General features: G+C 40.8%; 1 protein-coding gene across 3 annotated transcripts; it reads left to right on the forward strand.

Annotated features, from left to right (window-relative positions):
• Positions 1-19,488: 19,488 nt before the first annotated feature.
• itgae.2 (integrin, alpha E, tandem duplicate 2) lies at positions 19,489-48,564 on the forward strand. Of its 3 annotated transcripts, none has more exons than XM_060943655.1 (32): positions 19,489-19,592; positions 19,778-19,880; positions 20,055-20,131; positions 20,312-20,388; positions 21,439-21,547; positions 21,634-21,711; positions 21,815-21,865; positions 22,021-22,142; positions 26,748-26,899; positions 27,035-27,188; positions 28,044-28,191; positions 29,351-29,421; positions 29,566-29,689; positions 29,770-29,897; positions 30,035-30,172; positions 30,257-30,463; positions 39,405-39,535; positions 43,950-44,092; positions 44,206-44,354; positions 44,458-44,574; positions 45,299-45,369; positions 45,464-45,587; positions 45,693-45,779; positions 45,891-45,967; positions 46,060-46,140; positions 46,227-46,302; positions 46,424-46,525; positions 46,761-46,793; positions 46,912-46,992; positions 47,398-47,478; positions 47,606-47,716; positions 47,821-48,564. In XM_060943655.1, the coding sequence occupies exons 1-32, from the start codon at positions 19,565-19,567 to the stop codon at positions 47,872-47,874; spliced, it is 3,285 nt and encodes a 1,094-aa protein (XP_060799638.1). In that variant the 5' UTR covers positions 19,489-19,564; the 3' UTR covers positions 47,875-48,564. The 3 variants fall into 3 exon arrangements, with proteins under 3 accessions (XP_060799638.1, XP_060799639.1, XP_060799640.1); XM_060943656.1 differs by having other exon boundaries at positions 20,094-20,131; XM_060943657.1 differs by having other exon boundaries at positions 19,490-19,592; positions 20,084-20,131.
• Positions 48,565-60,948: the final 12,384 nt, after the last annotated feature.

Below are 60,948 nucleotides of genomic sequence, written 5' to 3' on the forward strand. Positions count from 1 at the left end.
CCACGCAGTTCCTCTTGCACGAAGGCTATCACACTGTCGATCTCGGTCTGATTTCGCCTCCTGAAAAGACCAAGTTGGCGACAACGCCTCTTCAAAGTCCGTATAGAAATCACAAAATTGAGATTCTGTGCCAAGACTCAAAGGATCTCTTTGTTGTTCAAGCCAATCTCGAAATAGCATTTAATTAAGTCATCCATTTCAGCAACTAGCCTAACCAAACACGTCTCCTTCAAAAGCGCTGTGACTCCACTTGCTCACTGGTAGATTTGTGAAGAAAACTTCGACTTTTTAATCTCGAAGAAAACTTCGACTTTTTAATCTCGAAGAAAACTTCGACTTTTTAATCTCGAAGAAAACTTCGACTTTTTAATCTCGAAGAAAACTTCGACTTTTTAATCTCGAAGAAAACTTCGACTTTTTAATCTCGAAGAAAACTTCGACTTTTTAATCTCGAAGAAAACTTCGACTTTTTAATCTCGAAGAAAACTTCGACTTTTTAATCTCGAAGAAAACTTCGACTTTTTAATCTCGAAGAAAACTTCGACTTTTTAATCTCGAAGAAAACTTCGACTTTTTAATCTCGAAGAAAACTTCGACTTTTTAATCTCGAAGAAAACTTCGACTTTTTAATCTCGAAGAAAACTTCGACTTTTTAATCTCGAAGAAAACTTCGACTTTTTAATCTCGAAGAAAACTTCGACTTTTTAATCTCGAAGAAAACTTCGACTTTTTAATCTCGAAGAAAACTTCGACTTTTTAATCTCGAAGAAAACTTCGACTTTTTAATCTCGAAGAAAACTTCGACTTTTTAATCTCGAAGAAAACTTCGACTTTTTAATCTCGAAGAAAACTTCGACTTTTTAATCTCGAAGAAAACTTCGACTTTTTAATCTCGAAGAAAACTTCGACTTTTTAATCTCGAAGAAAACTTCGACTTTTTAATCTCGAAGAAAACTTCGACTTTTTAATCTCGAAGAAAACTTCGACTTTTTAATCTCGAAGAAAACTTCGACTTTTTAATCTCGAAGAAAACTTCGACTTTTTAATCTCGAAGAAAACTTCGACTTTTTAATCTCGAAGAAAACTTCGACTTTTTAATCTCGAAGAAAACTTCGACTTTTTAATCTCGAAGAAAACTTCGACTTTTTAATCTCGAAGAAAACTTCGACTTTTTAATCTCGAAGAAAACTTCGACTTTTTAATCTCGAAGAAAACTTCGACTTTTTAATCTCGAAGAAAACTTCGACTTTTTAATCTCGAAGAAAACTTCGACTTTTTAATCTCGAAGAAAACTTCGACTTTTTAATCTCGAAGAAAACTTCGACTTTTTAATCTCGAAGAAAACTTCGACTTTTTAATCTCGAAGAAAACTTCGACTTTTTAATCTCGAAGAAAACTTCGACTTTTTAATCTCGAAGAAAACTTCGACTTTTTAATCTCGAAGAAAACTTCGACTTTTTAATCTCGAAGAAAACTTCGACTTTTTAATCTCGAAGAAAACTTCGACTTTTTAATCTCGAAGAAAACTTCGACTTTTTAATCTCGAAGAAAACTTCGACTTTTTAATCTCGAAGAAAACTTCGACTTTTTAATCTCGAAGAAAACTTCGACTTTTTAATCTCGAAGAAAACTTCGACTTTTTAATCTCGAAGAAAACTTCGACTTTTTAATCTCGAAGAAAACTTCGACTTTTTAATCTCGAAGAAAACTTCGACTTTTTAATCTCGAAGAAAACTTCGACTTTTTAATCTCGAAGAAAACTTCGACTTTTTAATCTCGAAGAAAACTTCGACTTTTTAATCTCGAAGAAAACTTCGACTTTTTAATCTCGAAGAAAACTTCGACTTTTTAATCTCGAAGAAAACTTCGACTTTTTAATCTCGAAGAAAACTTCGACTTTTTAATCTCGAAGAAAACTTCGACTTTTTAATCTCGAAGAAAACTTCGACTTTTTAATCTCGAAGAAAACTTCGACTTTTTAATCTCGAAGAAAACTTCGACTTTTTAATCTCGAAGAAAACTTCGACTTTTTAATCTCGAAGAAAACTTCGACTTTTTAATCTCGAAGAAAACTTCGACTTTTTAATCTCGAAGAAAACTTCGACTTTTTAATCTCGAAGAAAACTTCGACTTTTTAATCTCGAAGAAAACTTCGACTTTTTAATCTCGAAGAAAACTTCGACTTTTTAATCTCGAAGAAAACTTCGACTTTTTAATCTCGAAGAAAACTTCGACTTTTTAATCTCGAAGAAAACTTCGACTTTTTAATCTCGAAGAAAACTTCGACTTTTTAATCTCGAAGAAAACTTCGACTTTTTAATCTCGAAGAAAACTTCGACTTTTTAATCTCGAAGAAAACTTCGACTTTTTAATCTCGAAGAAAACTTCGACTTTTTAATCTCGAAGAAAACTTCGACTTTTTAATCTCGAAGAAAACTTCGACTTTTTAATCTCGAAGAAAACTTCGACTTTTTAATCTCGAAGAAAACTTCGACTTTTTAATCTCGAAAATTTAGAAAAAAATATTTTCTCCAAGTGGCCCTAATACACTTCCGTACAACAGCATAAAACACATTAAACATGTTTACTTTTCATGGCATGTGAGAGAGAGAGAGAGAGAGCACAGAGCACTGCCTGATGACTTATCAGTAAACTTTTCCCCCCTCAAGACAAATACTTAACACTATAAATATCCCCCACAAATAAAATACTACTAACTTCAGCAAATGTGCAGGATTTTATCACCAAAATGTACATTAAATGTACATTAATTACTAAAAGTCAAAGTAGTCATGTATGAAAATGCTCCCTTCTCCATTTAATCAATATAGGCTGTTAAACTGCATATTACATTTACGCACTGTATATTTTAACTCCATACCAAAACATTTAATCACAGTTTATCAATCATATTTAACATTTTATCACAGTTTAATATAACACTAGTCTGAATATATAGCTTTCAACTTTAATGTAAACATCACTTTAAATTAAAAAAAGATCCACCCCAAAAATCATGAGTTTATCTTCAATAATCTGAATTTTTTTTTAACCCTCCTGATGTCTTCGGGTCAAAAATGACCCGAAACTGTTTAACAGCAGAGAAAACCCCTTTAATGTGATCTTTTTTTCAACTGGAATGTTATTACTTTTCCTAAAATGGCGGCGGCGCGAGGCTTGTTTGCTTGTCACTTTAAAATGGCGGCGGCTCTCAGCTCCAGCAACTAGCTCGGTTAGATTTTAGCTCGGCTTAATGTTCATGAATAAAAACAAACCAACCATAAAATCACCAGAGATTAATATCTATCTTAAATAATCTCACTTTTGTTAAAGATATATTCATATTAGCACAGTTAGCGCTGTTAGCTTTGGGCTTGGCTCAATGTTTTGATATGGAAAAAGCACAGTCACCGTTAGCTTTTAGCGCGGCTAAATATGATTTTATATAAACTCATGACCATAAATAATTAAATACACTTCCGAAATAATGACAGAACAATATCTATCTTCACTAATGTCACTTTTGTTAAAGATATATTCATATTAGCACAGCGCTGTTGCTTATGGCTTGGCTCAATGCGTTGATATGCTATGATGAAATTTAAAAATGAAAAAAGCTTACTGATAAAACTCAGCAGGCACTGCTCTCTCTTTTTTCTTATTCTTTCTCACTCACTATGAAAATTACACATGTTCACCGTGTCACATCTACCGCTCACTTACCTATTGATGTGGTCAGAAGAGGCCGAAAAAATTAAAACAGCAGTTTTTATATGAAAGGCGGACACGCGCGCACACAACTGTCCAATCAGAGTCCTCCTGTAGACGTCATCTGTTTTCAAAAGTGTATTGTCAAATCAGATGGCTGATTAATTCGCGGGCTACATGATGATTCGTCAGAGCCTCCAGGATTTCGTGATGTTGCGATTGGCAAATTCAACCAATCCCCGCGAATCCAGGGCGGTGCTGCAATTATATCCAATCACCGCCACTTTCCCACAAATTTGACCAATCGTTGGTGACGTCGACAAACTATCTTCCGCCCTACTTCCGTCTACACGTTCAAGAGAAGCAGTATGTGTGCGGGGTTGCCAGATTGGGCTGTATCCTGCCAAATTGGGTGATTTTAAGTGCATTTTGGCGGGTTTTGAACATATTTTGGGCTAGAAAATGTCAACAGTATCTGGCAACGCTGCATGGGCGAGTCAGTGTTTATGTAGGCTTAAATTCTGTTACTGAAAGTGTGTGATGTTTACAGTGAAGGACTGTGTGCACTTTACATTGTTTTTTTACTTAATACAAGAAATTAATGGATGCCAACATTTTTGCCAAAATGGTATTTTATTTTCCATTGTTTAGGCAGCTTCAGCATCATACTGAGGTTCTGTTCAAATTGTTTTTTTTCTTCTATGTAGCCTGAGCCATTAATTTTATGAGTTTATAATTATTGTTTAATTTAGTCTTCAGGAGAGACTGCCTGCACACAGTACTAGTATTAATAGGGTTTTTTTTTTTCTTACATGAAAGCTGAGGCATTTATATTCTATTTTAAGGTAACTTCATGTTGTGCTGTGAGGTTCTGTGCACTAATGTTTGAACCAACAGGAGCATTTGGATAAGTAAAGCCTATTTTCTGCATTTCTGTAGTCCTGGTAATCTTTTATATTGGTAAAGTTGTTTATAGGATCATTTCTCAGTGTCTTTGTTTTTTTAATCAATAGTTTTTCAGTAATAACTTAATATTTAACATATCATCCGTCTGCATGATGGTATGATTAAATTTTGGCGACTATGAAATTTTGGCGACTGGTGTCGCCAAAATTTCATCATACCATGACCTTAGCATTGTTTGAGAGAGAGAGAGAGCAGCCCCTCCCCTCTCTGCTCCTATTTTTCTGCATTTTTGTAGTCCTGGTAATCTTTTATATTGGTAAAGTTGTTTATAGGATCATTTCTCAGTGTCTTTGTTTTTTTAATCAATAGTTTTTCAGTAATAATTTAATATTTAACATATCATCCGTCTGCATGATGGTATGATTAAATTTTGGTGAAAGGTGAAAGAGTTTTATCAGTAAGCTTTTTTAATTTTTAAATTTCGTAGCATTATGCTCCATTGTTGAATTGTAGCAGCGTATGCCATCAATACAATGCCATCTTTCACAAAAGTGAGATTATTGAAGATAGATATTGTTCTGTCATTATTTCGGAAATGTATTTAATTATTTATGATCGTGAGTTTATATAAAAGCATAGCTGCGCTAAAAGCTAACGGTGACTGTGCGTTTTCCATATCAAAACATTGGGCCAAGCCCAAAGCTAACAGCGCTAATTGTGCTGATATGAATACATCTTTAACAAAAGTGAGATTATTGAAGGTAGAGATTAATCTCTGGTTATTTTACGGTTGGTTTGTTTCTATCCATGAACATTAAGCTGAGCTAAAACCTAACGGAGCTGGCTGCTTTAAACGGAGCTGAGGCCGAGCGGGACTGTCCCGGTAAAACTGGTCACCCTAAACTAGGAGCTCTGGTAACAAACAACGCACTCACCGCACTGCAACTATTCTGTAGAGAAAAGTAATAGCATAGCGAGTCCGATCGAGCCGCACGTTTTGATATATTGTTTGTCTGTGTGCGACGTACGGTTATTGAGTTATTTGAAACCAAAAGTTGCGTAGGAATAAGTTTAAGAATAATAATAATAAGAAGAAACACGTAGAAGAACAGTAGTTGCAGTGCGGTGAGTGCGTTGTTTGTTACCAGAGCTCCTAGTTTAGGGTGACCAGTTTTACCGGGACAGTCCCGATTTGGGGTTGTGTGTCCCGAGAAATGATTGGGAAATTTTGGACGATTTTTTCGCGACCATTTTGTGAAAAAGTCGTAGAATAACGAACAAAGTAATAGCACACCGAGAAATAGGCTTTACTTGTCCAAATGCACCTGTTGGTTCAAAAGTTAAAGTGCATAGAACCTCACAGCACAACATGAAGTTACCTCAAAATATAATATAAATGCCTCAGCTTTCATGTAAGAAAAAAAAACTATTAATACTAGTACTGTGTACAGGCAGTCTCTCCTGAAGACTAAATTAAACAATAATTATAAACTAATAAAATAAATGGCTCAGGCTTCATAGAAGAAAAAAAACAATGTGAACAGAACCTCAGTATGATGCTGAAGCTGCCTAAACAATGGAAAATAAAATACCATTTTGGCAAAAATGTTGGCATCCATTAATTTCTTGTATTAAGTAAAAAAAAAATAATGTAAAGTGTACACAGTCCTTCACTGTAAACATCACACACTTTCAAAATTCGAAATTTCCCATTCATTTCTATGGAATTATTTGAAAAACTACACATATTTATAGCTACCCCAGAACGGTCTGGCGCAAATTTGTGAAATTTTGTACACTGATTCTTGACAATGTCAGGGTTCTTCTCAGCAAGTTTCAAGTCACCACTATAAACTCTCTAGCGCCACCAACAGCTCAAAGTCGCAGGTACATTTCTGCTTGTAACTTTTGAACCGTTGGTCCGATTTTCAAAAACTTGGTATCCCTGGAATCCTTGGGCCAAGACGAATCCAGCGCAACCTCTAACACAATTTTCAACCTCGGAAAGTTTTCGCGCTATTTTGAATTTTTTGAAAATCAATTAAAATGCTTCTCCTCCCTCAATTTTTGACCAATTTCTCCCAAACTTGGTACATGCCAATTTTGGACTAAGCTGCAAAAAAAGACATTCCCAGATTTTTGAATTTCATAAGCGTTTGGCTGTGGCAGCCAATCAAAATTGGCTGCGCAGACGCGAAACGGGAAGTGTGCTCATATCTCGGCCGCGCTTTGGCGTATCTTAACAGAACTTGGTGTCATTATGCCCCACCCCTCCACGAAGGCCCACAAAAAAAGTGGAACAAGTTGGCCGCTAGGGAGCGCTACAGCTGGGTAAAGTGTCCTTTGGCTCATATCTTGACGTCATATTCTGGAAAAGTTCTGCAATTTTGCACACTGCTTCTTGACAAACTCAAGGTTCTTCTCAGCAAGTTTCGAGTCACCACCTTAAACTATCTAGCACCACCAACAGCTCAAAGTCGCAGGTCCAAAAAACCCCATCTTCCGTACAAATTTTGATTCGTAATAACTCAATAACCGTATGTCGCACACAGACAAGCAATATATCAAAACGTGCGGCTCGATCAGACTCGGTGTGCTATTACTTTGTTTGTTATTCTACGACTTTTTCACAAAAATTCGTCCAAAATTTCCCAATCATTTCTCGGGAATTAACTGAAAAACAACGCACTTTTTCAAACCTCCGCTGCTCTGGCATGCATTGACCTAGAGACATGATTCAAACGTAAAAACGTAAAGAAACTTCTCCTGTGTGGATCTGGCATTCAACTTTTTTGCTAGGTTCTATACTTTTGGCTCAGTCCCGGCTCAAACACCATGAGCAAAAATGGAGAAATTCGGGGCTTATAATGGGTGTCTTGCGTTACACACCAGTGGAGCTCGTTAAGCTAGAGTGTAGAGGGCCTGGAAAAAAAATCTCAAACTTTCTCGTTTAAACTGTGTTTTCAGCCACAATTTTCACTCTACAGACATAATTTTCTCAAAAGTAGTAGTCACACTTGTCCTGATTCACAAAATGTGTCTACCTAACCGATAGGATTTACAGTTTTTGAATGAGAAGCCTCAAAGTGAGGAGAGCGCAGGTGAGTGGCCTCATTGACTGCCATTATAAACGTGGCTGAAAAGTCACTCGTTTTTAACTCGCTCTAGTGTCCTCAGTTTTTACAGTAGGGACAAGAAAATTACATCACTGTCTGCAGGAGACCCTTGTGGCACTCACTGTCAAAGAATTTTGTGAATAGCTACTTTTGTTTTCGAGTTATTCATCATTGTTCGAGGCATGGTCCTAAGCAAAAAATAGCACAAAACTGACAGGATTTTGTGTGACTCAGCGCCTGCTGAGGACCGTCACCATGCCAACTAGGAGCAGTGAGTGAGCGGGGGGGCTGCTGTATCAAACAAACACATAATCATAGCATTGAAGCATCATAGCAAGTGACACATTCACAGCTAGCTAAAATGCGTGAACAAATTGCTTCGCGCACTGCATCCTCTCACAATTTCCAGCAGTAAAATCATATTCTGTAAAGAAAAGTAATAGCATACCGAGTCCGATCGAGCCGCACGTTTTGATATATTGTTTGTCTGTGTGCAACGTACGGTTATTGAGTTATTCGAAATCAAAAGTCGCGTAGGAATAATAAAAAAAAAAGTCAGAAGAAACACGTAGAAGAACAATAGTTGCAGTGCTTTGCACTGCAACCTATGGGCTCCCCTAGGAGAGCCCATAGGTTGCTGTGCAGCAGCACTGCATCCTAATAAGAATAATAAGAAACACATTGTAGAACAATAGTGATGCATGCTCTGCACTGCATCACTAATAATAAGAAACACATAGAAGAACAATAGTGATGCCGTGCTTTGCACGGCATCACTAACTAGACCGGACAATTCCCCGGGGCAAATTGTGAGAGGATGCAGTGCGCGAAGCAATTCGGTCATGCATGTTCGCTGACCTGCTATGAAGCTACAATGCCATGATTTATGTGTGTGCTTGAGACAGCAGCCCCTCCCCTCTCTGCTCCCTCACTGGCCCCAGTCGGCATGGCGATGGGCCTGAGCAGGAGCGCTGAGTCACACAAGCTCTTGTCAGTTTTCTGCTGTTTTTTGCTCAGGAGCAGGCCTCGAACAACGACAAATAACTCGAAAACGAAAGCAGCTATTCACAAAATTCTTTCACAGTGAGCGCTCCAAGGGTCTCCTGAACACATACGTGTAATTTTTTTTGTCACTAGTGTGAAAAATGAGGACACTAGAGCGAGTTAAAAACGAGTGACTTTTTTGCCAGGTTTATAATGGGAGTCAATGAGGCAGACTTGCTGTCCTCTCGTTACTTTGAGGCTTCTCATTCAAAAACTATAAATCCTATCAGTTAGGTAGACACATTGTGTGAATCAGGACAAGTGTGACTACTACTTTTGAGAAAATCATCTCTGTAGAGTGAAATTTGTGGCTGAAAACACAGTTTAAGTGAGAAAGTTTGAGCTTTTTTTCCAGGCTGCCTACACTCTAAATTCCTCAGCTACACTGGTGTGTAACGCAATAGACACCCATTATAAAGCCGGATTTTTGTCCTGGCACCCACATGGTGTTTGAGCTGGGACTGATCCAAAAGTAGAGACCCTAGCAAAAAAGTTGAATGCGAGATCCACAGAGGAGAGGTTTTCCTACGTTTTGAAGTTTGAATCATGTCTCTAGGTGAAAGCATGCCAGAGCAGCGGATGTGTGAAAAAGTGCGTTGTTTTTAAATTAATTCCATAGAAATGAATGGAGTTTTTTGGACGATTTTTTCGCGACGTAGTCACCAGATTTATACCTCCAGATGCCACAGGAAAGCAATGGACATTTTCAAAAGACTCTTCACACCCCAGTCATTGTCTCTTCCAGCTTTTGCCATCAGGCAAGAGATACATACAGAGCAATGAAAACCAGGACAAACCACCTAAAAAACATTTTTTATCCCAAAGCAATCATGGCTTTAAACTCAAATGTGCAATAGAACTATTCTTGGCCAATGTGCAATTTGTGCAATATATATCTCATCTCATCTCATCTCATCTCATTATCTCTAGCCGCTTTATCCTGTTCTACAGGGTCACAGGCAAGCTGGAGCCTATCCCAGCTGACTATGGGCAAAAGGCAGGGTACACCCTGGACAAGTCGCCAGGTCATCACAGGGCTGACACATAGGCACAGACAACCATTCACACCTATAGTCAATTTAGAGTCACCAGTTAACCTAACCTGCATGTCTTTGGACTGTGGGGGAAACTGGAGCACCCAGAGGAAACCCACGGGGACAACATGCAAACTCCGCACAGAAAGGCCATCGCCAGCCACGGGGCATGAACCTGGACCTTCTTGCTGTGAGGCGACGGCGCTAACTACTACACGACCATATATATATATATATATATATATATATATATAAAATATTCATTTATTCTTATCGGTGCAATCTGTGTACATACAGAACCAAAACAATTCTGTTTGTACTATTTTAAGTGCAATCCATGTACATATAGAACCATACGATAGATGTTCCCCCTCCTAGAACTGCCACCTTATTGTGGTGGAGGGGTTTGTGTGCTTGAATGATCCTAGGAGCTATGTTGTCAGGGGCATTACGCCCCTGTTAGGGTCTCCCAAGGCAGACAGGTCCTAGGTGACAGGCCAGACCAAGAGCAGTTCACCAAAACCCCTTATGAAGAATAATCAATCAAGGACCGTGACGTTGCCCGGTATGGCGCAGCTGGGGCCCCACCTTGGAGCCAGGCCTGGGGTTGGGGCTCGTATGCGAGCGCTTCGTGGCCGGGCCTTTGCCCACGGGGCCCGGCCGGGCTCAGCCCGAAGTGGAGACGTGGGCCCGATCTCCTGTGGGTTCACCACCCACAGAGATAGCCATAAGGGGCTGGTGCAGTGTGGATTGGATGGCAGTCGAAGGCAGGGGCCTCGACAACCCGATCCCCAGACACAGCAGCTAGCTGTTGGGACATGGAACGTCACTTTGCTGGGGGGGAAAGAGCCTGAGCTTGTGTGGGAGGTTGAGAGGTACCGGCTAGAGATAGTTGGGCTCACCTCCACACACAGCTTGGGCTCCGGAACCCAGCTCCTCGAGAGGTGCTGGACTCTCCACTTCTCTGGAGTCGCCCATGGTGAGCGGCAGTGGGCTGGTGTGGGCTTGCTTATAGCTCCCCAGCTCAGATGCCATGTGTTGGAGTTTATCCCAGTGAATGAGAGGGTCGCCTCTCTGCGCCTTCGGATTGGGGAGAGGGCTCTTGCTGTTGTTTGTGCCTACGGGCCGAATAGCAGTATAGAATATCCGGCCTTCTTGGAGTCCCTGGGAGAGGTACTGAGAGGTGCTCAGACTGGGGACTCCATTGTTCTACTGGGGGACTTCAACGCTCATGTGGGCGATGACAGTGACACCTGGAGGGGCGTGATTGGGAGGAACGGCCTCCCCGATCTGAACCCAAGTGGTGTTTTGTTATTGGACGTCTGTGCTAGTCACAGTTTGTCCATAACGAACACCATGTTCGAGCATAGGGATGTTCATAAGTGCACGTGGCACCAGGACACCTTAGGTCGGAGGTCGATGATCGACTTTGTTGTTGTTTCATCGGATCTCTGGCCCTATGTCTTGGACACTCAGGTGAAGAGAGGGGCTGAGCTGTCAACTGATCACCACTGGTGGTGTGTTGGATCCCCTGGCAGAGGAGGAAGCCAGACAGACCTGGCAGGCCCAAATGTATGGTGAGGGTCTGCTGGGAACATCTGGCTGAGCACTCTGTCGGGGAGGTCTTTAACTCCCACCTCCGGGAGAGCTTCTCCCAGCTTCTGAGGGAGGCAGGGGACATTGAGTCTGAGTGGACCATGTTCTCTACCTCCATTGTAGATGCAGCTGTTCGGAGCTGTGGCCGCAAGGTCTCCAGTGCCTGTTGTGGCGGCAATCCCCAAAACCGGTGGTGGACACCAAAAGTAGGGGATGCCGTCAATCTGAAGAAGGAGTTCTATCGGGCCATGTTGGCCTCCGGGACTTCTGAGGCATCTGACGGGTATCGGCAGACCAGGCGTGCCACAGCTCGGGCAGTTGCGGAGGCAAAAACTCGGAACTGGGAGGAGTTCGGTGAGGCCATGGAGGAGGACTATCAGTTGGCCTCGAAGAAATTCTTGCAAACCATCCGGCGCCTCAGGAGGGGGAAGCGGTACTCTGCCAACACTGTTTACAGTGCGGGTGGGGAGCTGTTGACCTCGACTGGGGACATTGTCGGGTAGTGGAAGGAATATTTCGAGGATCTCCTCAATCCCACCATCATGTCTTCCATTGAGGAAGTGGAGGCTGATGACTCAGGGGCGGACTTGTCCATTACCCAAGCCAAAGTCACTGAGGTGGTTAGCAAGCTCCTCGGTGGCAAGGCACCGGGGGTGGATGAGATCCGCCCCGAGTATCTCAAGTCTCTGGATGTTGTGGGGCTGTCTTGGCTGACATGCCTCTGCAACATCGCGTGGCAGTCAGGGACAGTGCCTCTGGAGTGGCAGACTGGGGTGGTGGTCCCTCTTTTTAAAAAAGGGGACCGGAGAGTGTGCTCCAATTATAGGGTAATCACACTTCTCAGCCTCCCAGGGAAGGTTTACTCCAGGGTACTGGAGAGGAGAATTCAGCCGATAGTCGAACCTCGGATCCAGGAGGAACAATGCGGTTTTCGTCCTGGTCGTGGAACACTGGACCAGCTCTATACCCTTCATAGGGTGCTCGAGGGTTCACGGGAGTTTGCCCAACCAGTCCACATGTGCTTTGTGGATCTGGAGAAGGCATTCGACCATGTCCCTCGTGGTATTCTGTGGGGGGTGCTTCGGGAGTATGGGGTTTGGGGCTCTTTGCTAAGGGCTGTCCAGTCCCTGTACGAACGGAGCAGGAGTCTGGTTCGCATTGCCGGCAGTAAGTCAGACATGTTCCCAGTGCATGTTGGACCCCGGCAGGGCTGCCCTTTGTCACCGGTTCTGTTCATAATTTTTGTGGACAGAATTTCTAGGCACAGCCAGGGGCTAGAAGGAATCCTGTTTGGGAACCACAGGATTTCATCTCTGCTTTTTGCAGATGATGTTGTCCTGTTGGCTTCTGCAAACCAGGACCTTCAGCATGCACTGGGGCAGTTTGCAGTCAAGTGTGAAGCAGCTGGGATGAGAATCAGCACCTCCAAGTCCGAGGCCATGGTTCTCGACCAGAAAAGGGTGGCTTGCCCTCTCCAGGTTGGTAGAGAAGTCCTGCCTCAAGTGGAGGAGTTTAAGTATCTCGGGATCTTGTTCACGAGTGAGGGAAGGATGGAGCATGAGATCGACAGGCAGATCGGTGCGGCCTCTGCAGTGATGCGGTTGCTTTACCGGTCCGTCATGGTGAAGAAGGAGCTGAGCCAAAAGGTGAAGCTCTCGATTTACCGGTCGATCTACGTTCCGACTCTCACCTATGGTCATGAGCTTTGGGTAATGACCGAAAGAACAAGATCACGGATACAAGCAGCCGAAATGAGTTTCCTTTGCAGGATGGCTGGGCGCTCCCTTAGAGATAGGGTGAGAAGTACAGTCACTCGGGAGGAGCTCGGAGTAGAGCCGCTGCTCCTCCACATCGAGAGGAATCAGCTGAGGTGGCTCGGGCATCTCTTTCAGATGCCTCCTGGATGCCTCCCTAGGGAGGTGTGCCAGGCATGTTCCCCTGAGAGGAGGCCCCGGGGAAGACCCAGGACACGCTGGAGGGACTATGTCTCTCGGCTGGCCTGGGAACGCCTCGGTGTTCTTCCCGAGGTGCTGGCTGAGGTGTCTGGGGAAAGGAAAGCTTGGGCTTCCATGCTCAGACTGCTGCCTCCGCGACCCGGCCCCGGATAAGCGGAAGAAGACGAGATGAGACGAGACAACAGATTTCTGTTTGTATTCTGTTTATACCATTTTACCAGTGCAATTCTGTATACTTTGCTATTTATTTTTATACTTTATTTGTTCTCCCCTTTTTTCTTTTTTTTCTTCTTTTTTCAATTTCTTTGTACCTTTGGAAACGTGACAATGACAATCTCATCTCATCTCAGTTGCAGCCTGTCCAAGACCAAAAAGGGGGTGAGGCAGTTCCTGGGGCTGGCAGGCTATTATAGGCAGTTTGTGCTTAACTTTTTGGATGTCACCAGCCCGCTGACTGACCTCACTAAAAAAGGGGGCACCAGATCTGGTCCAGTGGATGGAGCCATGCAGATGGGTTTTTGTGCAGGTTAAAACAGTTTTGTTTGAGGGCCCGCTGTTGCATTCTCTTGAATTTTCTCTCCCATTTGTTTTGCAGACCAATGTGTCAGACAAAGGCTTGGGGCCATTTTGTCCCAGGTGGTGGAGGGGGAGGAGCACCCGGTACTGTACATCAGCCACAAGCTCGCCATGCAAGAATCAAAGTATAGCAATATAGAGAAGGAGTGTATGGCTATCAAGTGGGTAGTCCTCACTCTTTGGTACTACCTGCTAGGATGTCTGTTCACCCTCTGTTCCAACCATGCCCTGCTCCAGTGGCTCCACCGCATGAATGATGCCAATGTGTGGATCACCTGTTGCTATCTAGCCCTTCAGCCATTTAAATTCAAGGTGGTCCACAGGCGGGGGGGCACAGATGGTGGTAGCAGATTACCTCTCCCACCGGGGGGGAGTCAGCTGCAGCCTGGACAGCTCCCCAGCCTGAGTCAGGCGATGGGGGTATATGGCAGTAAGTGTGTGGTCAAGCACCGGCTGTGAATGGCGAGGAGTCAGGTTGAACCAGCAGGTAATGTGATGAGTTACACCTGTGTCTAATTACTGGCTGTCTATTAATGGGTGTCTCCATGTGTCTTTCAGATGGCCAGTAATGAGAGAGAGAACTGAGTTCCTCAACATGTGTGTGTTTGTGCCAGTGTTCACTGAAAAGTGAGAGTAAAAATAAAGCGCACCTTGTACTGTCACACCTGTCTCCAAGTTCCTCATTGCCCCAACATAAAGATCCATTATAGGATTCAAAAACACACTTTGTATGGTCAACAATCTGCAAACAGATGCTATTCTGGGAAATCATTGCATGTGGCCTCTCTTTGCTTCCATCCATGTCTGATCAGGAATTCACTAATGAACTGATGAGAGATTTTAGGAACAGGAAATTCCACTCAGGATTTTTTTCCTCTTCCTTTTTAGAACTGTTGTCTATCATAATTTTTCTTTCACAGTTTATATAATAATAGGGGCATTGTTTAAAACATAATGTTTGTATGACTTCTCTTGAATTCATCCCTTAATAGGATACACTAGATTGGTACAACTTGCATATAGTAAGTAATCTATTATGATCTCTTCCTCCATATACTGATGATGATGATGATAGTTTATTTCGAACATGTAAACAAATAATGAATAAATAAGCAGAAAACAAGAAAAGCAAAACAGCATTTGCAACAAGAACACGTAAAAAGCCACTAAATTAGAAAATAAACCTTAAATAATATAGGTAATAATAATATATCAAAATCAAAACAAAAGAAAACAAAACAAAAATACAAACAAGGACACACTAAGCAGTTTTGAGTTTACATGTCCGAAAAGGAGTGGGCTGAAGTAAAAGTTATTTAATCCCACCCCTCTTCTTTAGTCAATAAAAATTGATTATCTAGCATACCACGCTCACAATGGAGAAGAACAAGATAAAAACAAAACAAATAGACGATGACTCAAAAAAGAAAAAAACACACAGTAAACAGCCAGTTATGATTAATCCCCTTCATCCTTATACCCGTACCTTGTGAAAATCAAATTTTTGTACATCTTTTTAAACCGCTTCATGTCTGGACATCCCTTGAGCTCCTCATTTAAACTGTTCCACCGCTTTACTTCACAAACAGAAATACAAAAACTTTTCTTGGTTGTGTGCGCACCCTATAATTTTTAAATTTAAACAAACCCCTTAAATTATAACTCTCATCTCTTTCAGTGAACAGTTTTTGAATATTATGTGGTAGTTGATTATTGTTTGCTTTGAATAATATTTGTGCTGTTTGACAGTCCACCAGATCTGCAAATTTCAGTATTTCTGACTGTAAGAATAATATATTGGTATGATCCCGATAACCAGCCTTGTGTATAATCCTTATTGCTCTTTTTTGGAGAATGAATAATGAATGTATTGTATTTTTGTAATTATTGCCCCATACCTCTGCACAGTAACTTAAATAAGGTGAAACCAGGGCCCTGTACTACGAACGGAGGTTAACCTACCCAGAAGTAACCCAGGGTTCCCCCGCTAAACCGGGGTTGACAAAACCTGGTTATCTTGTTTGGGGTTAAACGGTACTACGACGCCAGTTATGAAGTTGATTTGTTGAACCTGGTTTAACCTAATCAGGGTTAATGCGCGTTCACGTTAAAGGGGAGGTTATCAGCGCAAATCCCCACTGTTCACAATGGCACGGTCGCCGTACTTCACAGAGGAAGAATGCGCGCAGGCCCGTCGCCATGGGCGGGCCTTAGGGGGCCGTGCCCGCCCTGAGACTCATGTGGGCCCGCCCTGCTGGAACCCAGAGCAGAGACTTTTTTTCATAGGAGACAGGTCACTGAAGAAATCGTCCACAGAAATGAATGGGGACAGTTCGTAACGGCAGCAAACATTCTAATCAACCGTCTCTGACGGCAGTACGGGTCTGCAAATATCCCGCCTGTTCCGCTGCCAACAACCAATCATATGTCGATCTGAACCAACAGTTTTCCAATCATCTTGCAGCTTCGTGCTCCGCTGTCCCTCTCCTGCCGTTATAGAAGTACTGCGCCTGCGCAGTGTCAAAATAATCCACGAGAAAAGTGGATTTTAAAGCTTTTTCTGAGTCATGAGAACCAACCTAACACTCAAGTATAATCAGCTTTTCATGGCGATTTCAATCATATGCTCTTCGCGACCGTTAGTTTTCACAGAGTCCAGTATTGATATCTCCCCATTCATGTTCAGAGGGTCTGGTCTCACTAATCCGAAAAAGATGCCTGAAAGTGGCCGGCGAGTGACCGCACTTGGCCTGATAGGAGCCCGTCACAGCTTCTAATTCTTCTTCTTTGTTTCCCCCCCTCAAAAAAAAAAAACGTAAACTACAAGTCAAAGTTTTTCAGTATAACAATAATAAAGAAAAATGTGCTCAATTTAAAATGTATTGAAACTATTCGAAATCGGCTGATCGGTTCATTCATTATTATCCGTGAGTACAGAAACACTAGTAATAATTTCTGGATCATTGCTATAAACGTGGACTAATATTTCTTGGGAACCAATGGGTTAATGTAATAGAATGAACCAACCGACCAATCGCATTTTTTCTTCAGATGGTATCTGGGTAAATGAGCAGCTGTCTCAGCCAATCACATTTTATTGCTGGACGGGATCATATCACAGCATCTTCCGGTAGATACCCGAAATCAGCTTTGTGCGTTGTGAGGCCAGCGGAGCAAAAAAAAAACTTTTAATATGCTGAGCAATGTTTGATACATTTTGGAAAGTTGTTTTGGTTGCTTTATAGGTTTCTTAGAATATTTAACTCGTCACGTCTGTGCTGCTCTCCTGGGTTGCTAGAAACAGTTGTGTTGCCCTGGCTTGGCGTATAAAATGTGTGCCCCCCCCCAAAGCAATTCAAGGCCCGTCCGTCAGTCCGTGTCTGAATGCAAAGCTACGAGGAGTTCAAAACAACATTAAGAGCAAAATCTAACACAGCGGCTGCCAATAAGGAGCGGCAAGCATGTTGGCAACGAATTGCCGATCGGGTAAATGCGTCAGTACATTCTCCCCTCTATATGTTCCAGAACAGAAGTATAGGATGAGAGAAAGCTTCATGATCAATCACAAGTCACAGAAAATGGTCCTTCGACGTGGCCCCAGTCATATATAGCTTGTTTAATGTCCGAAAAATCCTGAATAAAATTTGGTATGGTAAATTCATGGAGTCGCCTACTTAAGCTGATATGTGCACAGAGTCACATGAATTAGGATGACTGACTGTTCAGTCCCTTTGACTAAGTTGGTGTCGGTCCTGTGAACATTTCAGAGGCAACAGCAGTGCCAAACGCACCTGGCAACAGGTGAAAATGAAATATAAAAACATCATTCATAATGGGGGGGGTGTGCGTGCAAGCATTCATTTGCCTTTTATTTATTCAAGTTTTATCTGTTTGCCTAATAGTTCAAATTGTTTTGTATATAGTTTATAATGTTGTTGTGTGATATTAATGATAATATTGTGGGAAAACTACTTTGCACGGACGTTCATTTAATTTATTCTATCGTCATTTTGTTTGTTCTATTTTTGTGTATTTTATTTATTTATCTGTTTGTCTAGTTGTATCTATTTTTCTAATAATAATGTTTTTTGCATTAAGTTTGTTTTTTCCTAAAATAATCTTGTGTTCTTGTTATAACTTTATCTATTTATCTGACTGTTTAGTTGTATCTATTTTTGTTACAATTTCAATATTTTTAATATAGAAAGTTTGTTTTTTTCTATTAAAATGTTCTTGTGTGATAACTAGTTCTTGTGTTATATTTATTGTAGTTGTATCTATTTTGTATTTTTGTAAAACAAGTGTTTTTCTATAAAATATTCTTGCGTTCTTGGTAACTGTTCTTGAGTGGTTTTTTTTTTTTTTTACAGAAAAGCCGTTCTGCATGGACATTCATTGAAGCCCTCATTGTTTTTTAATGGTTATTTATGAGCGTTTAGGGGTTACAATAATGTAAGTCTAGGTTGCTTTATATAAAAGGTATGTCCAGAAATATTGATGTCACTGTCTAAGCAGAGGGATCTGGCTTCTTTAGACGCTGTCTTCTTAAAACTGAATAAATATTTAAAAAGAGCCAAATGAGCCAGTCTTTTGAACGGCTCTTTTCAAAGAACGGATCACAAAGATGCGGATCCCATCAAAGAGCCATAAATCCCATCTCTAATCTGCGCTCCGATATCGCACGGGTCATCCAGGTACGCTGGCATTGTCTCTAGAGGAAATGTCGGTGGAGAGGTGGTGTTTAAAAAGGGTGTGGTTAATCGGAAACCTCGGGTTAACCAAGAACATAACCTGAGACGAGCAGGTTTGAGATGCAGCGTAAGTTGCCATTGCAGCATACCTCGGTTTGAACATAGCCAACTTTCGTAGTATGGGTTAATCGGGAAGTTACGCTGCACGTGATCAAGTTACTCTCGAAGTTACCCTGGTAAGCCAGAAAACCCGCTTCGTAGTACAGGGCCCTGGGAACAGTAAAGAATCCGGAGTGAATTGTGATCTAGAAACTGTTTGACTTTGTTTAATATTGCAATACTTCTTGATACTTTGGATTGTATGTTTTTTACATGTGGTTTCCGAGTTTTTCATCAATAATTGTTCCAAGAAATTTGATTTCCTTAATTCTTTCTATAATAACCCCATTTATTTGAATATTTATTTGTGTCTTTGTTTTGTTGTTACCAAATAATATTACTTTGGATTTGTTCAAGTTTAATGATAATTTGTTACTGTTGTACTATCCATATTTGCTTAATATTAAGACAGCAAGAAAATTTCTACAGTTGACACCAGAATCATCCTGCATTAAAATGTACAAGAACCACAGGTCCTTCTGTTGTTTCCTCTAAATGACAGAATTTGAATGCCTTGTTGTTGTTGTTGTTGTTGTTAAAATAATTCATGCAGGAAGATTTTCTCAGGTGCTGCAAATGTGCCAGAATCTTACAGAGTCTTCAGCACAATCATCATAAAAATTTAATTCTTTCATTTTTTTTCCAGTTTTTCAGGGGTAACAGCTGGTAGGAGGAGTGAAAGTGTTCACACGGAAAGCAGACAATACCGGAAACTTTACATGCAGTGCAGATTGTAACAGACACTTGTGGTACATGATTTACTCAACTGCCTCAGCAAGATGTTTGCAGCTGTGCTGATTATAACAGGTATGTCTTTTTGCCTACTTTATGTGCATTTTACATAAGAAATATAAAAATTATACATGATAAAATATATACTTGATTCTTGATTTAAAACAAAAAACAGACTAAAGTGTGAAGAGTTTCTTCATGTTCTTAGTATTCTGTATTTGGCTTCAGTCCTTCTATATTTTGTGAATATATTTTCACAGGGATATACACAGCAGTGGGTTTCAACATTTACACAACACCAGTGAACAACTTTACAAATGAAGACCTACTCTTCGGTCAAACCCTTATTCAATCAACAGATGGGTTAGTGTTGTCTACTAAGTTTTAAAAATATTAAAATAATTTGAATATGCTTGTCTACCAAAAGCACTGGAATATTACATTGAGTGAATATTTATATTGATATAATTAACATAATTAAGTAGATTTGCTCTCTAATATGTTAAAAATGTATATCTTTTTATTATTTTTTAATAGAGTTTTTGTTCCTTCTCCTAACTCTGGAGACATTTTCAGATGCACAGAAAAAAGCTGTTCTAGAATGGATGCTATTGGTAAAGGTTTTATTTTTGTAACTTTAGTAATGTGTTGTCAATTTGATATGTATTTTAAAAATAGGCCAGACATGCTTAAACATATACCATACTATTGGGCTTTAATACGTTGCATTTGCTTTAAATTGCAATTACGTAAGACTGTCTTTACTCTGTAAATGTATGATAAAAAATAATCAGTTACAGGAGGAATGAAAGGCCTGAGTCCAATTGTATCTGTAGCATCCTGCTTGACTGAACAAAAGGAGCAGCTTCTGGTACATTCTTCTCACATTTTCAGTGACATTAAATAAAATATTTTCCATGATGATTCTTTGATATATTTTTTGGTAATTAGAAGTGAATTTTACTCAAATGTAGGTCTGATATTGTATGTGATTGAGTAGTTGATTGAGCAGTTGAGTTCGTGCTTACTTTTTTATAACAGTCTAGTTCTGTGTAAAACCACAGTTTCCCCTACTGAAGGCGTCAGACATTTTGACTTCTCTTTTTTGGCAGTGACTCATGTTCCCTTACAAAATGATCATGAAAAGAGATGATATGTTGCTAAACTAAGATCTGATAAATAAATACATAATTGTTGTGTTGACAATACACACAACTATAGCCTACCCAGAGGCAGACACCTCGTTAATAACAAATTAGCAGATCATTTACAATTCTCTGGTGAAAATTATTTCCCTATTCATTACAGCCACCTGCAATCACTCATGGCCTTTCTTAGTCATAAGTCTGACCACATGCATTTGTGACATCACTGCCCCAAATTCTCAACAGATTTTTCAAATGGCTTTTCATGTCACCAAACAAGAGACACTTCCCCAGCAGCCGCCATCTTGCTGTAATTCTGAGTTTCTGATGTGAGCCACTTTATTCTCTAAAATATCACACAATAGTTCAGACATTTTTCTATAGCACCATTAAAACTTGAGAACAAAAAAGACCTCAATTCAGAAAACTCTTATTAATCCATTTCTCACAATGATCATGAGGTTGTCACAGTTGGATCAGGGACAAAATTTTAAAAAGCTAGGATTGTAAAAGGAGACGAAATCCTGAAAACAGAGGACATATACTGTATTTATATAACTAACTAATTAACTGACTAAATTATTTAAATAATTAAACTTGGCTAAATAAGGTCAATAATTAAACAAACAAATAAAAAACTTTATTGATCTTCACCCTACAAGATGCTTTTATACATGCCATAGTCAGTTTAATTATAATTGAAGGATACTTGAAACACAAATGAATCTCTAAAGCTCATGAACTTTAAATTAAACATCTGTTATCTCAACAATTAGGTTTGTAACCAAGTTCGGACAAGGAACTCATCAGCTGAGTATTTCAACGGAAACTGTACAAACATATCTGACAAGCAAGAAAAGAGTAAAATCTATCCTGATAAGTTGGGTATGTGTCTGCACTAAATCATACACAAGAAATTCTCTCAACAGAAGAGTTTTCAATGATTCTCACTTAATAACAAAATACTTTAGTTTTACAGTTACTGGAACAAAATAACAACAACAACAACAACAACATTCATCAAAGTAATCAAAAATCTCCAAATCAAGGTAAAAGCATCTGAGGAAAAAGTAGCAATTGTTAATAATTAACAATATATTATGTACATTTTATCAATAATGGATGTTTAAATATTGTAAATGCTTTGCTCAGACCACTGGAGGAAGAGAAGAGCTGTACAGAATGATGACGATGAAGATGAAGGTAATTTAAATTTTGTTAATTAGTCCATGAGCAAAATTAATACAGTATCAGATGACTGATGCATGTCTGATGTACATCACTTCCTTAAACTACAGTTTAGATTCTCATATAGGTAATATTTGTGAAATCCTTCTGCTGCTTTTGTTTATGTAAAGATGCAGGGACGGAGATATCTTTTGTGCTGGATGGATCTGGTAGCATTAACGAGGAGGATTTTGAAAGGGCCAAAGACTTTATTTATAATGTGATGAAAAATGTTTGGACAACATGTTTCATTGTAAGTAAAATCAAACAGTATGAAAAATTCATGATATGATAATTGTATGAACCAATATCACAATTTAACATACTGTAGTCAAATCCCATTTCCAGAAAAGTTGGGATATGTTAAAAAATGCAATAAAAACAAAAATCTGTGATTTGTTCATTCAGGTGAAACTTTATTTAACTGATAAAAGTACAAAGAAACGATTTTCAATAGTTTTGCTCATCTCATTATCTGTAGCCGCTTTATCCTGTTCCACAGGGTCGCAGGCAAGCTGGAGCCTATCCCAGCTGACTACGGGCGAAAGGTGGGGTACACCCTGGACAAGTCGCCAGGTCATCACAGGGCTGACACATAGACACAGACAACCATTCACACTCACATTCACACCTACGGTCAATTTAGAGTCACCAGTTAACCTAACCTGCATGTCTTTGGACTGTGGGGGAAACCGGAGCACCCGGGGGAAACCCACGCGGACACGGGGAGAACATGCAAACTCCGCACAGAAAGGCCCTCGCCGGCCACGGGGCTCGAACCCGGACCTTCTTGCTGTGAGGCAACAGTGCTAACCACTACACCACCGTGCTGCCCTATATAAATTTTATATATATATATATATATATATATATATATATATATATATATATATATATATATATATATATATATACTTTTTTTTTTTTTAAATTTATTTTTTTCATTGAAGCAAGGTTGATTAAGAGTTTGTGGATATGTCTTATGCCCAGCCATCTCTGAGCACCACAGGTTCATTTCAGTAAGAGATAAGAGGCTAGGAAAGTCCTGGGGCTTCAGAAGCTAGCAATACCAAATTGGCTACTAGTTCGAAATGCATTCAGGCTTTTGGTTCATGATACTTTGGTCAGTGGAAAAATCTTGACCATACATGACTGAATATACAGTACCAGTCAGAAGTTTGTATACCCCCACTCTACTCATTCATAGGTTTTTCTGTATTTGGACTATTTTCTACATTGTAGAGCAATACTACCATTTACCTTGATGATGCTTTGCACACTATTGGCATTATCTTAACCAGCTTCATGAGGTGATTATGTGGAATGCTTTTCAATTAACAGTAAATAGTAAATAATAAAAATACAGGAAATAGCCCTCTTCCACAACTGTAGTAATCCATATTATGTCAAGAACCGCTAAACTAGGTAAAGAGAAACAACATCCATCTTTACTTTAAAGACATGAAGTGTTTTAATTAATAAAGATAAAGAATAAAACATTGAATTAGAATGTGTCTAAACTTTTGACTGGTACCGTCCATGATTTGAACATACACTCACCATCCACTTTATTAGAAACACCTGCTATTTGATGCAGTTCTCTAATCAGTCGATCCACTGACAGCAGCACAATGCATAAAATCATGCAGATACAAATCAAGAGCTTCAGTTAATGTTCATTTCAAACATCAGAATGGGAAAAATTGTGATCTCAAAGTGTGACTTTCACTGTGACATGGGTGTTGGTGGTAGATGGACTGGTTTGAGTTAGAGCCCTGCACTCCCGCGGGAGTCCCGCAGGACCCGTGGGACCCGACGCAAAGCAGTGCGGCGTGGGACAAATTTTGAAAGCTCATTGCGGGCGCGGGTGGGAGGGGGAGTGCACAATGCGGGCGCAGGCGGGAGCGGTGATAAGCTGCAGTCCCGCTAACTAAAAACATGTTTAAAATAAAATTTATAAATTATTAATTTATGTCTATCATATATAATTTGTGCTGGATATTTTATTTGGCATTAATAAAAACATTTTAAGATGCCTAAATTTGCGGATGTGATCTAATCTCGCGTACGTTTCCGATTCCTTTCCGCTCTTCCGTGTTTGAGATCTCCGATCATGGCAGAAGAGCAGAGCTCCTCTAGTGAAGCTCAAAGTGCTTCAGAAGTAAGTGCTGCTTTAAAAAGAGGGACATTTACCGTTAAAAAGTCAAGAGTATTAGTCCTAAGTATTTTAAAAAAGTATTAAAAAGTATTAGCTAGTATTAAAAAAAGACTGTGTATTGCACAGATTGTTCAATTTAAAGCTAGAAATAGACAGTGTATAATCTGAGGAGCTGGTTGTGGTTGCGCAGCACTTCATATGAGAGGAGAATGAAATCGCGGTTGGAATCATAACGCCACAGACTCGGAAGTGGGAGTGCGAGTGCGCAAAGCGAGAGCTGTCAATCAAAGCGAGAGCTGTCAATCATGAGCGCATGCAGTGCTCAACTTGGAATGTGTCAGCAGAATGTCAGAGTCTAAACAATAAACTTACAATAAATGAAGGATCAGTCAGTGGAGAGCTCAGCTAAGCTCAGCATGTTTAATTCCCCAAGCCAATGACAGGAACTTTCATGAGAAATAACGCGAACGTCTGCATCATGCGGGATTTGCGTGTGGGAGCGGGACAAAATATGGCAGGCTCAGGCGGGAGCAGGACTGAAAATCATAATTCTTTGCGGGAGCGGGACTGCACAATGCGTGAGCGGGCGGGTGCGGGACTGAAAATTCTGTCCCGCGCAGACCTCTAGTTTGAGTATTTCAGAAACTGCTGATCTCCTGGGGTTTTCACACACAACAAGAGAGTTTACGTAGAATGGTGCGAAAAACAAAACAAAAAAGAACACAGAGTGAGTGACAGTTCTGTGGGTGGAAACACCTTGCTGATAAGAGAGGTCAGAGGAAAATGGCCAGATTGGTTTCAGCTGCCAGGAAGGATATAGCAACTCATACAGTATAATCACTCTTTACAACCGTGGTGAGGAGAAAAGCATCTCAGCATGCAACAGCAGAAGACCACATTGGGTTCCACTCCTGCAGCCAAGAACAGGGACCTTGGAATCAAGAACAAGTTCCTATTAAAATGGCTGGGGAGTGAATGAGTTGAAAACCAGCAGGAAGTGGTTGAAAAGACCAGCCTTTGGAAAAATGTATTAGTCTGATAATTACGGGTGGCACGGTGGTGTAGTGGTTAGCGCTGTCGCCTCACAGCAAGAAGGTCCGGGTTCGAGCCCCGTGGTCAGCAAGGGCCTTTCTGTGCAGAGTTTGCATGTTCTCTGCGTGGGTTCCCTCCGGGTGCTCCGGTTTTCCCCACAGTCCAAAGACATGCAGGTTAGGTTAACTGGTGACTCTAAATTGACCGTAGGTGTGAATGTGAATGGTTGTCTGTGTCTATGTGTCAGCCCTGTGATGACCTGGCGACTTGTCCAGGGTGTACCCTGCCTTTCGCCCGTAGTCAGCTGGGATAGGCTCCAGCTTGCCTGCGACCCTGTAGAACAGGATAAAGCGGCTAGAGATAATGAGACGAGTCTGATAATTGTGTGGAAATGAAAAGAAAAGGTCAATAATTAAGTCAAGAATTAAAGAAGAACACCTGGAAGACACTCTGGACACTTACAGTAATGCTTTTGTGGCTGAGGACTACAGTTGACTTGCTAACTTTAGGACTGCAGTTGTCATGAACAGTTTTGCACTCAAGTTTCCATCAATGAAGAGTTTATAACATCAATGAAACTGACTTCTTGTTAAAACTGTTAATGTTATAGTCATGCTGTCTGTTGTTGCCCAAATGAGGATGGGTTCCTTTTTGAGTCTGGCTCCTCTCGAGGTTTCTTCCTCATGTCGTCTGAGGGAGTTTTTCCTTGCCACTGTCGCCACAGGCTTGCTCATTGGGGATAGATTAGGGATAAAATTAGCTCATGTTTGAAGTCTTTCAAATTCTGCAAAGCTGCTTTGGGACAATGTTTATTGTTAAAAGCACTATACAAATAAACTTGACTTGACTTGTCCAGATTGAAACTGATGGACGGACGGAAGGACAGATGGATAGACAAACTCCATTCCTATATCCCCTGTGCACTTTGTGGCAGGGGATAATAATGCCTCTGTCCCAATATTTATTTATATATTTTTTATTTTTGTCTGTGCTGCAGGCATCAAATTCTAACTGCTTTTATATTTACAAAATACAATTAAGTTAGTAAAACTACTGAAAATCTTTTCTTTGTACTTTTGTCAGTTAAATGTAGGTTCACGTGAATGAACAAATCACAGATTTGTTTTTATTGCATTTTGGAAAATATCCCAACTTTTCTGGAATTGGGGTTTGTATATTAGGAAGATGGCTAGAATATTTTAAAAACACTGGTTAAGAGAAGAGAAATAGGAAATGAAGGGTATACACTACTCTGCAAAAATCTTAGGTACCCAAAAATATTTTACAAATTTTATCTTATGTTTATGTAATGTCTCCTGCCTTAGTGTGTCAGTAAAAAAGACCACAATTATGCTGTCCAAAAACTGACTTTACAAAAATATTAATTCCACAAATACTGCATGATGAAAGAAAGATATGATGTAATAGACTGTTTTTCAGATAACATGAACATCACTGAACATTCAGAACATCATTAAGGCTGTCTGGAATTACTCCATGAGAGAGCCAACTTTAGTCTTTTACTAAAGTTCACAAATAGGCTGAGCACTGAAGTGCTACATGAAAATTGCTTATTTAGATAAACAGTTAACATTAGCAATAAAGTCAAAACTAAATGGTTATATTTCAACCATAAGTTCCCCTCTCTCTCTCTCTCTCTCTCCTCAGTGCAATTTTGCAATAGTGCAGTATGGGAGAAACATAACGACAGAACTCTCTCTACAAGAAAATGAAGATGGTGTCAGAGCCTTGAATAAGGTGAAGAACATAACACAAATTCATGAAATCACCAAGACTGCTTCAGCTCTCTACCATGTTCTGTAAGTACTCAAACCCAAAAAAATTCTAATCATGAGTTTGCACAAAATTGCACCAATGGCTGATAGTCTATCAGTCTTTACGGCACATCTTGCTACAAAGTCTTTATTAGCTTCTGTGTCCTGTACAACCGGCAGCACGGACGTTTTTGTTCCTGAAAATGGATCAAAAAAGAATGCCAAAAAAATGATTATTCTACTGTCTGATGGGCAAATGTTAGGAGATACAAGAAACCTCACAGATGTTTTGAACATGCCACAGATGGAGGGGATTGTTCGCTATGCTATAGGGGTAAGTATACACATTTACACTATTTCATACCAGCTCGAGTGACAAGAATAAAACAGATCTGTTAATATGTTATGCTATGGAATTTGATTCTTATTTCGTTAACACCATGTGGCTGCCACAGAGAATTTAAACCCTTTTACATTTAGTTTCTAGCCTATGCCTTGTGTAAGACTGCTGGTTTGGATATTTAGAATATCAGTTGGCCATATTTTATCCGGGATGTCAAAGATAATTCATTGATGTACATAAATATTTGAAAAACATGTAAAATGGTTTTAAGAATGTGTGATTAATAACAAAAACTGTCATTTGTAGGTTTTTTTTTAATTATACATTTTGTATTGGGCGGCACGGTGGTGTAGTGGTTAGCGCTGTCGCCTCACAGCAAGAAGGTCCGGGTTCGAGCCCCGTGGCCAGCAAGGGCCTTTCTGTGCGGAGTTTGCATGTTCTCCCCGTGTCCGCGTGGGTTTCCTCCAGGTGCTCCGGTTTCCCCCACAGTCCAAAGACATGCAGGTTAGGTTAACTGGTGACTCTAAATTGACCGTAGGTGTGAGTGTGAGTGTGAATGGTTGTCTGTGTCTGTCAGCCCTGTGATGACCTGGCGACTTGTCCAGGGTGTACCCCGCCTCTTGCCCATAGTCAGCTGGGATAGGCTCCAGCTTGCCTGTGACCCCGTGGAACAGGATAAAGTGGCTACAGATAATGAGATGAGATGAGACATTTCGTATTCAGATAGCCAAATTTGACTGTATGTAAATGGGAATGCATCTTTAATGCAGCTTTTATACATTGTATATAGCTATATAAAGGGTTCATTAACAATATAGCACTGATACAGTGATGTCTTATTCTCAGGTTGGGCCGGAGGTTCTGAATAGACAAAAGGCAATGGAAGAGATGATGGAGATAGCTGGCAGCAATGACAGATTTTTCAACGCTTCTGATTATGCTGCCTTGGAAAAAATTATTTCTTCTTTGGAAGAAAAAATAATTGGGATTGAAGGCAAGTTATTTGAAAATAAATGCAAATCACTTGTTTACTACTTGATCAGTAAATTACATCATGCCTCAGCAATGCTGAATTTTCACATTGGTCAGATCGCTGCTCTTTTATTTTACAGGTTTACATTAATGTGCTTGTTCTAAAATATTTCTACAGTAACAGCTGATTCATAGGGACTTGTATGGTCAGCATTGCACATAATCTAAGACTAGTAATTAATGAATTTAAAAAACATGTTAGTTAACAGTGTCTGGGTGGTATGGTGGTACAATGGTTAACAACGTCACCTCACAGCAAGAAGGCTCTGGGTTCAAACTACATGGCTGATGGGGGCCTTTCTATGTGGAGTTTGCATGTTGTCTGCATGGGTTTCCTCTGGGTGCTCTGGTTTCCCCCACTTTCAAAGACATGTAGATTAGGTTAAAATACCCAGCCACTGGGGTTGTACAAGCCAGTGCATATTTAGTGCTGGTCCCAAGCCCAGATAGACTGGGGAGGGTTGTCAAGTTTATTTGTATAGTGCTTTTAACAACAGACAGTGTCCCAGCTTTACAGAAAATTAAAAGCTTTAAACATGAGCTAATTTTATCCCTAATGATCAAACCTGTGGCAACGGTGGCAAGGAAAAACTTCCTCAGACAACATTAGGAAGAAACCTCAACAGGAACCAGACTCTAAAGGGAACCCATCCTCATTTGGGTGGTAACGGGTAGTGTGATTATAAATCACTCACTTGTGTCAGGAAGGGCATCCATTGTAAAAACTATACCAAATCAAATTTGCGGAACAGAGCCGCTGTGGTGACCCCTAATGGGAGCAGATGAAAGAAGTGAGCTAACAGTGTCTGCATGGTGTAACACTCAGCAGGTCCTCTGCTATGGGAGAGTATTCAGGATAGAACAGTTTGCATTTGGTGGTTTCTCTGTAACCCACTTTTTTTGGTCTTATTATCTTCAAGAGAGAGGGGACTTTCCACAACATTAAATATAAATTGTTAAAGTGCATTACATGATTTTTTCATGTGATTGTTGGCAAATTGCAGTGGTATAAGAGGTATAAAACAGTTCGGGACATGCTATGGATTGCTATTGAGAAAAAGAGACATGAATAGTAACAGTTTTTCTGTGTGTTTTGATCGATTGATTGTCCCTTCTATCAGGCATACAGAAGGGAGCAGGATTTGAACTTCAGCTTGCAGAGGCTGGATTTAGCTCTCATTTTATCCATGATGTAAGTGCCAGATATTACTCCTCCATTATAGCTAGTTTTTAAAGGACATAGTAACTACTTTTGTTTAAAAGTTATTATGAAGTTGAGCTTGTCCTTATCCACAAAATACAATTACATACTCAATTACATACCCTTAACTTGTAGGGTTCGATGCTTTTTGGCACTGTGGGAGCCTATGACTGGAGTGGAGGGATCATTTTGTTAAAAAATAAAAAGCCTGTGGCATTTTTTAATGCAACCAAGGAAGAACCCAGATTTTCCTATTTGGGTATGATCAACAAAGCATTCTGTAAACGTTAAGGGAAAATGTTCATTAGATCACATCCTGAAGCTTTTTGGTAATTATAGGTTACAGCGTGGCATCAGCATATATGGACTCGAAAACACTATATATATCTGGGGCTCCCAGGTACAACTTGACTGGTGCAGTCTTTATTTTTGATGGAACCAATCAGGATTTGCTACAAGGAGATCAGGTTTGAATAAATACTTATGAAGAATGAAATCCTTATCATTTTGGAATCCTTTCTCTTGATTGAAATATTTGTCTTTTAAGCTGGAATTGTCATAAAGTCATTTAACAATAACTGACATTTATATTGGTTCTATACAGGTAGGGTCTTATTTTGGATCAGTTCTCTGTGCCTTGGACATCAATAATGATAAGTACACAGATTATCTTCTGGTTGGAGCGCCACATTTCCATGTAAAAGGAGAAGAAGGCAAAGTGCTGGTTTACAAACTGAATAAAGTATATCTAATAATTACATCTTTCCTTAAAAAATTCTTCATTTTGTCTTCTTTAAATTGACCATTCAGTGGACTGTTCCTACAGGGACAATTTGAGAAAGAAGCCTCTGAATTGCATGGACTACAAAAGGACATATATGCAAGGTTTGGCTCTGCTATAGCCAATATTGGAGACATCGATGGGAACCAATACAATGATGTCGCAGTGGGAGCTCCTCTTGAAGCAGACAGTGAAGGAAGCGTCTACATATATAATGGATTCAAGGATGGGTTAAAAAAAAAATTTTCACAGGTAGGCTATACAGTGCCTTGACCTCCTTGAACTTTAAAAAAAAAAAATTTTGTAGTTTTACAACCTGAAATTGAAGTGGGAAAAATTGGGCTTTTTACTGTTTGATTTACAGAGCATTTAAAAAGGTACAAAAATATTCTTATTGTGAAATACAAGTTAATTAAACAAGAAAAAAAGACATTTTGGTGGGTTGCATAAATATTTAAACCTCTTGTTGAATACTTGGTAGACCTACCCTCCAATTACAGTTCATGCCTTTGTACTTTTGGCTGCAATTAATGCTATCGAAGATCTGTGTCAGTTTTGCATCTTTAGATCTGAATCCTGGTATTTTTATCTACAGTCCTCTGCAATATTGCTCTAGCCCTGTCTGATTGAATGGAGACCATTTGTAAATAGCAATTTTCAAGTCTTGCTACTGTTATGGGTGGTGAGAGGTGGTGAGTAGGATCCAAGAGCAGAACACAGACCAGTAAATCCAATAATGAAAAAGATTTAATAGGAGCAAAAATAAACCAAAAGTAATCCAGAAAAAGCTAAGGACAAAAAAACGAGGCAGGCAAGGACAAAAAACGCTAGCATCAAAAATAGTTCAGATAAAAAACTTGAGACAAAAACATAGCACAACAAACATGAAAAAAGACAAATACGTAGTGCAAAAAAACTGACAAGAAACAGGCAAAATCCAAAAACAGGCAGAGAGCAAAATCCAAGAAGCAATAATGGCGCAGAAACGATGTGAAAAACCAACGAGACGTTCTGGCAAAGTCCCCTTCTGAGAACGGCCTTTTTATACACAGTAGAGCAAACCAGGAAGTGAATGCCGGCAAAGGACTGGAGACCAGAGGTTTAAGCTGAGATACATGAAAGGTAGGGTGAACACGTCGCATGGTGAGTGGTAATGCCAGTCTAACAGAACATGGGTTGATTACCTTCTTGATGAGGAAGGGTCCAAGGAACCTGGGTGCTAGCTTGCGAGAGACGGTCCTAAATGGCTGGTGGTGCGTGGAGAGCATAACTCGCTGACCTACTCAGTAGGTGGGTGCCTTGGAGTGACGTTTGTCGGCCTGCCTCTTGGATGCGAGTGTGGAGCAAATGAGTCTTCTCCGGGCCAATGCCCACATCCTCCTGCAGCGGCTTATAAAGAGCTGGACTGATGGTATGGCAACCTCCTCCTCTTGGCTGGGGAACAGTGGTGGTTGGTAACCTAGTGAGCACTGGAACAGAGAGAGACCTGTGGCAGAGGAAGGGAGAGTGTTATGTGCATATTTGATCCAGGGTAGGTACCTGCTCCAAGAACTGGCATCCCTGGATGCCATGCACCTGAGTGTAACCTCCAAAGCCTGGTACGCCCGTTCTGCCTGGCCATTGGTCTGTGGGTGGAAGCATGAGGAGAGACTACAGGTGGCCCCGATGAGTTTGCAGAAGGCTCTCCAGAACTGTGCAGTGAACTGAGGACCCCGGTCAGAAACAATGTCGGTAGGCAGACCATGTAGGCAGAAAATGTGGTGGGCGAGTAGTTCTGTAGTCTCTTTGGCTGAGGGGAGCTTGGGCAGAGGAATGAAATGGACAGTCTTAGAAAAAAACAGTCAATAACAGTGAGGATACATGTATTGCCACCTGAGTTGGGGAGTCCTGTGATGAAGTCCAGGGCGATGTGAGACCAAGGTCGATGCGGAGTCGGGAGGGGTCTTAGCAAGCTGGCAGGGGGTTGATTGGCTGTCTTGTTCTGGAAGCATGTGTCGCAGGCTGCCATGAACTCCTGGACGTCCACCTTGATGGATGACCACCAAAAGTGCTTCTGGATGAGAGCCAGGGTTCAGGCGGCTCCCGGATGACAGGCCAGCTTGGAGCCATGATCCCACTGCAGCGCCTGGGTTTGCACAGGACAGGGAACAAACAGATGGTTAGGAGGAGTGTTGTTGGGGTTACCCTCACTGGGGTCCTGCTCCAGGGCCTTCTGCACGAGCGTCTCAACCTCTAGAATGGCGGCTCCTACCAGGCAGCATGGAGGAAAGATGGTCTCCAGCAGCTTGGACTCCTCTTGGTAGGAAGAGAACATCCTGGACAGGGCGTCGGGTTTGCCATTCTTGGAGTCTGGGTGGTAGGAGAGCGTGAAGTTGAACTGGGAGAAGAAGAGAGACCAACGGGCTTGATGGGAATTCAGGCATTTGGCGGACTTGAGGTACTCCAGATTCTTATGGTCGGTCCAGACTAGGAAAGGGAGCTCTGACCCCTCGAGCTAGTGCCTCCACTCCTCCAAGGCTAGTTTAACAGCCAGTAGTTCTTGGTCACCGATGTTGTAATTTCGTTCAGCTGGGGATAGCCAGCGGGAGAAGAAGGAGCATGGGTGGGCCTTGCCATCACTGGCCCTCTGGGATAGTATAGCTCCGACCCCTGACTCGGAAGCATCAACCTCAACAATAAACTGCTTGGTTGGATCGGGTATGGTGAGAACGGGTGCTGTGGTAAACCTGTGCTTGAGCGTGGAAAAGGCTTTCTCTGCTTCCTCCCCCACTTGAATTGGGTCTTGGTCAAGGCCAGGGCTGAGAGAGGTCTGGCCACCATGATGAAGTTGTGAATGAAGCGCCTGTAGAAGTTGGCAAATCCTAGGAAGCGCTGGAGCTCTCGTCTCGAAGATGGGGTGGACCAGTCAGCGACTGCCTCCAGCTTGAGGGGGTCCATTTGAATCTTCGCTGGAGCGATGATGAACCCCAGGAATGAGACGGAGCTTTGGTGGAACTCACTTTTCTCCGCCTTAACAAACAGTTTATTTTCTAGCAGGCATTGGAGGACCTGCCAGACGTGACCCTGATGTTCCTTCAGGGAGCGAGAGAGAATCAAGATGTCATCCAGGTATATGAAGACAAAGGTGTTCATGAAGTCCCTTAAGACATCGTTAACTAGAGCCTGGAATACCGCAGGTGCGTTGGTCAGGCCAAAAGGGACTACGAGGTACTCATAGTGGCCTGTGGTGGTGTTAAAGGCTGTCTTCCACTCATCCCCTTCCCTGATCCTAACTAGGTGATGGGCATTGCATAAGTCCAGTTTAGTGAACACCTTAGCTCCCTGGAGTAGTTTGAAGGCTGTGGTCATGAGTGGTAGTGGGTAGCGGTTCTTGACCGTGATGGCGTTGAGACCCTGATAGTCAATGCAGGGATGGAGTGACTTGTCCTTTTCAATGAAGAACCCCGCCCCTGCTGGAGAGGAGGAAGGGTGGATGATCCCACCTGCCAGTGACTCCGTGATGTACTTCTCCATGGCCGGTCATTTGGTGGGTGAGAGAGAGTAGCGATGTCCTCCTCACAGGCCTTACAATTGCGGGATCAACCTCCTGCCCAGGACGGAGCCACTCAAGGGAGTGGTGCCATCCTGGGCAGGAGGTTGATCCCGCAATCGTAAGGCCTGTGAGGAGGGAGGGACACTGCTCGGGTTTTACTAAAAACTGGCTTGAGGTCCAGATATTCCGAAGGCACATGAGAGAGGTCGGGAAACTCACTGGCTGAGGGCTGTGGTGGTTTAGCGGGAGGCAGACTGGAGTTCAGGCAGGAGGCCAGGCAGGAAGGACTCCAGCCTAAGATGGTGTGATCAGTCCAGTTTAAGTGGGGGTTGTGCTGCATCAACCAGGGTAGTCCAAGAATAACGGGAACGTGAGGGTTGTTCATGACGTGAAGTATCATTTCAGAGTGATTGCCTGAAATTCTTAGGGTGAGCAGGGTGGTGAGTTGAGTGATGGTAGTCAAGCCAGTGCCATTGAGTGTCAGGACGGTGAGGGGGACCTCGAGGGCGAGTAACGGGATTCCAAGATCCTTGGTGGTGGCGGAGCAGATCAGGTTCCTGTCCGCCCCTGAGTCGACAAGTGATGCTGATGCCGGTTGTTGTGCATGATGATAATGGGGAGCAACGGTCGGTCAACAGGGGACTGGTTCCAAACATTGCCCACCAGGGCCCCTTGATTAACTGGTGGGCTCGTACTTTTTAGCAGGCAGGCTCGGCAAATGTGTCCTTGCTGACCGCAGTAGAAGCAGGCCACCGTGTTCCGCTGGCGCAGTCGTTCCTCCGCTGACACCCATACCCGATCTACCTGCATGGGTTCGATGGACGAGGTGGGATGTGGGGAGAAGTTGTAGCTGAGGTGGCTCTTCTCTCTCCTACGTTGTAGGACCCAAGCATTGATATGATTGGCGAGGTCCATGAGAGTGGCGAGGTCCAACGGCAGTTCCTGAGATACCATTTCGTCCTTGATGATGTCAGACAAGCCATGAAGGAATGCATTGACCTGGGCACTCTCGTTCCAGTTGCATGATGCCACCAACGTCCAGAACTTGATGGCATAGTCCAAGGTAGATCGGGGCCCCTGCCGCAGCTCCATGAGCTCCCTAGCCGCTTCCCGACCGGACAGAGAGCGGTCAAATGTTCACCTCATTTCCTCAGAGAAGTCCTTGAAGCTGGAACAAAAGGATGCATCGGCGTGCCAGACCACTGTTCCCCATTCCCTGGCCTTGCTGGTGAGGAGCGTGATGACATAAGCTACCCAGGAGCATTCTGTGGGGAAAGCCATGGGTTGTAGCTCCAAGATCAATGAACACTGAGACAGAAAAAATCTGCAGGTACCTGGTTCCCCACTGTAGGGCTGAGGCAAAGGAAGTCTCGGTTCGTGGCGAGCGGCGGTGGCGGGAGGTGAAGAAGGAGGCGGCTGGGCAAGGGTAGGCACGGCTTGGGAGTGCTGGAGTTGAGTGGCTAGAAAGTTGAGTGAGTTGGACAGGGTGGCCAGGTTCTGGGTGATCTGCTTGAGTTCCTGTTGGTGGGTCCCGAGGAGGGCTCCTTGCTGCTGCATAGCCACTCTCAGATGGTTCAGTTCCGCTGGATCCATGTTGGCCAGAATGTACTGTTATGGGTGGTGAGATGTGATGAGTAGGATCCAAGAGCAGAACACAGACCAGTAAATCCAATAATGAAAAAAGATTTAATAGGAGCAAAAAATAAACCAAAAATAATCCAGAAAAAGCTAGGGACAAAAAAACGAGGCAGGCAAGGACAAAAAACGCTAACATAAAAAATAGTCCAGACAAAAAACTTGTGACAAAAACATAGCACAACAAACATGAAAAAAGACAAAAACTTAGTGCAAAAAACTGTGACAAGAAACAGGCAGAGAGCAAAATCCAAGAAGTAATAATGGCGCAGAAATGACTTGAAAAACCAACGAGACATTCTGGCAAAGTCCCCTTCTGAGAACAGTCTTTTTATACACAGCAAAGCAAACCAGGAAGTAAATGCCGGCAAGATGGAAGTCCCGTCCCGGATCCAGATTAGCGCTGAACTGGGAGATAATAAACCTCCGGAGTGGAAGTCCGGGGTGGAGCATGACAGCTACAGATTCTCAAACAGATTGAACTGTGGGCATAGCCATTCTAACCATTCACTTTCTTGGTTTTGAACCATTCCAGTAGAGCTTTGGCAGTATACTTAGGGTTGTTGTGTAGCTGGAAGGTGAACCTCATTAAAAACTCATCCCTATAAGATGAAGCTACCACTACCATGCTTCACTGTAGGGTTGGTGTTCTAAGGATGATTATTAGTGTTGGGGCGCCACCAAATTTAGGGTTTTATTACAAGGACAAAAAGTTAGACCAGAGAACCTTTTTCCATATGTTTGCTGTTTCCAACATGTCTTTTGGCAAACTCTGGATGAGATTTAATTTGGTTTACCACTTGCCTTGTGAATGGCTTCTTTTTTCTGAGTTGTGAATAATTTCAGCTCCTTCAGAGTTACCTGTATTTTTTCCATTTGTAAATAATGGGTTTAATGGCAATGTTCAAAATTTGGGATATTTTCATAAGTAAATCCTGATCTATACTTTTCTAAAGCTTTGTCTCAGACTTGTTTTGATAGTTCCTTGGCCTTCATGATGGTGTTTGTTTAAACAGGTTCTCTTACAAAATCTGTGGCCTTCCAGGAACAGGTTTTATTTATCTGGAGATTATGTTAAACTTTAACTGCACATAAGTGGACTCAGTTTAAATAATGTCATGTCTGATGACACCTGGTTGTAATTTAGAGGTCTCACAGCAAGAGATGGTTAATACTTACAGTATGTAAGCAGGCTTTTAGGCAGGATTTTTTTTTAGGGAGTCTAACTTTTTTGCAGGTGTCACTGTATGTGGCGAGGTGTAGCGGCGCGTTGAGCGCTGCTGGCACGAGTGTTTTAGGGGGTTCCGGGGGTACTCCCCCGGAAAATTTTGAAATTTCTAATGCTCTCAAATGCTATTTCCTTCATTTTGACAGCAAATTTTGAGCAATACAGCCAAGTGTTTTTGCCTTTGTTACAACATTCTTGTATCAATAGCAGGGGCGATTCTAGCATCTGATCTTTGGGGGTGCTTAGCCCCCAGAGCTGACAGAGGCACCTGGCTTGAACGACAGTGTTTCCACGTTTATTCCGCATTTAGACTAGACTTAACTAGACAAGAAGACTAGACTAGACAAGACTAGACTTATGCAATGTTTTAACAGAAGCTGACCCAATAAACTATGATATCTACACATTTGCAATATTTACGTTATATTTTTAACTAAACAAGACCTACTACTGCATTTGTAATGTTGGAGCTATTCATTTTGAACAGTGGTAATTGTTAATTACTTAACTCCAGTCCGTAGCTTCACATCTCGCTATGCCAGTAATACTCAGGTGCTACTTCGAGTTCCTCATCGGCGTGGAATCCAGTTAAAAAAAACACCATGTCGTAGCAAGCACTCGCGCGGACAGGCAACCCAATCAGAGGGGACGCAAGGAGGAGAGGGATTTTACTGGTCATAGAACTATCACGTAACAGGTGAATTCAAGAACACACACACGCCCGCGCACACATTCATTGCGCAGTGCGCAAGGGCACTTATTTCTGAAAATTACGTCCAAAAGCAGTGTTTTTGAGGGTGCTGAGCTAGGGGGTGCTGAGCTCATTTTTGGGGGTGCTTGAGCACCCCCAAAAATAGGCTAAACACGCCCCTGATCAATAGTATGAATAGGGTCCCTTTCAATGTACAAAGGAAGCTGCAAGTCTCAGGTACGACTGGAAGGTGGTATTTCTACTTTATGTCGTTGTGTTCAAAAGATATGGGCTGTCAAACACACTTTGACAGATTGTGACACCCTATAGGGTTGGTTGTCACAATGTTATTTCAATGGGGCGGTACAGGAACCGAAAATACATACATATTTTTGAGAATTATGTAAAAATGTTAAAGAAAATGTATTCAAAATACATGTAGGTATAACAGATTGGTAATACAATATCAACTTTGGGAACACCAAAACAAAATACACTGCAAACTGCGTATATTTTTAATGAATATTATTATTAAAATGGGTATATTTCTGGGATTTTTTGAGCTGGAGTTGCATATTAAGCATGACAAATTAGCTATAAAGCTTTCTGATCGCAGAATACTACATAAATAAAGCTTGTTGTAGCTGTGTTTGTCTCAGTCAGTAGTGCACCTATTGCAATTGCATTACATGTGACAACCAACCCCGAACACAGTGTGACAACCAACCCCGGCTGACCAGTTTTGCTTTCAAAGCCGCTAGCGTCCAAAGATTTAGTATAACAAAGAAAAAAACACACAGGAAATATGGCTAAGTCTTCAAACATTATAATGGTATTCGTTTTTTCAATAGAAACCATTAATTACAAAGCTAGAAGGTAAAAACCAAGGTACTAAAAATTTACATTTAGGTATGAAAAACCTTCAAATTGTTCTCACCTTTGAAATGCATGCAACACACAATAACTTTTCAGGTAGAATGACCCCAGTACTAAATCTATCTTCTATCTTCCTTACCAAATATCCCACGTGTTCGTCCTTTTCACGTGCGTTCTTTGGAATCCCAGCATCCTTTAGAACGTGTCGTATTTGATTATTGTTTAGCCTACTAGAAATACTACCCGCCGGCTCGACTACCACACTCTCCACTACGTAGCCTGTAATGTTGGGAAAATCTGCATGAAAATGTGTTATTTACTGTTAAAAGGATTTATTCGGGATAAATAACATGTCAGGTAAGGCCGGTTTTCTATAGACTACATTCCACATTTAGCTGCGGCAATATAGTCTACGGCTATATTGTCTGGATATTTATGCCAGTGTCTCCTAGGCATACATCTTTTCCCCCTCTGCTCTGGGAACGCATATTACAAGTGCTTTGTACACCAAATTTATTTAATAACCCATTTATTTATAACGAGGGCTCTCACAACTTTGAAATTAGTGCAGCCATAGAAACGCGCGTTTCTGTAGCTCTGCGGCGGGTGCCTATATTTTGTACTCTGGGCTCGTGCTGTTGCTATGGTAACCCTGGGCGTCTTCGGGAAAGACAGCTGTCAAAGCGAGACTTCTGAAATTTCCAAAATGGCGGTGTCAACAAAGCTTGTAGATCCTCGGAAAGCTCAGACTCGGCGATTTTTTAACATATTCAGCTAAGTTACCGGACATAACACGGGCGGAAATATTAGGGCGTCTTTAGGGCGTCGTACTAAAAAGTAGGGCGTCCAATTTCTTGTTTTTTTCAGTACAGGGCGTCGAAAAGACGCCCAGACGCCCCTCTATCTAAAAGCCTGTATGTAAGGATGCACTACACTACACTTTGAAGGCCTGGATCTCTGATAATGCATTATATCTTCTGCAAATAATAATGCCCTGTTATTAGACATTGGACAACTAAATAATCACATTATACAGCAACAATATTATTTCTGAAGTACTGTATAAATGTGTATCGTCAAGTAAAGCCTAATATTTCTTTCATGAGGTGTTGCTCATAGTCAAAAATGGATTGAATAGGAGCATTATTTTACATGACTGATAGTCCAAATTACCTGTTTTAGCTCATTCATTTCTCTTGTATTTTGAGGGAGTGTTTTTTTTTCTTCACAGAGAATCACACCATCAGACTTTGGACGTAAACTTGTGTACTTTGGCCAGGCAGTGAGTGTCATGTCTTTCCTAGGAACAAACAAGACACCACTAATCAGTGTTGGGAGTGAAGGAACCATAACTGTTTTTAAGTGAGTATAGAAAATATCATTGTAGGAATTAGATGTAGAACAAAAAACTATCAGTATGGCAACCCAATATCACACTTTTAGTATGTGACCGTGTGTTCCACTTCATGACATTTTCAAAAAAGGATGTTGTGGTTGTTAATTGTTGCTTAAAATATAATGTAGGCTACTGTAGTTTATATTTGTAAGGAAGGTTATAAGCTACAATTTAAGGGACATAAACATATCACACTGTTAAAGTCACAGAACGTAAGATTTGGGAATTTTATCCTCTCTAATAGAGAAATGCTACTGTTAGCATTTTGTAGCATGTGTTGTGTAGTGTCATTCTGAGCCACATGGATTAATGGGAGTTTTCCAGAAAGGTTACTACTACAACCCCGATTCCAAAAAAGTTGGGACAAAGTACAAATTGTAAATAAAAACAGAATGCAATGATGTGGAAGTTTCAAAATTCCATATTTTGTTCAGAATAGAATATAGATGACATATCAAATGTTTAAACTGAGAAAATGTATCATTTAAAGAGAAAAATTAGGTGATTTTAAATTTCATGACAACAACACATCTCAAAAAAGTTGGGACAAGGCCATGTTTACCACTGTGAGACATCCCCTTTTCTCTTTACAACAGTCTGTAAACATCTGGGGACTGAGGAGACAAGTTGCTCAAGTTTAGGGATAGGAATGTTAACCCATTCTTGTCTAATGTAGGATTCTAGTTGCTCAACTGTCTTAGGTCTTTTTTGTCGTATCTTCTGTTTTATGATGCGCCAAATGTTTTCTATGGGTGAAAGATCTGGACTGCAGGCTGGCCAGTTCAGTACCCGGACCCTTCTTCTACGCAGCCATGATGCTGTAATTGATGCAGTATGTGGTTTGACATTGTCATGTTGGAAAATGCAAGGTCTTCCCTGAAAGAGACGTCGTCTGGATGGGAGCATATATTGCTCTAGAACCTGGATATACCTTTCAGCATTGATGGTGTCTTTCCAGATGTGTAAGCTGCCCATGCCACACGCACTAATGCAACCCAATGCCATCAGAGATGCAGGCTTCTGAACTGAGCACTGATAACAACTTGGGTCGTCCTTCTCCTCTTTAGTCCGAATGACACGGCGTCCCTGATTTCCATAAAGAACTTCAAGTTTTGATTCGTCTGACCACAGAACAGTTTTCCACTTTGCCACAGTCCATTTTAAATGAGCCTTGGCCCAGAGAAGACATCTGCGCTTCTGGATCATGTTTAGATACGGCTTCTTCTTTGAACTATAGAGTTTTAGCTGGCAACGGCGGATGGCACGGTGAATTGTGTCCACAGATAATGTTCTCTGGAAATATTCCTGAGCCCATTTTGTGATTTCCAATACAGAAGCATGCCTGTATGTGATGCAGTGCCGTCTAAGGGCCCAAAGATCACGGGCACCCAGTATGGTTTTCCGGCCTTGACCCTTACGCACAAAGATTCTTCCAGATTCTCTGAATCTTTGGATGATATTATGCACTGTAGATGATGATATGTTCAAACTCTTTGCAATTTTACACTGTCGAACTCCTTTCTGATATTGTTCCACTATTTGTCGGCGCAGAATTAGGGGGATTCGTGATCCTCTTCCCATCTTTACTTCTGAGAGCCGCTGCCACTCCAAGATGCTCTTTTTATACCCAGTCATGTTAATGACCTATTGCCAATTGACCTAATGATTTGCAATTTGGTCCTCCAGCTGTTCCTTTTTTGTACCTTTAACTTTTCCAGCCTCTTATTGCCTCTGTCCCAACTTTTTTGAGATGTGTTGCTGTCATGAAATTTAAAATGAGCCAATATTTGGCATGAAATTTCAAAATGTCTCACTTTCGACATTTGATATGTTGTCTATGTTCTACTGTGAATACAATATCAGTTTTTGAGATTTGTAAATTATTGCATTCCGTTTTTATTTACAATTCGTACTTTGTCCCAACTTTTTTGGAATTGGGGTTGTAATTTCTTAACTCAGAGATTGAAAAATCTCAAGCAAGTTACTTTATGTTGACACAAAGTAGCAGCAAAGCAATAGGTGAACATTCAATTTCTGTGTGACACAGAGCTCTGATTTCAAAGACAACAGCAAGCAATAAAGTGACAGCACAAGAAGCATCTAAATTGAGATTTTCCTAATTCTATGGAATTTAGGTATGATACAGTAAAGCAACAAGTTGAAAGACTGAGCAAAAGATTCTTCTCATTAACCCAATGCTGTGTGTGTGGTATAACATTTCTTCAATTCCCTGCAACAGTTTTGGTTCCTACCTGTATTTTTCCATTGTATGCACTATATACACTATATTATCAAAGGTTTGTGGACACTTGGAGCATTATACCCATATGTGTTTGCTGAACATCCAAATCCAAAGTTGGTCCTCCATTTGCTGATATAACAGTCTCCACTCTTTTGAAAAGGTTTTCCACTCAATTTTGGTACGTGGCTGTGAGAATTTCCCCATTAAGCCACGAGAAGTTGAGCACTGATGTCAGGTGACAAGGGTTGAGGTCAAGGTTCTATGAAGGCCACTTGAGTTCTTCCACTCCACCCTTGGCAAACCATGTCTTCATGGAGCTCACTTTGTGCAAAACGGCATTGTCATACTGGAACAGATTTGGGCCTCTTATACCCCTTTTCCACCAAATCAGTTCCAGGGCTGGTTCGGGGCCAGTGCTGGTGCTGGTTCACAACTCGTTCAACTCGCGAGCCAGCTGAGAACCAGTTTGCTTTTCCATAGCTCGCGGTGCTAAGGGAAGCCACGTCATTACGTCGCTGTATACGTCAGTTACGTCGCTACGTTTGCATAAACCTTGGCGCGAATATCGAAGCAAAAACAACACGGAAGAATCAGCAGCAGCAACAACAATAATAATAATGGATGACTTCGCATTTGTACAGCTGCTGCTTCTCGTCGCTTAAAAATAGCGATCTTTCACAGTCTTGTTATTGTTGTTGGTCTTAACAACTCCGCCCCCCTGCTGACGTAAGCGGTTCTTTCCTCTGGCCCAGCAGAGAGTTGGTGCTAGCCTGGAACCGGTTTTTCTGGCCCCAGAGCCAGTTCTTTGTCAGTGGAAACAGAAAGCCTGGTTCCAAACTAAGCACTGGCCCCGAACCAGCCCTGGAACTGCTTTGGTGGAAAAGGGGCATTAGTTCCACTTAAGGGGAATCTTAAAACTACAGCATACAAAAACATCCTAGACAATTGTGTGCTTTCAACTTTATCATAGCAGTTTCAAAAAGCCCCACATATGAGAGTGTGATCATCAGGTGTCCACATTTAGTCATTTGGTTATATATTATGTATGTACAGGTTATCGTATGCAATCTTGGCAAGCCAACATTAGACCACACAGATAACTCCAAAATGGGAACAGTGTGGCTTCTTTACACACAGTATCTTATTTTCTAAATGGAAACCACAGTGGGTTTAAAAGGACAAAATAAAGATGAGCGAGAATCAAGTTAATGAAGAAATATTTGGGATGGTGCAAGACAAGTAACCAATGTACAGGAATGGAGGCGAGATTTTGTGTAGGTAGAAGATTAAATTGCAGTTAGGTTACAGCTAAGGAAATCATGTAACTATTAACAAAACATCTTCACAAAAATGACTATCATGGGGGGGGGCCTGAAAGTGTAGAGGTCTCACAGTTTCAGTCAACTTTAAAACTGACATATTATATCCCTTTTCTACAAGTTTACTCGGTTCCCTGATGAAATGTCTGTGGCATGCTTTGGTCAAAATACCACAAAGATAAAATACCACCGCTCCCTTCTCATCCTGTCTAAACAGCCCTGTTCAGAACAGCCAGTTTGTGTGCCTGTTCCTTTAAATGATAATGAGCCACTGCTCCCCCCCTCCACCAGCCAATCAATTAGCACTTTCCTCATGAATATTCATTCACAAAGACAGTTCTCAAGCCATGAGTGGAGATACGCAGATGAGGGGGCGGGATAATTCAAATGAGCTCCACTTGTGACATAGAAAGTAGAGCCAAATCTGAACGGCTTGTTGAATCACACATTTTCTGAAATAGGCAGAACAAAAGAAACTGGCTGTGTAATATTATTTCAAAGTTTATGGGATGGTAAGCATTGCAGATTCACAAATGTATGTGCACAAGCACTAAAAAACTAAGATTCCACCCCACCCCACACACACCTTTTTTTTTCAGTTTTTAATAATGAATCCTTTGCACTGGAGCTTTGATATTCTAATGTATTTTCCCCCATATTACCATATACTGTCTGTAGATGATTACGTTTCCAATAAAAAAAAGCTGCATTTAAAAATAGTCACAAATAAATTTCTTTTTTTTCATTCATTATCTTAAGGATGCATAGCTAGAAGAGATATGATGATAAATGTGTATCTATTTGTTATTTCACTTCTAGGACAATTCCTGTTATCATTATTGAACCAAAAATAACACTTGATGTTGAAGTTATTAAATCTGAAAGGCAGACCAATGATAAATCAAGCACCTTTCATACAAATCTCCAAATTTGCTTTAATACACCAAAAGGAGAAATTAAGTGTAAGTAGTCATACACAAACCTAAATATTTCAGCTTAGTGTTCTGTCTTTGTTTGTTTATTTTATTGATTTCCATTTTTAATAATTTTTATCTCCCACATTTCACCCCTTTAGCCGGTGAACTACCAATTGAGTACTATATTGATTTGGACTCAGATAAAGAACAAAAGCGACTGGTGCATTACTTGCCTGATAAAGCGAGAGTGAACTTTACTCTGACAAATAGCCAAACCTGCACTGATCGGATAATACTGAAATATGAGGTAAGTTCATGTGAATCTCTATTCCCATGTGGAAAGCCTGAAAACTATTTGTTTCAATAAAGCTATTATTATTATTATTATTATTATTATTATGTGTTTACAGGGCTGCTCTGACTGTTTCTCACCTATCAAGATCAGGGTGAATTTTACATTATCCCCATCCACTGGATTGCCTATGCGGGTTCTTGATCCACATAGTCCAAATGAGGCCATAAAAGAGGTAAATATGAATTAAATATGAAACCAGGGTGGTAGATTTGTAGTATACAATAATTCTGAGGAAACTGAACATTCCTCATCAGCTGCACAGAGTTTTTGAAACTGTAGGTGATGAAACCATTTATATTAACCAGTCAATATTCAGTCAATGACTGTTGCTTATGGGATTTTAAACTTTTTGTGGGGTTAAAATGGGAACCTGTTTTAAGAGTCCAAAGTTTTCATTTCCCAACCCTACCCCCCCCCCCTTTTTTTTAGGAATAATAGACCTTCTGCATTTGTATTACTATAAATACATACACAAGCCACAGAATGCTGGATAACTTTTAAGATTATAATTGACCTTAACAAATCAATTGCATTTTTGTCTTCACTATTACTCCAAGATAGTAGAATATAGTAAAATGGTAGTGTATAATTGTCAAAAGACAATTGTATATGGTATATTGGATAGAAAGACAGATGGATAAATGTTGGGCATTGGTAGGTCAGTGGTACGGTAGCTCAATGGTTAAGTCATTTGGCTGTTGGGCTACAGCACCACCAAGTTGTGAATGTTGGGCCTTTGAGCATGACCAATTAACACTCAACTGCTCAGCTGTATCCTATCTTACTTGTAATTTACTTTGGATAACAAACTTCCAATTGTGTAGTTCAGTCCAATTTTGTGTTTCAGGAAGGTAAAAAGAAATGTGCAATGTCTAATGTCTTTTTTTATTGTTCAGATTGTGTTTGAAAAGGATTGCAACGGTCAACACTGTAAGGCTAATATTTCATTGGTTGACTCAAGACTCAGGTGAGGCTGTTATGTCAGTGTTTGCAATCCTTGTCCTGGAGACCCCTTTTTTTAATTACTTTTTGAATACTGATTATTTTTTCCCTCATTACAGCAAAGACATTTTAATAATTGGCTTCCATCAAACCTTGGATATAAAGTTTAACCTTATGAACTTTGGGAACAATTCCTATATAACCACTCTGACTCTGAGATACCCTGAAATACTGTCTTTCAAGGTAAAGCCCAATTATCCTTACACTTTGGGGGTTTGGCTTGAAATTCACATTGATGGTGCTTAATTTCAGTTGAGTGTATATATAATTTTTTTTTTTTTTTAACAGAAATCTGGGGGTGAAAAATGTGAGGATAACAATAACCATCAAATAGTGTGTAAAATTTTGCACCCCATATTCAAAAGGAAAGAACAGGTATTACTCAAAGCATGTTCTGGCAATATAGTGTAAATCTTTAAATTAATTTACAAAGTTTTACTTTTTAATATAACTGCCACTCTTCTTACCTTCACTTTGCTGCTATAGACCAGTGTTACTATTGCTTGGCAGCTGATCGACGGAAACACAAACAACAGTGCTTCAATTACTGCTCTCTTAACAGGGTTGGCACCTACACTTTTTTAATTTTAATTAAGAAAGATTTGTGTATGGTATGTTGTACTACAATATTTTATTAATCTATTTTTGCTTTCAGTGGAAATAATGGCAGTGACAAACTTGATTCTAAGACATATAATTTCACAGTGAGGAAAGCCCTTGCAGTCCAGCTAACTGGGTAAGGAACGATCAAAGTTAAAAACATTTTTTTTACAAACTTCTATGCTTAATCATGTTGTTTACAGGCAGATTTTTTTTAAACAGCACAGCCAAGCCAAACAGACTGAATATTACAGAGGGGGAACAAAGCCCAGAACAACTTCTAGATTTCACTTTTAAGGTAAATGTTCTGAATCGTGGTGTTGCCGCTCTAAGAATCCTTTTATTCTGGAGGATGATATATTATGGTCACTTTTAACATTTAGAACTAACACTCGTGCTTGTCTGTCTGATATTTGCAGCTGCTGGGTGAAAACAAATATAAGGCCAAAATAAATGTGACAATCACACTTACAAAACAGACATATAAAACCAGCATCATCATTGAGAGCGTGGAACCAAAGGTAAAAGGAACCTCAACGGGCATTATACTCGTTCCAAGTGAACACCAACGATGAATTGGATGCAATTTGTACTAGTATGAGGATAATGTTTTTGATTTGAGACTACAAAACATTTCTCTAATCACTGTGAATAAAAGCATCTGCTAAATGCAGTTAATGGAAATGTAGATGAAGGTATCTGGACAAACAACTTACCCGCATGTACATTCTAATATTACTGTTTTCTTTTGGGTAGAACTGTTCAAGGCCCTCTGATGGACATGTTAATGTAAGGGACTTATTATTAAATAAATAATAGATCATATTATTTGCTATATACTGTATAATTTGGTGGAATATTAAATTTAATCCTGTACAGTATGATCATATTATTTTTGTATCTCTAGAGCACCTACCAGATTGTATGTATTCTGACAGATTTGCATGACATTAAGATTAAGGCTCGAACACATATCCATGACATTCAGGTACAGTGAAAAAAATACTATTCATCTTCATCTTTTTCATTAGTGGTTAATATTACTGATTGTTAGAGACAAATCTCAAGCATACTGGTTTAAAATATCTGTGAATATCTGTGCAAGTCTTATAGGTTGTGAGAGTCCAGCATGAAGGAAATAAGTCCTGATCTTGAAGAGCTCACTAGAATAAAACCAAAAGAACAAACTTTATACATTATAAGCAATATTAGTGGCTTTGTTACCAATCAAGAGATCCAGCTGCAAAAGTAGGGAAATAATGTAAATATTTGTTAGGGAAAACAGACTGTTGTGCAGGTTGAAAGATAATACTTTACATTAATTTTAAAAGTTTATTTTGTGCTTTGTGTATGTCCAAATGTGAACTTGTTCCTTATCCCTTAAATTAAACAGGATAAAACTGAAAAGATCATTGCTGAGGGAGAATTTACATTTGATGAGAGCATCTATGTTGGAAACAAAATGAAACAGCGAGTGGGTGAAAGTTACTCTTAAATACATCCATAAATTCCTTACGTTCATTTTTTCATTGAATAGATTGAAAAACAAGTGTTTAACTGGCTCATGCGGGGGTTTGGGGTTTTTTTTGTATTAATGGCAGGTAGAGGTTTCACTGATTAAGCTGACAGTTGTGAAGTCGACTGCACTTATTGTAGGCAGCTCCATCGGAGGCTTTCTCCTCTTAATAGTCATTATCATTATTCTTATCAAGGTAAATTCTTGTTCTTTTTGCTCCATCTTTAAATGGTTTGTTGTTAATCTCTGAACTTTATATTCACCTTAAAATTTTAATACTCTATTCCTTTCTATGTGCAGTGTGGATTTTTCCGCCGACGCCATAAGCTGGACCGCACACCGAGTACAAACTGAAGACATGCACAACATTCACCTGATTATTATTCATCATTGTCCTTTTTAGAAATTTCTGCACAGATATTATTACTACATTTGTAAACATTTTATTAGGCATATCTTAACTACTAAATTGTGGCATAGGTCTTGAATGTTATTTCAGTGTTTTTTTTTTTTTGGGGGGGGGGGGGTATTTAAAATTCCTTTGTTTTCCTAAAAGCTTGAGGTATTTTTTTTTTTTTTTGCCTGCCCTGTGTAGTGTTAATAGAAGTTAACTGAAAAAATGAAAGTTAAAATTTCTGTTTCCACTTACATCTAGAGAAATGAATATAATATGTCTAGCACAAGAATGAGATTTTTTTTTTTTTTTTTTTTTTTTACACTTGGTAAAACCTCACTGCTCTCTGCTTACTCTTTAAATTCTGTGCTTACTTCATTTGTTAATTCTGTCTTTTGATCCATATGAAAAATTCAAATGAACTATTCTTCCTTCATGGTTTTTCAATTATGTTCAATAACCTAGCTAGGATAATTGACACATCTACTTGTATAGGTTTCCTGGGAAAATGAAGATGGTTTAATTGTGGTTTGTCAAACTGCATCAGACAAAATTCTTAAGAACGTCAATGCCAAATTTCCAAACAGATGACTTGGTGGGACCATTACCAACCTGAAAATCTGAATAAAACCAGTACTGCGATAAGCAAAGCGTTTGGTATTGTAAATAAAGGGATGGTGCTTTGCATGTCTCACTATAGCTCCTTTCACATACAAAATTCATTATGAGGTAATAACATGGAACAGATAAATTTTCATTCCCACTCAGTCTCCCATAAAAGAAAAGTTATGGATATCATGTATTCCCACCTGACTGTATTTAATGGAATGATACAGAGCGCCAACTATGTGAGACTGGATATGATGTATAATTCATGAGGTGGCAAGTCCAGTTTAGTGAAAAGCCCAAGCAGAGACATTAGCTAGTTAGCAACATGGCACAAGTCGAGCTGCATTATGGCTGTGTTGAGAGAGTCGTCTTCCTGTTCCTGGTCAGTCTGAGGTTACTAAGAGTAACTTTGTAGAGGTGTTTAAATTAGTGAAGGCAATGTCCGGTGCTGTAGTATGCTCTGACCCCATCCCAATGTGGCGTGTTGATGTAGCTTACAGCAGGTTATGGTTGCTGAACTGCTAGTTGTCCAAGTGCTGCTCTGAAAACAGTGTGGGCTTTATAGATAATTGGAGGAATTTTGAGGGCACTGCTGGTCTGTTAGGGCAGGACGGTATCTATCCCACTCGGGAAGGTGCTGCTCTCATTTTTTACAGCATAGCTCATAGTCTCAGAACAGGCTTAGTTAACTTGTGACAATCCAGAGCCAAGGCCAGGGAGCAGACGAACAGGCTAAACCGACTGTCTGCTAGCTGCACAGAGTCATCACTCAGGGTCCACTATATCAAGACTGTGTCTGTTCCCCGAGCTCAACAAAAAAGTAGAAATATTCAGAGCTTTTTCTAGTAACCTAATCAATATAACATTAGATCATACTGACTGTACAGCTGCTGCCAGCACCTTTGATCTAAAGGTAGGACTCTTAAATATTAGATCTCTTACATCTAAAGTGCTAATTGTTAATAAACTCATTACTGATCAGGAGTTTAACATATTGTGTTTAACAGAAACATGCATTAAGCCAATATATAGCATTAAATAAAGCTAGTCCTCCTGGATACAGTTATATACACCAGCCTCGTCTAACTGGCAGAGGAGGTGGTGTCGCAGTTATTTATAATGATTATCTAGGTATAACACAAAAACCTGGTTATAAATTCAATATGTTTGAAGTTCTTCATACTAATAAAATATATGTAGCCTCGAAAAATAAGTCTACCCAGTTAATTCCTTTACTTATTATTTACATGTCCCCAGGGCCATATTCTGAATTTCTTTCTGAACTTGGGGAGTTTATCTCAGACCTTGTTATTTGCTTAGACAAAGCTTTACGTGTCAGAGATTTTTAATATTCACTTTGATAACTCTGAAGATCCTCTGAAAACAGCGTTTGTGTCCATTTTAGATTCAGTAGGGGTTAATCAGAATGTCATAGGGCCGACCCATAATGGTGGTCACACTCTTGATCTAATACTAACATTCGGTTTAAATATAGAAAAATATAGTCATACTTCCACAGTCTGAAGTTACAGTGGGGCAAAAAAGTATTTAGTCAGACACCAATTGTGCAAGTTCTCCCACTTAAAAAGATGAGAGAGGCCTGTAATTTTCATCATAGGTACACTTCAACTATGAGAGACAGAATGGGGGAAAAGAATCCAGGAAATCACATTGTAGGATTTTTAATGAATTAATTGGTAAATTCCTCGGTAAAATAAGTATTTGGTCACCTACAAACAAGCAAGATTTCTGGCTCTCACAGACCTGTAACAACTTCTTTAAGAGGCTCCTCTGTCCTCCACTCGTTACCTGTATTAATGGCACCTGTTTGAACTTATCAGTATAAAAGACACCAGTCCACAACCTCAAACAGTCACACTCCAAACTCCACTATGGCCAAGACCAGAGCGCTTTCAAAGGACACCAGAAACAAAATTGTAGACCTGCACCAGGCTAGGAAGACTGAATCTGCAATAGGTAAGCAGCTTGGTGTGAAGAAATCAACTGTGGGAGCAATTATTAGAAAATGGAAGACATACAAGACCACTGATAATCTCCCTCAATCTGGGGCTCCACCCCGTGGGGTCAAAATGATCACAAGAACGATAAGCAAAAATCCCAGAACCACACGGGGGGGGGACCTAGTGAATGATCTGCAGAGAGCTGGGACCAAAGTAAGAAAGGCTACCATCAGTAACACACTATGCCGCCAGGCACTCAAATCTTGCAGTGTCAGACGTGTCCCCCTGCTTAAGCCAGCACATGTCCAGGCCCGTCTGAAGTTTGCTAGAGAGCATTTGGATGATCCAGAAGAGGATTGGGAGAATATCATATGGTCAGATGAAACCAAAATAGAACTTTTTGGTAAAAACTCAACTTGTCGTGTTTGGAGGAGAAAGAATGCCGAGTTGCATCCAAAGAACACCATACCTACTGTGAAGCATGGGGGTGGAAACATCATGCTTTGGGGCTGTTTTTCTGCAAAGGGACCAGGACGACTGATCCGTGTAAAGGAAAGAATGAATGGGGCCATGTATCATGAGATTTTGAGTGAAAACCTCCTTCTATCAGCAAGGGCATTGAAGATGAAACGTGGCTGGGTCTTTCAGCATGACAATGATCCCAAACACACCGCCCGGGCAACGAAGGAGTGGCTTCATAAGAAGCATTTCAAGGTCCTGGAGTGGCCTAGCCAGTCTCCAGATCTCAACCCCATAGAAAATCTTTGGAGGGAGTTGAAAGTCCGTGTTGCCCAGCGATAGCCCCAAAACAAATCACTGCTCTAGAGGAGACCTGCATGGAGGAATGGGCCAAAATACCAGCAACAGTGTGTGAAAACCTTGTGAAGACTTACAGAAAACGTTTGACCTCTGTCATTGACACAAAGGGTATATAACAAAGTATTGAGATGAACTTGTTATTGACCAAATACTTATTTTCCACCATAATTTGCAAATAAATTCTTTTAAAATCAGACAGACAATGTGATTTTCTGGATTTTTTTTCTCATTTTGTCTCTCATAGTTGAGGTATACCCATGAAAATTACAGGCCTCTCATCTTTTTAAGTGGGAGAACTTGCACAATTGGTGACTGACTAAATACTTTTTCCCCCCACTGTCTCTCAGCTCATTATCTCATCTCATTCAAAATATGTCTGAGTAATAATATATGCACCTCACCACACTACTGTATTAAACGTACATTCATGTCAACTACTGCACAGAGTATTATAAATAATCTCCCAGAGTTATCAACTTTGGATCACTGTCAGCCCCCACAGAACATGATCAGGCAACTGAATGCTTAGAGTTCCGCTATACTTTAGATAATGTAGCTCCACTTAAAAGAAAAATGATTAGAGAGAAAAAAAATTAGCACCCTAGTATAACTATGACACTCGCACTTTAAAACAGACCACTCGAAAATTGGAACGTAAATGGTGTCAAACAAAATTGGTCGCGTTCAAATTAGCGTGGAAGGAGAGCTTCCTGAAGTATAGAAAAGCTCTTAGTGCTGCTAGATCAACATATCTCTCCACCCTAATAGGAGATAACAAATAAGATTCTCTGATTATTTTTAATACCGTAGCAAAATTAACTAAGAAAAAGACCACTATAAAACACATGCACACCTGTAGTATGTAGTAGCAATGACTTCATGATTTTTTTCAGTGACAAAATTGAAAATCTCTCAAAAAATTTAAACTACTAATTTAAGGCCAGACAATTTAAGTAACCCTGTAGTTAACAGTATAACTGTATCAGATCAGCAATCAGAATGTTTTACTCCCCTTAGAGAAATCAAACTAATTTCATTAATCTCCACATCAAAATCTTCAACTCATGTACTAGATCCCTTACCTACACGATTCTTCAAACAGATAATACCAGAAGCAATTTAACCTTTTGTAAAAAATAATAAATTTTTCCCTTACGATTGGCTATGTACCCAAATCCTTTAAACTAGCAGTTATCAAACCCCTGATTAAAAAACCTGACCTCAACCCCTGTCAGCTGTCCAATTATCGGCCAATATCAAATCTCCCCTTTATCTCCGAGATCCTAGAAAAAGCTGTTGCACAGCAGTTATGCTCATATTTACATAGGAATAACATCCATGAAATGTATCAGTCAGGATTTAGACCTCATCATAGCACAGAGACAGCTCTGGTTAAAGTAGTAAATGACCTACTGTTGGTGTCTAATCAGGGCTGTGTCTCACTGCTTGTGTAGTGCAGCATTTGATACCATTGATCATTCCATTCTTCTGGATAGACTAGAAAATGTTGTGGGAGTTAAGGGAATGCCCCTCTCCTGGCTCAGCTCTTATTTAACTGATCACTATCAGTTAATCCAGCCACTGGGGATGCATAAGAGTATTCTTGGTGCCGGTCCCAAGCCCGGATAAATTGGAGAGGGTTGCGTCAGGAAGGGCATCCAGCATAGAACTGTGCCAAATCTAACATGCGGAATGAAAAGAGAAATGCGATACCGGATTGGTTGGGGCCCGGGTTAACAATGACCGCCTCCGGTACTGTTGGTCAACAGGGTGCCGGTGGAAAGTGTGCTACTGTTGCACCAAAACGGAGAAGGAGAAAGGTGGAGGCGTGTTAGGAGAGATCGTGAAAGATGGAAGGGAAGGAGCTTAGAATTGAGGGTAGGAACACTGAATGAGGGAACATTGACTGGCAGAGCGAGAGAGTTAGCAGGTATGATGGAAAGAAGGAAGTTGGACATTTTCTGTGTGCAGGAGACGAGGTGGAAAGGAAGCAAGGCCAAGAATATTGGAGGTGGATGCAAGTTGTTTTATTATAGAGTCGATGGAAAGAGAAATGGTGTTGGTATTGTTTTGAGGGGAGAATTGGTCAACAGTATGATTGATGTGAAGAGGGTGTCAGCTAGAGTGATAGGCATGAAGTTGGAGATTCAAGGAGTGGTAATCAGTGTTGTGTGTGCGCGCATATGCCCCACAGGTTGGATGTGAGAATGAAAAGAAAGTTGTTCTGGGAAAAGATGGATGAAGTGGTAGAAAGTACAGTGGTGCTTGAAAGTTTGTGAACCCTTTAGAATTTTTTATATTTCTGCATAAATATGACCTAAAACATCAGATTTTCAAACAAGTCCTAAAAGTAAAGAGAACCCAATTAAACAAATGAGACAAAAATATTATACTTGGTCATTTATTTATTGAGAAAAATAATCCAATATTACATATCCGAGTGGCAAAAGTATATGAACATTTGCTTTCAGTATCTGGTGTGTCCCCCTTGTGCAGCAATAACTGCAACTAAACATTTCCGGTAACTGTTGATCAGTCCTGCACACCGGCTTGGAGGAATTTTAACCCATTCCTCCGTACAGAACAGCTTCAACTCTGGGATATTGGTGGGTTTCCTCACATGAACTGCTCGCTTCAGGTCCTTCCACAACATTTCGATTGGATTAAGGTCAGGACTTTGACTTGGCCATTCCAAAACATTAACTTTACTCTTCTTTAACCATTCTTTGTTAGAACAACTTGTGTGCTTAGGGTCGTTGTCTTGCTGCATGACCCACCTTCTCTTGAGATTCAGTTCATGGACAGATGTCCTGACATTTTCCTTTAGATTTCACTGGTATAATTCAGAATTCATTGTTCCATCAATGATGCCAAGCCGTACTGGCCCAGATGCAGCAAAACAAGCCCAAACCATGATACTACCACCACCACGTTTCACAGATGGGATAAGGTTCTTATGCTGGAATGCAGTGTTTTCCTTTCTCCAAACATAATGCTTCCCATTTAAACCAAAAAGTTCTATTTTGGTCTCATCCATCCACAAAACATTTTTCCAATAGCCTTTTGGCTTGTCCACGTGATCTTTAGCAAACTGCAGATGAGCAGCAACGTTCTTTTTGGAGACCAGTGGCTTTCTCCTTGCAACCCTGCCATGCACACCATTGTTGTTCAGTGTTCTTCTGATGGTGGACTCATGAGCATTAGCCAATGTGAGAGAAGCCTTTAGTTGCTTAGAAATGACCCTAGGGTCCTTTGTGACCTCGCCGACTATCACACACTTTGCTCCTGGAGTGATCTTTGTTGTTCGACCACTCCTGGGGAGGGTAACGATGGTCTTGAATTTCCTCCATTTGTACACAAGCTGTCCGACTGTGGATTGGTGGAGTCCAAACTCTTTAGAGATGGTTTTCTAACCTTTTCCAACCTGATGAGCATGAACAACGCTTTTTCTGAGGTCCTCAGAGATCTCCTTTGTTCGTGCCATGATACACTTCCACAAGCATGTGTTGTGAAGATCAGACTTGGATAAATCCCTGTTCTTTAAATAAAACAGGGTGCCCACTCACACCTGATTGTCATCCCATTGATTGAAAACACCTGACTAATTTCACCTTCAAATTAACTGCTAATCCTAGAGGTTCACATACTTTTGCTACTCACTTGGATCATTTTCCTCAATAAATAAATGACCAAGTATAATATTTTTGTATCATTTGTTTAACTGGATTCTCTTTATCTACTTTTATGCCTTGTTTGAGAATCTGATGTTTTAGGCCATATTTATGCAGAAATATAGAAAATTCTAAAGGGTTCACAGACTTTCAAGCACCTGTATACCCAAGGGAGGAGCACGTGCTGATAGGAGCAGATTTCAACGGACATGTTGGCGAGGGAAACAGAGGAGATGAGGATGTGATGGGCAGATATGGTGTAAGAGAGAAATGTGGAAGGGCAAATGGTGGTTGATTTTTCAAAGAGGATGAATTTGGCAATCGTCAATACATACTTCGAGAAGAAAGAGCAGCACAGGGTGATGTTTAAGATTGGAGGAAGATCTACACAGGTGGACTACATACTCTGCAGAAGGGGTAACCTGAAGGAGATTGGAGACTAAAGTGATGGCAGGGGAGAGTGTAGCTAGACAACATCGAGTGGTCTTGTGCAGGATGAGCTTGAAAGTGAAAAAAGAGGAAGCGTGACATAGTGGAGCTGAGGATTAAGTTGTGGAAACTAAAAGAGGTTGAACATCAGAAGGAGTTTAGGGAAGAAATGAGACAAGCATTGAGTGGTCATGGAAGTCTGCCAGAAGATTGGAATACTACTGCTGTACTAGTAAGAGAGGCAGCAAGGAAGGTGCTAGGGTGGTCATCGGGAAAGAGGTAGGAAGACAAGGAGACATGGTGGTGGAACAAAGAAGTGCAGGAAATTATAAAAAGAGGCTAGCAAAGAAGAATTGGGACGATCAGAGAGACGAGGAAAGCAGGCAGTTATACAGAGAGATGAGACAGAAGGCAAAAAGAGCAGTAGCAAAGGCGAAAGCAGATGCATACCAGGAGTTGTAAGAAAGACTGGAGACCAAAGAAGGAGAGAAAGACCTGTACAGACTAGCTAGGCAGAGAAACAGGGAAGCAAGGGATGTACAGCAGGTAAGAGTGATGAAAGATGTAAATGGAAATGTGCTGACAAACAAAGAGAGTGTATTAAGTTGAAAGAGTACTTTGAGGATTTATTAAATGAGGAGAATCCAAGAGAGAAAAAGTCAGATTCATTGGAGACAGCAAATCAGGAAGCAGAGTTGGTTAGTAAGGATGAGGTGAGGGCAGCCATGAAAAGAATGAAGACTGGGAAAGCAGTCGGACCAGATGGTATCCTGATTGAGGTTTAGAGATGTTTGGGTGAGACTGCTGTGGAGTTCCTAACGAGACTGTTTAATAAGATCCTCAAGAATGAGAAAATGCCACATGAATGGAGAGTGTGCTAGTCCCAATATACAAGAATAAGGGAGATGTGCAGAGCTGCAGTAATTACAGAGGAATAAAACTGATGAGCCATACCATGAAGCTATGGGAAAGGGTATTGGAGGCGAGATTGAGAAGAGCAGTAGCAATCTGTGAACAGCAGTACGGGTTTATGCCAAGGAAGAGCACGTTGGATGCAATTTTTGTTTTAAGAATGTTAATGGAGAAGTACAGAGAAGGCCAGAGAAAGCTACACTGTGTGTTTGTAGACCTGGAGAAGGCATACAATAGGGTGCCGAGAGATGGGTTATGGTATTGTATGAGAGTGGCGTGAATGAGAAGTATATTAGAGTGGTGCAAGACATGTATGAGAACAGTGAAACAGCAGTGAGGTTTGCAGTTGGAACAACTGAATGGTTCAAGGTGAAGGTGGGACTTCATCAAGGATCTGCTTTGAGTCCTTTCTTGTTTGCTATGGTGATAGATAGCTTGACGGACAAAGTGAGGCAAGAGTCACCATGGAACGTGATGTTTGCGGATGATAGTGATATGTGGTGAAAGTAGAAAGGAGATTGACTTGGGTTTGGAGAGGTGGAGGTATGCATTGGAACAAAGAGGAATGAAGGTGAGCAGTAGCAAAACAGAAGACATGTGCATCAGTGAGAATGGGGATGAGAGTATAGTGAAGATGCAAGGAGTAGATGTAAAGGAAGTTGGTGAATTCAAGTACCTGGGGTCAACTGTGCAGGAAAATGGGGGCTGCGATAGTGAGGTGAGAAAGAGAGTGCAGGCAGGGTGGAGCAGTTGGAGGAGGATTTTGGGAGTCATTTGTGATAGGAAAGTCCCAGCAAAAGTGAAAGGTAAGATATATAAGACAGTAGTGAGACCAGCTGTGATGTATGGATTGGAGACTGTACCCTTAACGAAGAGACAGGAGGCAAAGTTGGAGGTGGCGGAGTTGAGGATGTTAAGCTAGGCAAACGAAAATGAGGAAGGCCAAAGAGGAGATACATGGATGTAGTTAGAGAGGACATGAAAGTGGCAGGTGTGGTAGAGAAGGATGCAGAAGACAGGGAGCAATGGAGATGAAAGATCCGCTGTGGCGACCCCTAATCGGGAGCAGCCAAAAGAAGTAGTAGACGACTATCAGTATGTTGATGTAAATGGTGATTTTTCTAGACATACTGAGGTAACGTTTGGTGTTCCACAAGGTTCTGTCTTAGGCCCACTGCTTTTTCTTTATACATGTTCCCTCTGGGTGATATTATTCATAAGTATTGTATTAGTTTCCACTGTTATGCTGATGATACACAGTTGTATGTTTCTGCAAAACCAGATGAGCGACACCAGCTTAATAGAATTGAGGAATGTGTGAAGGACATTAGACACTGGATGCTTATTAACTTCCTTCTGCTTAACTCTGACGAGACTGAAGTACTAGGCATGTACTAGGACCACATGCAGCTAGAAGTAGGTTTTCTGATTACACAGTAACTCTGAATGGCCTTTCTGTTTCTTCACATGCAGCAGTAAAAGACCTCAGGGTGATTATTGACCCCAGTCTTTCATTTGAAACTCACATTGATAACATTACCCGGATAGCTTTCTTTCATCTCAGAAATACTGCCAAGATAAGAAATTTAATGTCACTACATGATGCAAAAAAAAAGAAAACTAGTTCATGCTTTTGTTACTTCTACGTTTGATTATTGTAATGCCTTACTGTCTGGATGTTCTAATAAGTCCATAAACAAGCTTCAGTTAGTTCAAAATACAATAGCAAGAGTCCTTACTAGAACTAGAAGATATGACCATATCCACACGGTTCTCAATCAAATTTTGTATTGATTATAAAATACAGTGATGCTTGAAAGTTTGTGAACCCTTTATAGAATTTTCTAGATTTCTGCATAAATGACAAATATTTCAGATTTTCACAAAAGTCCTAAAAGTAGATAAAGAGAACCCAGTTAAACAAATGAGACAAAAATATTATACTTGGTCATTTATTTACTGAGGAAAATGATCCAATATTACATATCTGTGAGTGACAAAAGTATGTGAACCTCTAGGATTAGCAGTTCATTTGAAGGTGAAATTAGATTCAGGTGTTTTCAATCAATGGGATGACAATCAGTTGAGAGTGGGCACCCTATTTTATTTAAAGAACAGAGATCTATCAAAGTCTGATATTCACAACACGTGTTTGTGGAAGTGCATCATGGCACGAACAAAGGAGATTTCTGAGGACCTCAGAAAAAGAGTTGTTGATGCTCATTAGGCTGGAAAAGGTTAGAAAACCATCTCTAAAGAGTTTGGACTCCACCAATCCACAGTCAGACAGATTGTGTACAAATGGAGGAAATGCAAGACCATTGTTACCCTCCCCAGGAGTGGTTGACCAACAAAAGGTCACTCCAGGAGCAAGGCGTGTAATAGTCAGCCAGGTCACAAAGGACCCCAGGGTAACTTCTAAGCAACTGAAGGCCTCTCTCACATTGGCTCATGTTAATGTTCATGAGTCCACCATCAGGAGAATACTGAACAACAAATGGTGTGCATGGCAGGGTTGCAAGGAGAAAGCCACTGCTCTCCAAAAAGAACATTGCTGCTCATCTGCAGTTTGCTAAAGATCACGTGCACAAGCCAAAAGCCTATTGGAAAAATGTTTTGTGGACGGATGAGACCAAAATAGAACTTTCTGGTTTCAATGGGAAGCATTATGTTTGGAGAAAGGAAAACACTGCATTCCAGCATAAGAACCTTATCCCATCTGTGAAACGTGGTGGTGGTTGTATCATGGTTTGGGCTTGTTTTGTTGCATCTGGGTCAGTACGGCTTGCCATCATTGATGGAACAATGAATTCTGAATTATACCAGCGAATTTTAAAGGAAAATGTCAGGACATCTGTCCATGAACTGAATCTCAAGAGAAGGTGGGTCATGCAGCAAGACAACAAACCTAAGCACACTAACCATTCTTTGGTAGAATGACTTAAGAATAAAAGTTAATGTTTTGGAATGGCCAAGTCAAAATCCTGACCTTAATCCAATCGAAATGTTGTGGAAGGACCTGAAGCAAGCAGTTCGTGTGAGGAAACTCACCAACATCCCAGAGTTGAAGCTGTTCTGTACAGAGGAATGGGCTAAAATTCCTCCAAACCAGTGTGCAGGACTGATCAACAGTTACCGGAAATGTTTAGTTGCAGTTATTGCTGCACAAGGGGGGGGGGGCACACCAGATACTGAAAGCAAAGGTTCACATACTTTTGCCACTCACAGATATGTAATATTGGATCATTTTCCTCAATAAATAAATGACCAAGTATGATATTTTTGTCTCATTTGTTTAACTGGGTTCTCTTTATCTACTTTTAGGACTTGTGTGAAAATCTGATGTTTTAGGTCATATTTATGCAGAAATATAGAAAATTCTAAAGGGTTCACAAACTTTCAAGCACCACTGTACTACTGTTAACCTTAAAAGCACTGAATGGTCTCACACCACAGTACCTGAGTGAACTTCTGGTCCTTTATGACCCACCACACCTACATAGATCAAAAGGTGCAGGCTACATCAGGGGGCAGAGCCTTTTCTTACAAAGCCCCACAGTTGTGGAACAGCTTTCCAACTAGTGTTCAGGACTCAGACACAGTCTGTGTAAGTCTTGGCTGAAAACATCTGTTTAGACAAGCCTTTTGTTTATGGTTTTATTACGTAAAGGAGTAGCTCTAGAGGGTCCTCAAGCATAGAGTGTTTTGGTAAATTGGGATGTATGTATGCTTTCGGCCCCCCACTCACTCGCTCACTTGGGTTTCTTGATGGTGTAGTTGCTGGCTGCTTTATGTCCCAGGGCTCCTTCATGCCTGTGTTACCTTCTGGCTCTCCCCTTTTAGTTATTCTGTCATAGTCTTGCCAGAGTCCCTGCTTGCACTCAGTGCACAATGTATACTGTTCTTATTCATTCGGTGACATTGGTCATACCTAACAACTTGCGTTTTCTCTTCCCACCAATCTGTCTTTTCCCTCTGTCTGTCCCTCTCTGAGTTACATGTTGGTCCTGAGACACCAGTGATGCTGACCTCTTCTGCTCCTCAGACCTGCCTGATTCATCCCGATGCCCTGCGTCTGGCTGGAGTCTCATCACATTACTCCTGTGGAGGATGGCCCCATATGGACAGTCAAAAGTTGCACTTAGAAGATGGCTCTGGACATTTACTGTAATACATTTATGTCTGAGGACTACAGTTGACTTAATAACTTTAGTAGTGCAGTTGTCATGAACAGTTTTGCACTCAAGTTTCCATCAAGGAACAGTTTCTAACTTCAGCAAAACAGGCTTTGTGGTAAAACTATAATGATTTTCCTGTTTATACAGTGGTACTTTGTGACTTTATAGGACACAGTTATCAAAGCATGTTATTTATAATCATGCTATCTGTTATTACCCAGATGAGGATGGGTTCCCGTTTGAGTCTGGTTCCTCTTGAGGTTTCTTCCTCATGTCGTCTGAGGGAGTTTCCTTGCCACCATCACCTCAACCTTGCTCATTGGGGATAAAATTAGTTCATGTCTAAAGCCTTTAATTTTCTGTAAAGCTGCTTTGCGACAATGTCTATTGTTAAAAGTGCTAGACAAATAAACTTCACTTATAACATTATCAGCTGTATCTGCTGACTCGTTCAA

The sequence above is a fragment of the Neoarius graeffei genome, chromosome 17 (assembly GCF_027579695.1).
Source record: "Neoarius graeffei isolate fNeoGra1 chromosome 17, fNeoGra1.pri, whole genome shotgun sequence".
Taxonomy (NCBI): domain Eukaryota; kingdom Metazoa; phylum Chordata; class Actinopteri; order Siluriformes; family Ariidae; genus Neoarius; species Neoarius graeffei.

Excerpts from the sequence above, each read along its gene's own strand:
- itgae.2 (XM_060943655.1), top strand. The coding sequence starts at position 19,565 with ATGTTTGCAGCTGTGCTGATTATAACAG. Across the intron at positions 21,712-21,814 it reads TCAAAAATCTCCAAATCAAG|ACCACTGGAGGAAGAGAAGA; the intron begins GTAAAAGCATCT and ends TGCTTTGCTCAG. Across the intron at positions 44,355-44,457 it reads GGATAATACTGAAATATGAG|GGCTGCTCTGACTGTTTCTC; the intron begins GTAAGTTCATGT and ends ATGTGTTTACAG.